The sequence below is a fragment of the Apium graveolens genome, chromosome 5, assembly GCF_009905375.1.
Source record: "Apium graveolens cultivar Ventura chromosome 5, ASM990537v1, whole genome shotgun sequence".
In the NCBI taxonomy this organism is placed as follows: domain Eukaryota; kingdom Viridiplantae; phylum Streptophyta; class Magnoliopsida; order Apiales; family Apiaceae; genus Apium; species Apium graveolens.
The window spans coordinates 230,717,215-230,789,303 of NC_133651.1; the positions used below are offsets into that span (position 1 = coordinate 230,717,215).

A 72,089-nucleotide genomic window follows, 5' to 3' on the forward strand; every position below is an offset into this window, starting at 1 on the left:
ATTGTCTTGGAAACGAACCATCATATCTAGAGTACTTTCAACCATCAAGTGATAATTATTACAACCCAAAAGTAATTTAGTCTTACCGGGGAGTAACCTTAAGTAAAGCTAGTCCTCCGGCCAAATATACGTTTCTTGTTTATTATCTTACATAAGTCATATATATAAATAAGCCGAACTAAAAACAACTGAAAACCAATCCAGCTAATTCGGACTACCTGTGGTAAAGCACCAAACAATCTACGGAACAGCTGGCCATTTCCTACCCGTTTCCTGGTTGTGGTTCTCATGGCAGGAATCTTGATTCACTGTTGTGTTGTGTCAATTTAAGAAAACAAGTGTGAGCTATAATGCCCACCATAATAATGTACAGTATGAAAATGACTGTATGATAATATCATATACGATAATTATAATTTATTTGAAAATAGTTTTCCTTGGTGACACACACCTTCTTATGAAAATAATTCTTTAAGGGATTTTATTATCCTGCGAATACCTTAATAGTAATCCCAGCACCTAGGCTTGGGTTACGGTATTGCATCACAATTCCAATTGGAAGAATTTGGACATTCGTTGGAGCCACCGCATACGATGATCAGTCGTACTGCGATAAAAGTAACCTTTTCTACTAGTAGAAGGACGACACCTTTGTATCCTGCTTATCACCCTTGCTGCATACGGGCTATGTGTCCTCATTTTGGGTATACACACATTTCACAGATCCATAGGTACATATTGTACCATCTCCTACGGTACCAGTAGTTTATCCAATACACGGAGTACTTGGATCCTACCCCTCCCTTGTCCTTTAGAAAATCCTATCATATCTCGAGAACTCGAACCACATCGAAGTTCCTCCAAACGTTTTGCTTGTTTATAGGCATAGCTTTACTTTATATATATATATGTACTTCCGAAGATTTCGGAGGAAGTACTAGGGATGTGATTTGACCGTTGTCAACAGATAATTAAATAAGGGGAAAAACTTTCTCCTTGAAACTATATTCAAAATATTAAATAAGTCGGGATAATATTCTCCGAGGATCTGAAATTATTCGAATGATCTTCGAAATTAGAAAGTAGTTTAAATCTGGTTCTATGATTTTTAAATCAATAATCATCCCTTTAATAATTAATAAATAATTAAATGAAAATCGATAAATAATTAAACCTCGAATGAGTTTACTCTCTAAAAGAATATTTAAAATAATCTTCCTCAACTAGTTTATGTCTACGTAGTTAATAATCTTTAATGATTAATCAGGTTTGAAATAAATAATTGTTGGGGTATACTAATCCCATGATAAAAGAATAGGTACATAATATTTATTATTCGAACAATAAAATATAGTTGAGGGAATATGATCGTTAGGAAATCGTTTTAATAAAAGTTCGAGGTATTTTTAATGTCTCGTAAGTGGACGTTGAGTCCCTTTAAAACGTACTGCTAGGGACTTATAACCGTCCTATAATATCACCGGAATGATTCTCGGGTTTTTATCTTAAATCCCGACTAACTCTCGGTCTTATATAATATGTCACGCTTATAGTGGAATTAACATTTCACGATAGATACTTATCGTACAACATCGCTACATTATACGAAAATTCTACAACTATGTATCATGTCAAGCATGGTATTTATGCAATGATAGTAAAACAATCCTTTCACAACACAACAGTAAAATGGAGTTGGGTTTGTAAACTTGCCTGGGTATCTTGAGGTGGAGGATGCTCTATGTTCTGCTCAGAAATCTATAACCATAAACACAATTCACTTCGTTAGGTCCCGTTCTAATTTACGGCGACTCGCACTCATGTGCTACTTATTATGCACCCTATCAACTTATATTACTCTTATTATTCCTTTAAGTCCTTATTCACATCATGGTCGCTTCATTTTTCTAAGTATCTTAGGTTTATTCTCATTATCGTCGTCGGCTCCGTTTATGGATTCTTAACGTTTCTACTCGTGCGGTCTCGGCTCTGATATTTTTATAAAATTGAGAAATCATTATTTGCACTTGAAATTTTTATGACAGTTAGGAAACTCAATATTTTACTCTCTGTAAAAAGTTCATGATTTATGAACAGTTTTAAGTTGATCCTTTATATTTTTAAAGTTCATAATTCGTAGCAGTTTTTGTCGCGTAAATCACTTTTAGTAAAATGGTCATAACTTTTGATCAGTAAATCGGAATCAAGCGATTCAAGCGCCTAAACGATCCTTATCACATTGAATAACATAATCAAGGGTTATTTTTCAAGAAACTACAGTTTACAACTTCGGGACTTTCTGCAGAAACTTAAAGTTACGATTTGTTGGTTTTAACGGAGTTACGTTTACGATCGGGGTTTCGTTTACGCCCTAACTCTTAACACAACCACCAAAAATCATCATTTCATCATCAACACACAAACTCCTCTCAAAAACATCATGTTCTTGAGGCAACAACAATCAACCTTAAATCTACTTAACTTAAACACCAAGATTTCATCAATACCACTCATTGAACTAGGTTTACTACCACATACTAAATGGATCTTAAAATGAATCTTAAATAAATTTGGGCCAAAGATTTTTACCTTTCTTGAAAGCTTGAGATGTTTCTTGAGGATGGTGGAGGCTTGGAAGTGCTTGGTATGATTTTTGGAACCTAAATCCACCATTGAAATCAAGAAACCAAAGAGAGGTTAATATTCATACTATTCACTAGTGACTTTCTTGATTTTATTTCACCCATCAAACCTTGATAAAAAGAGATGGAAGAATTTTCTTACCTTAGTTTAATTGCTAGGAAGCTTGAGAATTAATGGGATGATTTTACCATGGCTAGATTTTGAGATTTGAATTTGGATTTCTTCCTCTTTCTTGAAGGAGCTGAATGGAAGCAAGGTGAGGGGGGTATTTATACTTGCTTCTCTTGGTTGTTTCTCTAGGTTGCTTCTAAGAAATGGGTGTGATATCTTCCACTTGATTTTTATTCTCCTAGGTTGAATCCTAGGTTTATTCTTGTTGCAAATCTTGGGGACAAAATCTAAGTAGCTTGCTAGCTTACAAGCTAACTACATGTGTTAGCTTCCTTAGCACACTATTTTGCTAGCTAGATTGATCATCCTATGGTTAGCTCACTATTTGATGAAGTAACCATGGTTACTTTCTTACCATGGTTTAGTTAGTGCGTTACGTTTATTTAATCGTTTACGCGTTCGCTCGGTCGCTTAAACGTTTTCGTAATACCTATTCGTAAATGGTTCGCGACGTAATTCCTTTAGTATTTATTCGTTATATTTTTAATTATCATACTTGAATATAAATCCGTAGGGTTTTAATCTCGTAATTATTGTGATCCCCGTAATCCTCAATGAGTCGTAAGTACGGCCGTTTTTCAAAGTTCATTTTCTTCGAAAACATATAGCGTTTACATACACTCATTTAGTACGTATAATGGCAATATCAACTCCGAAACTCATTTCCTCATGTACTACATAGTGTGGGCTCAAAAGTTTTTCCCGTCCGTCAGGGTTACTATTCATTAAACGTTTTACAAGGTCTCAAAATTTCAAGTTATTACAGTAACACTAGACTTTTTAAGTTCACCTAAATCCAAGGCTTGATAGACAGATAATGGAAGAAGATTCACACTAGCTACTAAATAGAGTAAAGCTTTATCAATGAGGGTATTACCTATGACACAAGAGATGGTAGGATAACCAGGATCCTTATACTTCACAGGGATTTGATTTGACAAGATAGAACTAACATGAGAGGTTTGAAAAGCTTTTTTAGGAACATGAGTGGTTCTTTTATGAGTACATAAATCTTTTAGACACTTAGCATAAGAGGGAACTTGTTGAATTGCATCTAACAGAGGAATGTTGATCTTGACTTGCATGATGAGTATTAACACCAGCATGATTGTTGAATTGATTTCCAGACCTTAGAGAGATGACAGAGTTCACATTTTCATGAGACTTTTGGTTTTGATAAAATTTAGGATTAACCTCGGATTGACTAGGGAAACGATTTTTCTCTCTCTCACTGATTGTGTTTTCCAATTGACTAACTTGGACCTCTAGCTTAGATATGGCTTGTATGTTTGAATTTAGCAACTGCCTATCATGGGCCATAGCTTACATGAAAGATTGTTGAGATTTAAGTAAAGCCTCCATACTTTTTTCAATGGAATTCAATTTCTTATCAGATTCACTAAAACCAGGAGGGTTTAAGGGGACTGAGTTAGGATAATGACCAAGATTTTGAGGAGGATATGTGTTGGGATTTTGAGCTGGGTATGGACCAGGACTGGGCTTTTGAAAAGTAGGTTGAGAATTTTGATTAAACTGATTGTATTGACCTTGGTTCCATGAGAAATTTGGGTGATTCTTCCAACCAGGATTGTATGTGGGTGCATATGGATCATTCATAACTCTAGGTTGAAACATAGCATTGACTTGTTCACTTTCAGGGCAATTGTCTATTACATGATTTAGAGAACTACAGTTTGCACATATAGAAAATTGAGAAGACACATTATTGGTTTCTAAGGCCTCTAGACGTTTAGTGAGTGTAGCTAACTTAGCTTCGGTTGCAATAGAATTACTAACTACGTGTAAACCCTTAGATCTTTCAGGTTCCGGATTAGGTTCCCTAGTTGACTCCCACAAAATTGTTTTTTCAGCTAACTCCTCAAAATATTGCCAAGCTTCTTCCTCAGTTTTATCCATAAATTTACCTTGGCACATAGACTCTAATAAAGCAGTGGTTTGACTGTCTAATGCTTCATAAAAAAAATTACAAAGTCTCCATTTTTCTATACCATGTTGGGGACACTTAGCAAAAACATTTTAAATCTATCAAAATACTTCCAAAAAGACTCATTTCGATTTTATTGAAATTGGTTAATTTCATTCCTAAGTCTGTTTTCCTTATGGTTTGGAAAATATTTTTTAAGAAAGATAGACACAAATCCATCCCACGTGGATATAGAATTAATAGGTAGACTATACAAACATTGTTTAGCCTCTTCTTTTAAAGCAAAGTTAATAAGTCTGAGCCTAATGGAGTCTGAGCTAAGTTGTTGGAGTTTTTGTAAAGCACATACTTCCTCAAATTCTCGAATAAAAAGATATGGATCCTCTCCCTCTACCCCAGAAAACCTAGGTAACATGCTAATGTGGTGATGTTTAATTTCAAAATTATTCGCGGTTACTTCAGGTAGGACTATGTATTAGGGTTCAGCGGAACGAGCGGGATAACAACGATCTTTGAGTGAGACAACCATGATTACAGGTGGAATTTCTACTTCTTCTTTTGACTCAATTTTAGTGGGTGAAGAAAAGTCGAGTTGCCTTACTACTTTAGGAGATGAAAGGTTAGAGTGTCTTATTAATCTAGATGAATGGTCTCAAACTCAATTACTTTGCATATAAGACAAATAATCACGTAGCAGACAAAAGCTATAAGTAAACACCTAAAAAAATTGAAAAATCAAAAAGAAAATCTTTGATCTACGGGTAATCCTAAAAATAATCTAGACAACTCCTAACTTTTGGACGACCAAAAAGTCTATAAATCTAGATTTATTCAAATCGATTGGCCAGGTAAGCGGGGGCACTTCCATGTAAACAAGGCGCTGAATTAGAGAACCGCTAGCCTAGTCACCAATCCAAATTGGCCAGGTAAGTGATACACTTTCCTTGTCACCAAAAGTTCGAATAATTCCAAATTTACTTCCTCTTTTAGGTACCTTCCTAATTGAGCTCGAAATCCTAGGGGCCAACGTCTACTTAATTTTATTGAGGTGGGTTAATGCAAGATGAAGGAATTAGTGATTTGTGGGCCAAGGAAAGGGTGATGAAATCCCTCACCTTATCTTGTAATGGGGTGGTGCCCTTAAGATTGATTAGATGATTCAACACACAAAGAACAAGATAATAAACACTTATGGATGCACTACACTACGTGTATTATTCTAAATTGTACGTACCTCTTTCCTCCAGCAATCACCACAATTGTATAAGATGGAAAGCAATAAATACAAAAAGAAAATCTAAATGATGTGATTCTACGTGAGAGAATGAATGATGCAACAAATTGGTTTTTAACAATTAACTAACTAATATTTTTGATTTTTTCAAATATTGTTTTTTTTGGAGTTTTCAATAATAAAAGTGAGAAAAAAAATAGAGAGGTGATACGGAATACCGAAAAGTGCTTTCAAAAATTCCAAAAGAGACAGCGAGGCCTCCTAGCAATCTTTTTTTCCAAACTTTCCTCCGCTTCACGATTCCCTAAAAAAACAAAGAGAAAACAAAAAAACTAGTCCGAAGAATTAAATATCAAGGAATGCAAATTAACAATAGTCCGCGGCAGCGGCGCCAAAAACTTGATGTGTAAAATAACTGCAAGTGCACAGCGGTTAATTGTAGCAAATACAGGTCGATCCACAGAGACTATGAATTTTCAAAACCCTAACAATTTAAATCAGGCGAACTAGACAATAAGATTTGAGAGGAGTTTGAATTAACCTAATTAGCAAATAGATCAAATAATATGAAAAACCTAGGAATCTGAATCCGTTAATCAATCACAATTAAAATCAACTCGCCCTAAAATCAATTCTCTTTTCTTCACAAATAAATTTTAATTAACGAAACAAGCATATACTATGAAACTTGTTATGCAACAATAACCCATCAAAACTTCATGGAGCAAGCATAAGTTATGAAAAATAAACCTGGTAACAATAATATATCAAAATCACTTTGTCAATTAAACAATTAAGTACCAAGAAAAATTATGAGAATCAAATAATAGGAACGAGAAGATATCAAAGTAATTAAATTAACTTCATCTTCATCCCAGGGAACAAATTTAGCTACACATGATAAAATGATGAATAAAACAAATAACTAATTGGGTGTCTTAGGTGTTGGAATGTTAAATGTGTAAAATACAAGAGGGGGACCCATATATATAGTGAAAATATAAGGGTTGGGTTCTTGGAATACAAGTAGGATTCTTAAAGTAAATTCTTCTTCTTCTCCAATAAGGATTCTATTTATCTTCCAATTCCCTTGACTTCTAGAATAGTCCACCTCCTTGCTTTTTTGCACCTTTTCCAACTCAAATTCTGATTTTATTTATTTTCCTACAAAACAAAGTAAAACAATTTATTTATTAATAAAATCACGAAAACGGACATAAATTAGGTATTAATAATATGCAATAATATGAACCTATCACTAGACACCATAACCACAACATCACCGCTTTCCTTGATATCAAGCATTTTAATTTCCCCATTCTTGACAATCCTAAATTAACTTCATTTGATGTTTGTGATTTTCTGTTACACATCCACCAGTACCATTAACCACAAAATCCAGAGGTCGTCTAGGACTGCCACACAAAAGTTCCCGTAATTTTTAAAATAAAAACAGGCATGACACATTTTTAGCAACAAAAAACAACGATTATCGCTACAAAGTTCAGACTTAAAACAACGAAAAAATTGACAAAATTCTTGATTTCGTTATTTCGTAGAGCATTGTGCATTTTATTGTGTCGTACCAAATCCAACAGGGAGTAGCAACAGTTTAAAAGAAAAAAAATATTTGGACAACCATATAAACCATATGAAAAACTATATGACAAGCTCGCCAGCACCTTTGTATTTCAGATTCAAAAACAGAAGGAACCAAACTTTTAACGCGACTAAAATGACATAACCTTAACGCAACACCTGCCTTATACATCTAAATGATAAGGACAAATAACTTAATAATGATATTATACCAGCCCCATATACATATATCAAACAGTACATATAGCTGGTGTAACATCCCATAACTTTAAACGAAATACCGACACAAAGAGAAAAATGCACCTAACATATATTAACGGCTTATTCTAACAATTTTGCAACCAACATCCGAACATTTATGCTGCATTCCTCGTGAACTCATTAAGCAAAATGGCAATATTATACAACCCACATTCTCCTATCATTCCAGGCATACTTAAACCAGGAAACTCATTAGTCGGAGAATGGATAGGGCACAAGGCCACAAAAAAAAATTGGGGACCACTGTTATGAACCACAACGCTTCGTTTGATGTTTTCAATTTGTGTAAGCACAGAGGCAATATTCCTCCGATAAAATGGGTGGTTTCGAATGGCCACATGATCGTGGAGTGTAGCCACGCTTGTATCCTCCCTCGTATATAAGTTTTTGAATACAAACAAGCCTACCATATACAGTAACTGCCCGTTAGATGCCAAATCAAGCACAGAAAAATGGTTTTTGATATTTCCTTCACCCGCAAGAATTTGTCTGCACCTAGCATAAAAGATACCATCACCAATCCTTAATTGCTCACTAATCCTGAAAAATCGATCAAAGCACGTAATATCAGCCGGCCTACCAAGTTGACGAAATTTGTAAAGATCACGCAGTGGAAAAAACTCCAGTAAATGAACTATAGCAGATGCCCTCTGTGTTCTGGCCCAGGCCATGAAGAAATTGAAGAAATCTTTAAAACTTTTAACTAAAAGTAATTTGAGTAATGTCGCGATCATATCTAAAGACAAGGTTTGAATATTATTTCCTACTAGCTTCATATTTGAAAAATAAAAATGTGGAACTAATTGAGCTATGGAAGTACGATGCAAGGCTTTCTGTATTTTGCTTAATGAAAACAAACACCAAACACCATGTATTAGAGCATCTCCAACCATGACCTCCTGTTAGCTAAAAATCATATGTGGCACTGAGATATAGATATTAGGTAAAAAAAACACCACTCCAACCACATCACCTATTAGCAAAAATTTAAAATATCCTTCATCTTGTCTTCTATATTTGTTGAATCTGTAGGTGTTAGCTATATCTTTCACGTCAGATTTATTTCATGTTTAAACCTAAATCTACACATTACTACGTACACATACACATTAATACATGCATATATTTATATAATATTTAATACATAAATATTAAAATTATTATTTTATATATAATATTTTCAATTTATATAATATTAAGTGTGAAAATATTGTTCTCTTATTAACAAAAATTATTAATTATTTTTAACAAACAATATATATATAATACAATATTTATTAGTAATTTTTTATTTAAAATATTTTTGTAATATTTATATGTTATTATATTTTCAGTCGTAATAATTATTAACTTACAATTATATATTTTATTCATGTATTGAATTAAGTATTAAGTAAATTTATTTTATTATATAAAGTTAATATATATACATACAAATTTGAAAAATAGGAATAAAACAATATTTTTTAATATAGCTAATGATTATAACTACTACCACCGGAGTGCATGGTCTTACAGATTCAATAAAATTTTACATATTCCTGATTTGGCTAAGCATTTTAGCTATGATGGTTGGAGATGCTCTTATATAGGACACTCGGCATGCATGCAAAAATAGGTTTCCCGCTTACAGTTACAATTTCTTCCCAATGATATAATTACATATTTAACAACAATAATTACCAAGGTAGGCCTCCGTACTTGCATCACATTTTTAATTTTTATTAAATATTATACTCAAATTACAACTATTTCCCAAACGCTAAATACTTATAATTTGTGACATTATTCCATATTTAAATATTAAAAAATATACTATTAGCCCCAGATTAAAAACAACTTTACAATTTTACAAACATAAGTGCACCTTACTAAACATAATTATCATGTTCATAAAACCAATTTTAAAGTCGCTAAACCCAATTAAGTTACAATGTCTTAGCATGAAAAGGGTTTTTAAACCGAAGTTCACAGGTTTAGTATTAACTATATACAGTATTATGTATTAACTATAATACAGTGACCCTTTCTTCTTACAAATCAACCTCAGGTGAAGCCATGCCTCGTCATTAGTAGGTTCTAGTCTTAACGCGTTCATTAGAAGGCTTCTTGCAATAGGAAGTGTTTGACTACCTAATCTCCATCACTTGTGCTGTTGAAACTATACTCGGGATATAGTCTGGTGCTATAGACAATGAAATCAAAAAGGCAACTAGTGCTTCCTTGTATAGTGATCGAGATTCAAATAAGGTACCTGTGTGGACCAAAAGCAATTAGAAAAATTGATTTGAATTTCAGAAAACTAGATTTATGGTAGCTGCATTGTACCTGTTGTATGCCAACACCTGGGGAATTAAAAATCAACAGACTTGGGGCCTATACAAATTTCAGCATCGCGCCATGAATCAAGATCCGAGTAAATCTTTGCTAGATCTAGCCAAGCTTCAGTTTCTAACCTTGTTCCATGAGAAACATGGAAATATGTAAAAACAATTATAGGATAATTGCTTCCAACTCTTAATATTAGAAGAACACATAATCCTAGAAGCGTATCTGATGTCAAAACTGTGACCTAGGTTATAAACGAAATACATCTGTAAAAGCAATTATAAAATGTATAAACCTGAGAATCCAAGTCCTTCCTTTGGTGCTCTCCTTGTGCTCGTATCAGGGATAGAATAATTCTATAGGTCTCAATTGTTTGCTTGGGCTGCTCTTGTGCAATTTGAAGTGGAGCTTTCAACCTAAGAAGTTCCAACTGGTCAATTTTTTCAGTTTCATCGAAAGCAAGGTCAGCAATGGTCTCAGCCTCGCTGAACCTTTGTTCCGCATATACTACTAGAGCCAAAAGTTTCCAAACTTTCCCTGAGCTTCCAGCGACCATATAAGAATATATCATTGAATTATCAAAAGCTGCAGTTATGTTTCTTTGCATAGCAGTTTCCAAGCCAAGAGTAAATATAACGTCCGGATCTTCATAGCAGCAAGATTCAGAGAACTTCTGGATTCTCCGTGGTAAAAGAATCTCTCAGAATCTGAAACTGAAGTTCTTGCTGCATTTCCATAGCAAACACCAAGAAATTTATATGCTAGATACTTGAAGTGCTCATTCTTATGATTGGCCAATTTGATCACTCTACGGACCAATTCAATCCCTTCAAGAGCATGTTCTAAGTTCTTCTGTACATTTCCTAATTTATGTCGGTCTAAGTTCCAGGGTTTAACTATAGTTTGTCTGTATGCTATAATAGCTTCATCCAGAAAGCCTGCATCTATACATTAATGAAGATCTGGAAAATGAGACTAAAAAGGATAATAATCACATTAGTGTAAAACCGGGGGGTGAGAGAGAGGAGGGGGGGGGGAGATTTTTAAAATCTTATCCTATTTAATATAATTTTGATATTCAAATGTTATGCAACAATATTTGTCAAGTTGAACTAAAATATAAAACAAATAATTTTTTTTATGCCAAGTATTATGAGAAAGATTAAATAAAATTTTGAAATTATTCTGAAAAGAGGTGTCGGATCTGATACATTTAAAAATAAATAGTAGAAAATCAATACGCTCCTTACATAATCTTTTTTAATTAAATTTGAAAATAGGTGTCACAAATCACTTTGCATAAGTTTCAGAATAGGATTCATGATTTAACTTTAATATTTACTAAATATATATATATATATATATATGAAATTTAGATATATTATGTACAAGTAATTCGTGCTTTCAAGCTCAATTTAAGTTTTTTCAACTTTACCGATTATACCTCCAATCTTAGAATTAATGACATTAATCTAATCAAAGGCAAGTTCGATCTCCAATCTTGTAGCATTTAATTTGGCTCATATATTAATTAATTGAAAATGAAGTACATATATTATAATAAGGTTTAATAAAATTTATAATTTCAATAAATTAAAGACTGACTAATAAGACAAAAGGATTGCTTAGAATTAAAGCAAGTAATTTATGTTCTTGTATGAGCTCATTATTAAATCCTACTTTTGTTAATGCAAACTACTACAATGTAGCATCAATAAATATAATTTGGTGTTAGAAAAATGTTTTACTCTAATAATAGTTAGTAATTATTTTAAATTCAGCTTTTTTTATATTTATCATATTTTGGATATCCTAGTGTTATCTATACTATATTATAATAGATGAAATATTAAAATTTTGGTAGTCGATCGGTCGGTACTGGCTGAAATTACTTAATTACCCTTATCTAATTGTCCTAATTCTAATTATCGGGTCGATCGATTCTAATTTTAATTGATATTGAAGTCAACTTCCTCTATTATTTTATCAATTTCAATTTTATTTTATATCGAACTCGATATCACTATAATTTATATAAATTCAACTTCTTCAACCAATTTAAATTTTAATTCATATCGAGTTCTATATCATTCTAATTTGTTACTTCGGGATAAATTAAATTTAAACAAACTAAATATAATTCTTAAAATTTGGTTGATATATAATGTGACTTGGGCTTATATAAAATAATAATACCGTCAATTCTCCAAAAAAAATTATACTAATGAATTTGGATAAACAAAATAATATATTTTATTTATCGAGGATAAAAAATATATTATCCAATTGATTCAGACTAACACAAAACTAAACTAAAAATACAATTCGACAAACAAAAAAACATATATACTAATTATTCACTCTAAAACAAAATTATCTTGTTGATCCGGAATTTAAAAAAAATAAACTAAAAATAATTAGTTTAATTTGGTCAGTGTATTGGGCATCGAGCTAATATAAAATAATGTAAATCACTGATCCGGGATAAATAAAATTAATATTAGACCAAGTAGAATTTGTATCCTATTCATGTGAAATAAAAAATTAAATTTTATTTAAAACAAATTTTTTTTAAATACACTATGAATTTTCAATAAAACTATATCGTTCAATAAGTAATATTGCCTTTTTCAAATATCTTTTATAGAGTTATAGTTAATCGGTTAAGTAATCGCCATGCTAAAATAATAGTTTTTTAAGGTACCAACATAATGAAGACATTATATTTTTAGACTCACTAAAATAATAATTTCATTATAATAATATTTTCCCCCTTACCAATGTTATCACTTTAAATAAATTTAAATGCTCTAGGAGGTTATGAACATATACGTTTACTTATATAATTAACATGAACATATCATAAAAAATTTGAAATGAACAAAATTAAGAATTGAATTCAAGTATATTTTCTAAAATTATGTAATATTAAAAAAAATCTGTGTAGTTCGTGCATCGATCTGTGTAGTTCGTGCATCACACGGGTTTTAAGCTAGTATACTATAATAATTGTTTATCAATAAAATATAAACTAAAATATAAAACAGAAAATATTCTATTCACACCGAATATTATACTAGACTAATCACAAGCTCAAAAAAAATAAAATAATTCTCGGAAGAAAAGCAAACTTTCTTTTTTGAAATACTTCTCAAAAAGGTCTCTAATCAAATATTTTGTAAAAAAAATAAATTATATCTAGTCAGGTATTTTATAAAAAAAATTAAATCATATCTTATATATAATTGACATAAATGATTTGATTGTCGGGATAAATTTGCCATTTTAATAATATTATGAGTAATTGTTTCAATCAATATTAAATGAAATTTAAAAATAGTGTTAAATTATACTTTATTATTGTAAAAATTGTGAATGGGGTTTTAAATATTAATTTGTAACTTTTGTAAAAAACAGAAATTAATTATATACGATATAATAAAGTGAGTGAAAAAATATAAAAATATAAAATGAAGTGATTTTAAATTAAAAAATATAAATTTCATAAAATATGCAATAATAACTAGAATAATAAAGTTCAATAAAAAAAATAAGTATAGTCAATCAACATACAATTATATCATATACATATACAGGATGGATTTAATGGATAACACATTAATTAGAGAACACGGGAGAACACTTCATTTTTTTATATTTTTTTTATCTCTTATTCAAAATACATATGTTATGTTAATGAAAACAAAAATTTTTATTTAAATCAAAAAAATATGAGAAATCTATCTATCTATTATACTTATTATAGGCCAACATGCGTTTTCAAGCAATTGAGAAATCCATCTATCTATTATACTTATTATAGGCCAACATGGTTTTCAAGCAATTTAGTAAATTACATATTTACCCTCTATTACATTAATAATGAAAAATATATGTTTTCCATGAGAATTGAACCCATGACTTTAGCATTAGAAAAGAACTATATTCACATCTCCAACAACTACACCAAAGACATTAATGATACTTTTTTAGAAACTCATTACGTACATGCACAAAAAACTTATTACCTTCATTTAATTTAATATCTCCTCTGAATAAATAGATATCTACCTATCTATCTATTATACATATTATGATATTCATATCTCCAACCACTACATCAAACAAATTTGTAATGTTCTTTTAAGAATCATTAACTACGTCCACAAAAAAGCTCATTAATTTCATTCAATTTAATACTGTTTCAAGATTTAATAAATATAAAAGTATCAATAAATTCTTCCCCATTAATAATAAAAAAATTATAATTATTTAGCCAATATATTGTATTTAGTATAAGCCATAATATTTTTTATCAGTTATGAAAATACTAATACACACTCTACTACTCCCTCTATTTTTTAATATATGACGTTTGACTTTTTGGCACACATATTTAGTAGAGTTGACCACATATTTAGAATTATGATTTTTAAAAAATTCTTTTTTTGAATAAAAATATGAGATCAAAACTTTTAGTAACAAAAAAAAATCGAAAAAAAATATTTTAACTATATGGTCAAACCTCCTAAATATGTGTGTCAGAAAGTCAAATGTCATATATTAAAAAACAGAGAGAGTAATTTAAAACTTAGCTTTTCGACCAATTATAAAAGGATTAATGCATTCCCTCTATAAATATAATTGTAAAAACATATAAACTTTCATGTTATATCAATTTTATTGTTTAAACCAGATAAAACGATACTACAATGTAAACAATGCATAAATAATGATAATCAAAGTTTTATTGTACTTAAAAATCCAGATTCTAAAAATAACTAATTAATTGTATTTATTAATTTTTAAAATTTTATGTTAATATAAGTAATTTTTAATGTAAAACTATATGAAATATGCATATATATATAATCACCTATAGAGTTTTAGAGGAAAAAATATACATTATAATATATATAATATATGATATTACTTATATATGAGTTGAGTAATATATTCTTAAATCATTTTTTACCAATGTACCGATATCATTACCTCTAGCGACATATTCCCAATATCACCATCACTGTCAAACCGCCTGCCACACGACAATACAAAATTTATCACGAAACCAAACCGAAAACACTAAAAATCTTTAATAAAGCCACATCAACACTACCAAAATGACAAAAATAACTAAAATCTGAACCCAAATAAACAAAATTTGAAATATAAATTACCACAATTTTCGAGATCTAAAATTCTGAGTTTAGAGGTATTGTTTATGGTGTTGCCGATGGTAGAGGATATGAAAATAATAATTATTGGAATTTTATAAACTCGTATCTATTGTGACAGTATGAAAAATGAAATAAATGAGTTCACGCAGGTGTGGTTGGCAATGAAGATAGAATTCAGAGACAAATGTGTTCGTAGGTAGTTGTTGGAATGCTGAATTGATGGTCGATTTAAAAATTCGAAAGAATGACCAAGGAAAGATGTGTATATATATAATATACATATGTGTATATATATCAAGAACAATAATGATAATGATGATGTACAAACGGAGGATATGTAATGATAACATCACTCTTAAGTAAGAAGGTGAATTGCATATTAGATTTAAATGTATTATTACTATGCTTAAATATATTAATAAAAAATAAGAATATATGATTAGTTCTTAACTCTAATTTGAGCACTTACATACACATTCACACGTGTTAGTCTACTTACTCAAGGATATGTTTTAGAAACATTTTATTGTTTTGTCTTTCTACGTTGCACTTTTTTAATTATGTATAAAATTCATAAGAAATTCTTAAATTAGAGTATATTGTTATGATTACACGTGAAATTTATATAAGAAGCCCACCTTAGTATCACTTTTATATAAAAAAATATTTATCCATATATATCACATTAATAACGTATAACATTTCAAAAATAATAGCATATGATATTTCAAAAATTACGAGTTATCTATTTGAAAAATCAAAATTGTCAAATTATACGATTTAAATGGAACCCGTGCTTTGCACGGGTTATCACGCTAGTTTTTTATAGAACATATACATATGTTATGCACAAATCATCTATAGTATAGACCTGACAACGCTCCGTGTCGTATAAAAATGTTCTCTGAACTTTCGTGTTTTCGTGTACCAAACCTTAAACCCGAACCCGACCCGGATTTGCATTCGTGTACCGATTTGGTGACACTAACCTGGAAGTAATATATTCGTGTTTACCCGTTTTAGTACACTAAAGTACACGGGTTATATACAAAAAAAATTAATTGTTAAAAATGCAATAGATAATTAAATGGTGAAGTGCTCACTAACGTAGTGAAGGAATAATAAAATATATTTTAGTATTTACAATTATATATATATGTTATTTAGAATAGGTAAAATTCACATTTGTTATTTAGTATATATATGTAAAATATATATTTTTAAAATTTTAATTATTTATTTATTTCATGTACTTTCGTTCCGTGTTGTGTACCTATATCGGAAACCCAAACCCGACACTAATTATATTCGTATTTTTTCGTGTACTTTCGTGTTCGTGTACCAAATTTTTCGAACCCAAACACAAATTATTTGTATCGTTTTGTATCGTGTTCACGTGTCGTATACTAGTATTGTCAGGTCTAACTAACAGTAATCATGACAATATTTATTAAAATTTTGGCGTGCTATGTAAAACTAAAATATATTTATGATACATATATATATATATATATATTTTAAGGGGTTAAAGTGATATGTCATGAGGGGTAAATATGGTATTATTAGCAAATATATTTTTAATCGCTATCCAATGAAAATTAAACAATTGCAAAATTATAAATGTTATAACAAATATTATAAGTGAGTTTGTAAATATTACTTTACAATTTGTCCCAAAAAAATACTCCCTCAGTTCAAAATTTATTCGTTGGATTTTTTATGGTCAAATTGACCAAATTTTGACCACATATAATATATTTAACAACAACTATAAAAATTATATCATTAAAAAGAAAATACAACCTACTTTTTAAAATTTTCAAAATTGTAAGAGAAAAATATGTAATTTATGATTATATTCCAGTCACTTAAAAATATATAACAATGTAAAATTTTTCGTTTTCAAAATTAGAAAATATGAAATTTCATGAAAAAATACAATAACAACTAAAAATGAATTTTAATGTTAATAAAAATAAGTATGCGCAACATTATGAGGTTTTAAAATATTATTTTAGAACCTTTTCAAAAAAATTAAATAAATGTTAAAAAAACTCATTAAAATATACATAAAATATTCCAAACTTGGTCCATAAAATTTTGGAACGATTGAAAAATAACTAAAATTGAGGTCGAGTTTTTGGGTGAAAAAGCAAACTACCCACCATTTGGGGATAAATGTCCAAAATACCAACGGGCGGGAATGTCCGTCCAAAATACCCGTTGAACACGTATTTACACATGCGTATTCACTATTTATAAAAAAATAAAGAATACGGAATGCGTAATCACTTTTGTCTTTAAGTGAATACGCATTCTTGGAATGCGTATCTCTTTAAAAAAAAATTAAAAACACGCATGTGTGTGTAGCATATTCTCTGTTATTTTTTAAAAACTTGAATAAGCATGTCATGAATGTGTATTCAGTGGATATTTTGGGCGGAACATACCTCAATAGGCATTTTGGACAGTTGGAGCTAAAAAGTCGTGTATTTTGGACATTCTCTCGAGTTGTTCTTGGTATTTTATTGAGTTTGAGGCCAAAATTACTTGACACTTTAACCGGGGAGCCTCACAATCCCAATTATGATTTTATGTCTATTATGTATTAACTATATACAGTATTTGAAATTTAGATATATCATGTATAATTAATCTGTGCTTCCTAGCTGAAGTTACATTACTTGAACTTGGCGAGCTTAGCTTCAAGTTTAGGATTTATGGCTAGGTCGAATACTAAATTTTTGATCGAACTCAGAGCCTGATAGCATTTGGTTTAGAATTTCGTGAAAAATCTCGTTGCCGCCAGAGTGACTGTGATTTATACTAGAATCCTTTAGTGCTTTTGACCACCCTCAGCAATGGCCTTGGCATTCAGAAAACCATTCTGCTTTTCCCATGTAACTAATACACTAAAATCGACTCTCTTTTAACTATAAAAAGATGTCGTAGTTAAAACACTACACAATTATTGTTCGCTTATACATAAAATGTGAATTTTGCAAGAGTACTACTAAAATCCTACTTCATAAATCAACTCAATTATGATTTACAATTCTATGATTATCAACATGATACGGAAGACTTTAGATACTTCGCGTGCTAGAATGCACATAGATTTACAGCACAACCAAAAAGAATCAAACAAGACACAGTCTAACCTCAACTACCGCGCGCCTCCTATATTCAGAAAATACGTGGTCACGCAAAGCTTTGAACAGGCGCAGGCAGCTTTAGCTCATGTGCAGCCTGAAAACAGTCTGCTGCTTGCTGCAGTGACCCTTCCTTCTTACAAATCAACCTCAGGTGAAGCCATGCCTCGTCATTAGTAGGTTCTAGTCTTAACGCGTTCATTAGAAGGCTTCTTGCAATATGAAGTGTTTGACTACCTAATCTCATCAACTTGTGCGGTTGAAACTATACTCGGGATATAGTCTGGTGCTATAGACAATGAAATCGAAAAGGCAACTAGTGCTTCCTTGTATAGTGATCGAGATTCAAATAAGGTACCTGTGTGGACCAAAAGCAATTAGAAAAATTGATTTGAATTTCAGAAAACTAGATTTATGGTAGCTGCATTGTACCTGTTGTATGCCAACACCTGGGGAAGTAAAAATCAACAGACTTGGGGCCTATACAAATTTCAGCATCGCGCCATGAATCAAGATCCGAGTAAATCTTTGCTAGATCTAGCCAAGCTTCAGTTTCTAACCTTGTTCCATGAGAAACATGGAAATATGTAAAAACAATTATAGGATAATTGCTTCCAACTCTTAATATTAGAAGAACACATAATCCTAGAAGCGTATCTGATGTCAAAACTGTGACCTAGGTTATAAACGAAATACATCTGTAAAAGCAATTATAAAATGTATAAACCTGAGAATCCAAGTCCTTCCTTTGGTGCTCTCCTTGTGCTCGTATCAGGGATAGAAAAATTCTATAGGTCTCAATTGTTTGCTTGGGCTGCTCTTGAGCAATTTGAAGTGGAGCTTTCAACCTAAGAAGTTCCAACTGGTCAATTTTTTCAGTTTCATCGAGAGCAAGGTCAGCAATGGTCTCAGCCTCGCTGAACCTTTGTTCCGCATATACTACTAGAGCCAAAAGTTTCCAAACTTTCCCTGAGCTTCCAGCGACCATATAAGAATATATCATTGCATTATCGAAAGCTGCAGTTATGTTTCTTTGCATAGCATTTTCCAAGCCAAGAGTAAATATAACGTCCGGATCTTCATAGCAGCAAGATTCAGAGAACTTCTGGATTCTCCGTGGTAAAAAAATCTCTCAGAATCTGAAACTGAAGTTCTTGCTGCATTTCCATAGCAAACACCAAGAAATTTATATGCTAGATACTTGAAGTGCTCATTCTTATGATTGGCCAATTTGATCACTCTACGGACCAATTCAATCCCTTCAAGAGCATGTTCTAAGTTCTTCTGTACATTTCCTAATTTATGTCGGTCTAAGTTCCAGGGTTTAACTAGAGTTTGTCTGTATGCTATAATAGCTTCATCCAGAAAGCCTGCATCTATACATTAATGAAGATCTGGAAAATGAGACTAAAAAGGATAATAATCACATTAGTGTAAAACGGGGGGGGGGGGGGGGTGTGAGAGAGAGAGAGAGAGCGAGGGAGAGAGAGAGAGAGAGGAGGGGGGGAGATTACCCAAGAATGTTGGCTAGTATAAATGGGTTTTGAAACTAGGAATGATGAGTATAATGTGAAAGAGGATGGGGAGGGGGGAGATTTGATAATTTGAATGAGGGAGGTTTAGAGATCTGAGCTTAAAGACCCTTTTATGATTATCATCATTGTTATGATTATGATTATTGTTTTTACACTTTTATGTAGAAGAAGAAGAGGGGTGTTAAATAGTAGAAAGAGTTACATGCAAGAATCCATTGATTTATGCTTATAATTTAAATCTTTAATTGATAACATTCTCCAATCATCACATATCATGGAATCTAAAACAAGGGTCACAATCTCAGGTGCAACCAAAGCAACAAACTCAATCCTGCAGCTATACCTATAAGCTAAGATTTTCACTTATCAGGTTATAAGCATTGGCAATTAAGGAATCATATGAGTTAGGCAAGTGTATAATTTCTATACAGTTAATACTTGTAAACATAGATTCTATATCAGTATACAAGATAGTTGGCATAAAAGATTTACAGATAGCATAGCTCATGTATCAATGCTTATTCATATAGGATTACATTACAGATCCTAAAATCTCAAGACATGAGCCTATAGTTCTATTCATGTACCTAAATTACACACAAACCAGGCACAATACCATCTCTTAAGAGAAGTCATACACCTTAAGCATACATAGTCAGTCTCATACTTCACATTCTTTTAATCATAGCAGTTAGCATATAGATTCCATTGAAGTATATTAGCTAAGGTCTAGCACCAATGCACATTCTAGATAATCCAGAATCACAGAGTTATTCAATAAAGGATCAATCTTTATGCTCTAATGGTCAATAGGCAATCATGTATACTTAATCAGCAGAGTTCAGGTTTTGCTAACACAGAATTCTACTTTCAAATTGCTAAAACTGTTATATAGCCATGACAAACATCTTATTAACACACAAGTAAATCACCAAATCAGTTTGAGCAAGGTTTTCACATTTCACATAGGAGTTATAGACAATAGCTCACTTATTACTATATTAACATAACTTATGTTTCTTATCTACATTTCATGCATTAAGGACCTCAGATTACATAGATATATCATGATTGCACACTTCATAGCAGAACTCAAGTACAGAGCCTAACAGATTCATGGCTATAATCATATAAGCATGCTTCACTTCTTAAAACATAAAATCTGTCATGTAGAAATCAGAATGCAGGTATTCACATCTTCATTTTAATTAATCCATTTAGGCATTCAAATATACATATGTGTATATCATAAAATTTCAGTTTGTAATTAAGTCCAATTATCAATTATACACAGAATTCGTAAGGGAGAAAATTTCCTACACACACAACTGATTATACACTGAATTCATAAGGGAGAAAATTTAGAAGATTTCGACTATGATTGGGGTCACTATTCTTTGGCTGTGCTCCTCTATACTCATTTCACGTCTCCATTGCGTCGCTACCCTGACATTGTAGTTGATAGGACGCTAGCCGCAGCAGCCGAAGCAGAAGCAATTTATATGAAGAACAAGCTGCTTAAGCATGAGGACAGGACAGGAAGATTCTTAACTGGTATATATTTTAACAAAGATGCTATAGAGTCTCATGAAGGTCAGGAAGCGCTATCAATTGTTGTGGCAGGACATAGTGTCTTATGCACGGAAAGGTTGTTGCTGCACATAGCAATGAAAGAAAAACTAGGATTGCTACTTCACTTAATATTATTTGCCCCATCTTATATTTATGGAACATGATTTAACTTTATTATTTACTAATTATATATATATTTGAAATTTAGATATATTATGTACAATTAATTCGTGCTTCACTTAATAGTGTAAATCTTCTTTTCTCTTACTATCTATTAAAGCAGAACAAGAAGGGTAAAAATTTCCAAAAAACCCCTGTGAAAAGACTGATTTTCCCTTGAATAGCCTGGAATAACAAAAATACCATCCACTCACTTACATGAGTCGGGGTCTATTACAGTGGTACACGAATAGCTTATCGGGAACAACAGGGTTAGGCCATCATATGTGAAATTGCAATTCAGTATCAACTTGGGTGTGTTCTTTTCTATTCTTGCGCGGTGAATCGAGTAAGGGCTTAATTGTGGGCGCTGCATAGTAAGTTGGTAATTTGACTTCTCCAATTTTTAGGAGCTAAAGCCCAATTTTTTTTGCTTGCTTGCCTTGGCGTGTTTGTGTGCATATATGCATATATTAGTGTGATATATGTAATGTATGGATATGAATTCAAGCATGAATTTTGTGTTGTTGTAGGTAATTATGTTGTTGATTCACGTAATTGTGTTTTCTGTGGGTATGCCCTAAATTCTGGCTATACTTTTTATCGCCTACACTGTGTTCTTTGTAAAGCGGTTGGTTGTCTTCAAACCCGATCTACTGATACTTTAGAACAAAATGTCTGGATACCCAGACGGTTATAAATGTAAAATTTTAATATTCAACTATGTATACTTCCATCGTAAATGGATTCCTTAAATAAATGAACAATTTTGCCTGTAGAAAAAAGCAAGGCTTTGTTAAAAAATCTAGGACTTGGGTTGGTTGTCTTCAAACTCGATCTGGGTGAGCTCACAGGCCGCAATGTGTTACTGTAAATTTAGTGAACTACTAGTAGCATTGCTGCACTTACAGTTCTAAGCATAGCAAATTTACAAAGGGGTTGCTCCAGGGCAATGTGAAAGAATTTCCTGAGGAGCCAGTCACTACCCTGCCTCTAAATATCAGATAACAAAATTAATATTATAATATACTTAATAACCTTCAAGTGAACAATTTATTTTTTAAAAAGTTTGATTTTCTATGCTACTGCGATGGTATGTGTAGATATGAATGAAAGTTGGTATTTGAAATATGATCTGTTCTTTTGCCTGTCTTTGGTGGTGGGGGTGTTTCTGTTGAAGATAAGTAGTTAACACTATTGTGTTTGAGCTACTTGAATTGCATATTAGTTCTGCATGCCTTTAATATTTACAGGATGCTATTTTAGAGCACTATTTGGTGTGTTGCACTGTGCTTCAAATCTTAAGTGAATCTTAATAAGCTGATATTACAGGAAATATTATAGCTTACTTATAGAAAGTTTGCATCAGACTTATTTTAAACTGCATCAGAGTAGGTGCAAACTTGTGCATTATAGTCGTATTAGTTCTTATGAGACTCCACCTCTCTCCTCTTCTTTATACAACTGTATGTATAAATTTTTAAAATTTTATTGATCCTTATGATGGAGTAAGTTTTCTGGTGTATGTTATTGATCCTTATGATGGAGTAAGTTTTCTGGTGTTTGCTGGTGTTTGCCTATTTTTTCCCCTGCTGATCCAAGTAGTTTTGGTGCTCTAAAGAATATGATGAATTTAGAGTTGATTCCAAAGTACGCCATTGATAAGAAATCTAAGTGTCAAGTGTGTGTAACTGCTAGACAAACAAGGAAACCTTTTCATAATGTTGTTAGGGATTCAGACTTGTTAGATTTAGTGCACTCAGACATATGTGAATTTGGTGGTGTGTTGACTAAGGATCACTGTACATATTTCATTACCTTTATAGATGATTGTAGTAGTTATTTTTATATTTATTTGCTTAAACATAAGGATGAAGCACTAGATAAATTCATTATGTATAAAAATGAAGCTGAAACACAAACTGGCAAAGTACTTAAACGTCTGCGGTCAGATAGAGGTGGTGAGTATACGAGTACCTCGTTTAATGAATTTTGCACAAGCAATGGTTTCATGAGGTTACTCCACCATACACACCTGAGTCTAATGGGTGGCAGAACGAAAGAACAGAACTTTTAAAGACATGATTAACAGTAAGCTAATTAATTCTGGGTTGCCTAAGTACATGTGGGGAGAGGCTCTGAATACGGCTTGCCATATTCTGAATAGAGTCCCTCTGAAACATATGGACAAGACACCATATGAATTATGGAAAAAGCGTAGGACAAGTTTGAGTTATCTTCGTGTGTGGGGGTGCCTTGCTAAGGTGCTTTTCTCTGAATAAAAGAGAAAGAAACTGGGTCCGAAAACTGTTGATTGTATCTTTCTGGGCAATCTTGAAACCACAACTGCTATGAGATTTTTAGTATTAAAATCTGACATAGATGGTATTGTGGCGAATATGATAGTTGAGTTTCGTGATGCAACTTTCTTCGAGGAAGTATTCCCAATGAAGACTGGTATATCTTTGGGTAGTTCTGAGGATGATCCCACTCACACATCAAGTTATATTCCTGATCATGTGGAAAAGATGACAAATGTGGGGGTGGATCCTGGTAGTAGCTCTACTCCTAACAAAGTAGAGGAACCTAGAAGGAGTAAGCGTGTAAAGGTAGTCAAGGAATTTGGAAGTGACTTTATCACTTACAATGTCGAGGATGAGTCTTTAACTTTCCATCAAGCCAAGGATTCTTCGGAGTCATGGCATTGGAAAGGCGTTGTAAAGAGTGAAATTGACTCAATTGTTTCAAACGGAACATGCGAGTTAGTTGATCTCCCTCCAGGGTGTTCTACTATTGGATGTAAATGGATCTTCAAGAGGAAGCTAAACCCTGATGGCTCAATAAATAAGTACAAGGCTAGGCTAGTTGCTAAGGGATTTAGGCAAAGGGAAGGTATTGATTATTTCGATACATATTCTCCAGTTGCCCGAATGACAACAATCAGAATGCTTATTGCATTGGCTTCTGTACATGGTCTTATCATCCATCAAATGGATGTAAAGACAGCTTTTCTTCATGGTGACCTTGAAGAAAAGATTTATATGGATCAGCCTGAGGGATTTGTTGCTTCTGGTAATAAGAGGAAAGTATGTAGACTAGTCAAGTCCATCTATGGCCTTAAACAAGCATCTATAGACTGGCATAAAAAGTTTGATGAAACTGTTTTAGACTTCGAATTTTTTAGTTAATAAAAGTGACAAGTGTGTCTACTATAAGGTTAGAGGTGATGATTGTGTGATTGTGTGATCGTGTGTTTGTATGTAGATGATATCTTGTTGTTTGGAACCAATATTGAGATTATTAACGAGACAAAGAGTTTCTTGAAGATGCACTTTGAGATGAAGGATATAGGTGAAGCTAGTGTGATTCTTGGGATCAAGTTGACTCAGTCAACTGATTGAATAACTTTGTCACAGTCTCAGTATATAGAGAAATCTATACTTGAGAAGTATGGTTATTCAAATTGTAGAATCGCTAGTACACCATATAATTCAAAAGTTGCCTTAGTCAAGAATAGTGCAGGAGTTCCTGTGTCTCAGTTAAGGTATTATCAGATTATTGGGAGTTTGCAATATCTTGCTAATGTGACTAGGCCAGATATTTCTTATTTTGTGCCTAAGTTGGCTAGATATACAAGCTGTCCAAACAAGACTCATTGGGAGGCATTGGATAGAGTTCTTAGATATCTGAAGGGAACTATTTCCCTTGGCTTGCATTACCGGAGATTTCCGGGGGTACTCGAGGGGTACAGTGATACAAGTTGGATAGCTAAGAAATCTGGTTCCAATGGAGTGACTGGATATGTGTTTACCCTTGCAGGTGGAGCAGTGTCCTGAAAGTCTTCTAGACAGACTTTGATTACTCGGTCTACTTTTGAGGCTGAGTTGTGTGCACTTGATGCCACGGGAACGGAGGCTGAATGGTTACATGGACTCGTGAGTATGTTACCTGTAGTAAGCAAGCCGCTTCCTGCCGTTTCTGTTCATTGTGATAGCCGTACAACTATCGACAAAGTCAGAAGTGTAAAGTATAATGCTAAAACAAAGAGACACATCCAAGTTAGACTAAAGTCTATAAGGGGTCTTGTGTCTGATAGGATTATTGCTATAGAGTTCATAGGAACTCAGGATAATATAGCTAATCCGCTGACTAAAGGGATTGAGCATGCTATAGTCCTTAAGTCGAGGTTGGGGATGGGACTGGTAACCCATCATAATTCATCAACAGCGGGAACCCAATACACCTGAGAGGAGATCCCTCGAAGTGTATTCAATGTGGTAAAAACAAGTTGTAAGGATGAATTAGTAGTACCTCTACCATATACATTCAGATACTTATGTATCTGAGTCTATCCCCTATAAAACCTTAAGAGGTACTTGAACTGCTAGTTAGCAAGAGTTATTTGAACTCTGAATGGGGTCAAGTCGTTTGACGAGATGATAGCGGTACATCTCTGGAGATGCCCAGCTAAGCGAATGTAATTGTGTGGTCGTAATTAGAGGAAAAGGTTATTCCTCGAAATATTCGACGAACAGGATCGAGACATGACCATTAACGTCTCAAAGCCGTAGATTGGCACCATAGCCTTTGACTTTTCGTCGTCTATGGAGTGTGGTTACACCCAACGGATAAAGATTCAAGGTGAAACATTCCATCTGTACCCGGTAGCCATCGAAATAGAGGACTTAGGAGGGTTCAAACCCGGGAAGGTACCGACTCTGAAAAGCAAGTCATGATAAAATCTGGTATGCAATTTAATTATGGATTTATGGGGGATTGTTAGAAAATGAAAAGTTTGAGGCATATTTTATATATGTTCTTGATATGATTTCCGGAAACTAACACTTGGAGGTTGTTCCTTGATATGAGGACTTAAACTTTCATATTTGGATCTAAGATATTTTCTTAGTGGAATCCATGAATATATTGAGACAAAGTAGCTTGTTTGAAATGGGTTATGGGGATTTTGTCCCACATTGGTATTGTAAAAGAAAGATATTGAGTTTATATAGCATCTTGTGTTAGTGTTGTTTACAACTACTAGCATAAGTGGAATGCTTGTGTGGCCTAGTGCTAGTGGGAACTCTTATATTTTTCTTTTCTATTACAAGTTTAATAACAAGAATATGATGAATTTAGAGTTGATTCCAAAGTACGCCATTGATAAGAAATCTAAGTGTCAAGTGTGTGTAACTGCTAAACAAACAAGGAAACCTTTTCATAATGTTGTTAGGGATTCAGACCTGTTAGATTTAGTGCACTCAGACATATGTGAATTTGGTGGTGTGTTGACCAAGGATCACTGTAGATATTTCATTACCTTTATAGATGATTGTAGTAGATATTGTTATTTTTATTTGCTTAAACATAAGAATGAAGCAATAGATAAATTCATTATGTATAAAAATGAAGCTGAAACACAAATTGGCAAAGTACTTAAACGTTTGAGGTCTGATAGAGGTGGTGAGTATACGAGTACCTTGTTTAATGAATTTTGCGCAAACAATGGTATAGTTCATGAGGTTACTCCACCATACACACCTGAGTCTAATGGGTGGTAGAACGAAAGAACAGAACTTTTAAAGACATGATTAACAATATGCTAATTAATTCTGGGTTGCCTAAGTACATGTGGGGAGAGGCTCTGAATACGACTTGCCATATTCTGAATAGAGTCCCTCTGAAACATATGGACAAGACACCATATGAATTATGGAGAAAGCGTAGGACAAGTTTGAGTTATCTTCGTGTATGAGGGTGCCTTGCTAATATGCTTTTCCTTGAACACAAGAGAAAGAAACTGGGTCCGAAAACTGTTGATTCTATCTTTCTGGGCTATCTTGAAACCACAACTGCTATGAGATTTTAGTATTAAAATCTGACATAGATGGTATTGTGGCGAATACGATAGTTGAGTTTCGTGATGCAACTTTATTTGAGGAAGTATTCCCAATGAAGACTGGTATATCTTTGGGTAGTTCTGAGGATGATCCCACTCACACATCAAGTTATATTCCTGATCATGTGGAAAAGATGACAAATGTGGGGGTGGATCCTGGTAGTAGCTCTACTCGTAACAAAGTAGAGGAACCTAGAAGGAGTAAGCGTGCAAAGGTTGTCAAGGACTTTGGAAGTGACTTTATCACTTACAATGTCGAGGATGAGCCTTTAACTTTCCGTCAAGCCAAAGATTCTTCGGAGTCAATGCATTGGAAATGCGCTGTAAAGAGTGAAATTGACTCAATTGTTTCAAACGGAACATGGGAGTTAGTTGATCTCCCTCCAGGGTGTTCTACTATTGGATGTAAATGGATCTTCAAGAGGAAGCTAAACCCTGATGGCTCAATAAATAAGTACAAGGCTAGGCTAGTTGCTAAGGGCTTTAGGCAAAGGGAAGGCATTGATTATTTTGATACATATTCTCCAGTTGCCCGAATGACAACAATCAGAATGCTTATTGCATTGGCTTTTGTACATGGTCTTATCATCCATCAAATGGATATAAAGACAGCTTTTCTTCATGGTGACCTTGAAGAAGAGATTTATATGGATCAGCCTGAGGGATTTGTTGCTTCTGGTAATGAGAGGAAAGTATGTAGACTAGTCAAGTCCATCTATGGCCTTAAACAAGCACCTATAGACTGGCATAAAAAGTTTGATGAAACTGTTTTAGGCTTCGAATTTTTTAGTTAATGAAAGTGACAAGTGTGTCTACTATAAGGTTAGAGGTAATGATTGTGTAATCGTGTGCTTGTATGTAGATGATATCTTGTTGTTTGGAACCAATATTGAGATTATTAACGAGACAAAGAGTTTCTTGAAGATGCACTTTGAGATGAAGGATATGGGTGAAGCTAGTGTGATTCTTGGGATCAAGTTGACTCATTCAACTGATGGAATAAATTTGTCACAGTCTCATTATATAGAGAAATCTATACTTGAGAAGTATGGTTATTCAAATTGTAGAATCGCTAGTACACCATATGATTCAAAAGTTGCCTTAGTCAAGAATAGTTCAGGAGTTCCTGTGTCTCAGTTAAGGTATTCTTAGATTATTGGGAGTTTGCAATATCTTGCTAATGTGACTAGGCCAGATATTTCTTATTCTGTGTCTAAGTTGGCTAGATATACAAGCTGTCCAAACAAGACTCATTGGGAGGCACTGGATAGAGTTCTTAGATATCTGAAGGGAACTATTTCCCTTGGCTTGCATTACCGGAGATTTCCGGTGGTACTCAAGGGGTACAGTGATACAAGTTGGATAGCTAAGAAATCTGGTTTCAATGGAGTGATTGGATATGTGTTTACCCTTGCGGGTGGAGCAGTGTCCTGAAAGTCTTCTAGACAGACTTTGATTACTCGGTCTACTTTTGAGGCTGAGTTGTGTGCACTTGATGCCACGGGAACGGAGGCTGAATGGTTACATGGACTCATGAGTATATTACCTATAGTAAGCAAGCCGCTTCCTGCCATTTCTGTTCATTGTGATAGCCGTACAACTATCGAAAAAGTCAGAAGTGTAAAGTATAATGCTAAAACAAAGAGACACATCCAAGTTAGACTAAAGTCTATAAGGGGTCTTGTGTCTGATAGGATTATTGCTATAGAGTTCATAAGAACTCAGGATAATATAGCCGATCCGCTGACTAAAGGGATTGAGCATGCTATAGTCCTTAAATCGAGGTTGGGGATGAGACTGGTAACCCATCATAATTCATCAACAGCGGGAACCCAATACACCTGAGAGGAGATCCCTCAAAGTGTATTCAATGTGGTAATTACAAGTTGTAAGGATGAATTGGTAGTACCTCTACCATATACATTTAGATACTTATGTATCTGAGTTTATTCCCTATAAACCTTAGGAGGTACTTGAACTGCTAGTTAGCAAGAGTTATTTGAACTCTGAATGGGGTCAAGTCGTTTGACGAGATGATAACAGTACATCTCTGGAGATGCCCAGCTAAGCGAATGTAATTGTGTGGTCGCAATTAGAGGAAAGGGTTATTCCTCGAAACATTCGACGAACAGGATCGAGACATGACCATTAACGTCTCAAAGCCGTAGATTGGCACCATAGCCTTTGACTTGTCGTCGTCTATGGAGTGTGGTTACACCCAACGGATAAAGATTCAAGGTGAAATATTCCATCTATATCCGGAAGCCATCGAAGTAGAGGACTTAGGAGGGTTCAAACCCGGGAGGGTACCGACTCTGAAAAGCAAGTCATGATAAAATCTGGTATGCAATTTAATTATGGATTTGTGGGGGATTGTTAGAAAATGGAAAGTTTGAGGCATATTTTATATATGTTCTTGATATGATTTCCGGAAACTAACACTTGGAGGTTGTTCCTTGACATGAGGACTTAAACTTTCATATTTGGATCTAAGATATTTTCTTAGTGGAATCCATGAATATATTGAGACAATGTTGCTTGTTTGAAATGGGTTATGGGGATTTTGTCCCACATTGGTATTATAAAAGAAAGATATTGAGTTTATATAGCATCTTGTGTTAGTGTTGTTTACAACTACTAGCATAAGTGGAATGCTTGTGTGGCCTAGTGCTAGTGGGAACTCTTATATTTTTCTTTTCTATTACAAGTTTAATTATTTATATTGATTATTTAATTATTAATATAAAATATATTGAGTAAGGATTATTTTAATCATACTCTGAATATATTTTATAATATTAATATTAAGTAATCTGGATATAATATAAATAATAAGGAAAACCCATTTTGTTTACTTTTTCTATTTTGTTACTTGGTGTACCACATCGAGTAAAATAGAAGAAGAGTAACTTGAGATGCCTATATATTGAGAGGTACACTTGAGATAAAAATGACACAAGTCTCGGTGCCTACCTCGCAAACATATATGAGTTGCATAGGTTTTTTGGGTAAACTGAGGTGCGAGTCGCCGTTGATCATTGTTGGTTCTGTGGCCAGATTGATCTGTTGTTATTTTATCCTGGAAGCGATATTGCTGCATTACATCACAGCTTAAGTGGGGGTACTCCTTTTAAAGTACTACATGTCTCAGTCCAACCTGGTCAGGTCTTTGATATACAAGGAAATATAGAACATAGGTGCTTCATTGCCAAATCTCTTGCCATGTTTTTTTTTCTTTTAGCAATCCTCCATAGCCGTTTAATTTTATTATCCGGAAGACCATGAAAGTGTGGGAGCATAAAATGTCTGGCAGAGCGGTAGAGCTTGAATGTGAAATAATTCTAATCAAATTTTATTAATATTATATTCTGATTAATACCACACATAAATAAACTATTTGTGAATTTTTTTTGTGTCATTTTTTTGGGGCAACACCCGTAATAATAATTCTATATGGATAAAAAGTAGTAATCTTATGAAAATGATTAAATATTGATCATCAAACTTTTGGTCTTTAGTAATAAAGATTACTTTGACATTTAAAAATACTACAATTTTGTAAATATTTTTGTAAGCAAAATATTATATATTATTTTTGTATATTATTATTGTGTATTATTATTATTATTATTACTACTACTACTACTGCTATTGTTATTATTATTATTATTATTGTTGTTGTTGTTGTTGTTGTTATTATTATTATTATTATTATTATTATTAATTTTATTTTTATTTTGTAATGAAGTTATGTATAAACATGCATATTTATGATGAAATATATTATAATGAAACATGAATGTGCAGGATGTTTGCATATAGGTTTGTTATCAGCATTTCTCCTTAACCTCAAATATAATACTTCTCACGTTCCGATTTCATTGTCCAAGAAGGCCTTCTTGAAAGCAGAAGATGTAAAATATTTTTTGATTTAAACTGTATTATAATTTATGTTCTGGATTCAAATTTAGGGCATTAACAAATTTATTAACTTAGCCGATAATGAAGCCTATGTCAGGCCATGTTTTTTGCTAAAACAACTTTCAGCAGCACAATCAAATAAATAAATATTATTACTGGAACAATATTGAGTCACACTTTGTATCATGGACCTTGATGCAACAATCTAGATGAGTCTAATTTGACTTCACATAGAAAATGCACAATGAACAATGACTATGATGTTGGAAAGCTCAAATAGGAAACTCCATAGAAAGTTATGATAGACAAGTTTCATGATGCAAAATATGATCTTGTGTTATGATTACTTTTAGTTGAACTCTTAAATTTTGTGTTTCATATTCTAATATGAGGATATCAAATGTATTGCATTATTATTGAGTTAGATATTGTTTCATCAAAGCCAGGTGTTGCGGTTGGTGATTTTGGTAATTGTATCTGATGCATGTAGTCTTCTAATACTAAATATACGTGGATTAGCACGGGATCATCAGCCTAACAAAAAAAATGAAGATTTATGGCACGTCAGTTATCTTGTTTTTTTAGTTTGCATAAAATTTCAGAGGGGCGAGGCTTGGGAATGTATTTGGTGGAAAGCATTATATTGTTGCTATAATAGATCACTGATTCAGGCTGTTGCATCATGCTATTTCAGGTTACACTTAGTAGTGCATTTCTTCAATGGAGCAGACGCGGAAAAGGGGGCGACCTAAGCTTTTCCTGACCAGGAAAATGGTGGAGGAACGGAAAGTGTTGAAGCGGCTCTGTAAAAATTCTCGTCGAAACTTGTAAGGTATATCCTCTGGGAGGTATAATTATATTTATGTTCAACTTTTTTTTAAATATCTGATACTTAGTACCTTTTACCATGTTAGATGATCAGCGATGCAGGCTCGAGGGAGAGGGTTCCTCAACAGATGAGCGCGGTGCAGGTAACCAATACATAGTATTTTCCATGCACCTCACGTGGCAAGTATGAGCCCTGTTGTCCTATCTCTTACTTTTTTGCTATAGCAAGTAAGCAATATTTGCTTCTTAAGCTGCTTTGGGTTTGGCCAGGTGACTTGCCAGAAAGCAACAATGAAAACCCTGCTGTGGATTAAAATTTAACAAAAATAAATCGCCCAATGAGAACCCTGGAACTTCGAGCATGGAGGGCCAAATCCCACAGGTATATTCTTCTTACGCATCTAATTTGAAGAATGTTATACATTAAGCTCTTTAAAAATAAAGGGGCATTTAATATTTTCCTATAAAATAGCTTTCTGAGGAAAGGCAGATTTATGGATCGTGAGTAATATTGGATAATAAGAATCAACTACCTTAAGGCAATAAATCAGGTTTTTTGATGACTAGAAACAAAAAATAGGATATAATGTTAGGATGTGAGGCGTAACCTGATTATACCTAGGTATGCTTCATGTAACCTGATTGATCTATGACATGTACAACTGCTGGACTAACCAGGGGCATGTCGGCAGCGGCAGAACATTGCCTTAAAGAAGAGGACGTTCCTTTAGTTGCCTAATTTATTTGATTTATAAATTTAGATATGTGTGCGCGTACGTCTGGGTGCATACCTGATTTATGTTGTTTCTTTACTTTTGTGGTGATGTATACTAATTCTCTGGAATTTATGTTGTAGTCGAAAGCAATTCGATACTGGATCTTGGTAATCAAGATCAGACGTGTGGTTGTTGTGGGGCAATGGTTTGGGTTGCTGAGTTCACTGGAAGACATGTGGGCAATGCGCCAAAAGGCTACTCAACTTGTTGTGGAAAAGGGAAGGTACAACTGCCATTTTTGCGAGAAACACCTCCAGAATTATTATCCCTATTGACATCCAATGGCAGGTTGTCTCGACACTTTTTTAGTAAAAGCCGTGTTTATAACAACATGTTTGCCTTATGTTCTTTTGGAGGCATGATCGATGATTCCGTGAATAAAGGTAAAGGGCCTTATGTCTTTTGCGTTTCTGGGAAAATATATCACAAATTTGGCTCCTTGATACCACCAGATGGCTGCAAGCCCAAATTTGCGCAGTTATACATGTACGATTCTCATGAGGCCATTGATCATCGGCTTAATTTCTCAAAGGATAGAGATGGCGTAGATGCAAGTATTGTTGCAACATTGCAAGAAATGATCGATCGTGAGAATTGTTTAGTGGAAATATTTAAACAGGTTCGTCATAAATTTAATGATGTATAGCATGTACTCGTTCGGCTCCGATTGTTTGAACGAAGGCTAACCGATGGCCGCTTTGAGAATTTACCAACTGAAAATGATTATGAGTTTGCGGGCCTGGCCGTAGATAATGACCTTTTGAATGATAGGGGTATATTTTCCAAGGATAAAAGATTTGGATTGAAGCACATTAGCGACTTACATCCTTGTTTCATGTCTTTGCAATATCCTTTGATCTTTCTATTTGGAGAAGATGGCTTCGGAACTAATATAAAGCATCGAAACATATCTACTTCCGAAGATCAGAGAAAGATTACAATTAGCCAGCGTGAATATTATTCATTTAGGTTAAAGTACCGGACTAGCGAGGGCCGCACTCTAATACTCGGTGGTCGGCTGCTTCTGCAATTTATAGTTGACGCGTGGTGTTCGGTCGAACGTTGTAGGTTGCAATGGGTCTGTACGCATCAATCTGTAATTCGATCAGATTTGTATAACAATGTTGTTGATAGCTTTAGACGCGGTTATATCGACGCCACAGATCTTGGAAAATGTGTTATTTTACCGTCAAGTTTTACAGGAGTATATAGATATATGCAACAGAATTTTCAAGATTCACTAGCTATTTGCAAAGAGTATGGGCACCCAGACCTATTTATTACATTCACTTGCAACCCAAAGTGGGAAGAAATTCAGGGTGCTATCGACCTAGCAGGCTCCCAAACAGCCTCTGTGCGGCCAGAAATTGTAGCCTGGGTGTTTAAAATAAAGCTTGATGTGATGATGGATGATTTCACAAAGAATAATGTATTGGGTCAAGTCCTGGCAGGTTTTTTTTCTTAATAATTTAAAATTTGTAATGGCTAGACTCCACAAAAACTGATTTATATCACTTTTTCACACACATGCCCACTACCATGGGCTAAATTTTAGAAATTATCATCACATATTGTAATCCAAAATACTCTAATTACGGATTATAAACAAATGTTATAATCCATAATACTTTATTTGGCCACCATTTGCATGCCCGTTAAAAATTGGCGTTGTAACTTTACCTCTGTCTAAATTTTAACATAACCTCTCAACTCATTATAAGTATCTTCGCGCATGCCTGATTGTTAGTGGTTGAGGATTGGAAGGAGTTGAATGTGTAGTTAATTTAATAAAGTAATAATTAAGAGACATATTAAGGCTCTCAAAGCTAAGGAACAGAAATGTATGACTTTTTAATTTAACCGAATCCTACAGCATTTAAGTGCAGCAAATTTGTGTGGTTAATTTTTAGTGGTTTTCAAAATTTACATGTTTCGGGATCGCATGGATAGTTACAGTATTGTTTGCTTTCGTTGATCTTTATCAAATGATAGTCCATGACTCTAATAGTCCAATTTGTTGCATTACCAGTTGTGTACACGGTAGAGTTTCAGAAACGGGGACTTCCACATGCTCATATTGTCCTATGGCTACGTGATGGAGATAAATTAATAACTCCAGAAGACATTGATGCTGTGATATGTGTTGAATTACCGGATAAAGATGTCGATCCTCTTGCTTATAAGGATGTCTCACAATTTATGATGCACGGACCATGCGGGGAGGCAAATCCTAAATGCTCATGGTTGTTAAGAGGTAGATGTACAAAATATTACCCGAAGTGTGACGACTGAAAATTTTGCGACGTAATTAAGTCAATAATGTATGCTTTATGCGATTTGATTATAATTATGTGTTAAAGTGTTGATTAATTGTCTTTGTTGTATATTAGAATCTAGGAGCGTAAGTAAAAACGTTCCAATTTAAAGAGTCAACTTAGGAGTTAAGCTGTGTTGTCGGGCCGTCAGGTGGAACGGAACCCGTCCTAATAAGGAGTTAAAGAATATAAAATGGAAATATGTGTGATTGAATGAAATGAATGTTTAAATAAAGTATTTCGTCCTAAGTGACATGTCGGTCGATAATGTTAATGAGAAGCGTAATTGAAACGCTTAGTGTCGGGCCGTCAGGCTGGACGTGACCCGGTACGTGTAGAAAAGGGTAAAGATTAAAGGACAAATTCTCTGATCAGACCTGAGTTGTTATGTGATCGTATATGTGTGATTGCTTGTCTGTGTGCATGACTATGTGCTCTATGACATTTTTATGAATTTAAAGGAATTATTTGATTTAAATAAAGGTTTATTTAACCTTCGCGCATTTTTATAAAATTATCTGAGTAAGATAAAAATATGGGATCTGTTTTGTTATCTTCATAATAGTCCTAGAGACTTTTTAAAAATGATGAATGGATTTATTTGGTGGTCATTGCATTTTAAATTGATTTTTATATGGAAAAATGTTATTAAGGCGAGCTTACGAAAATCATATAAAATCAACCGTACGCTCAAAATCTTATTATGAGTAATGGTTGGAAAGCTAATTTTGAGATCTACGTTTTAAAATTGTCAATCGCTATAATTTCTAACTTTCTGAGAGAGATATATTTATTTTTCCACCAATAATCTATGGGAGTAAAAAGAGAAAGGAAAATCAATTTATAAAAGGGAATTAGTAATATACTAAATTGCCCTTGTCCTTGATTGTGTATAAACTCATCCCCCCCCCTTTCTTTTCTTTTTCCCGAGCACCCCATTATCTCTTCTCTCTTTCTTTCTCACTCTCTCTCGGCTACTCTCTCTCTCTCTCTCTCGGCTCTTCTTTTTCTCTCTTGGTATACTACTTGTTTCTTTGATAACTCTCACCAATCCTTCTCAAAATCTCTTGTTAAACACATATAAGTGGTTATTGGAGTGTGCATGTGTGAATATCTTCTTGCATGCAAGCTCGATGTGTGTGTGTGTTCATGCTTGATGCGTGTGTACGTATGTATATATGATCTAATATGTGCTTAAGGAGGTGATTTTATGATTGAAAAATGATTTTCAAAGCTAAGTGAGTCTTGCATGTGCCTTGTGTGTGCATAAATCGGAGGTTTCAAGGTTGGAAACCCCGAAATGGGGCACCACCGAGAAACCACAGCCACCGCTGATGAACTCCGGTGAGCCGGTGGTGAATTGTGATGTTAAAAACTGAACTCTAATACCACAAAACTTGATTTTGGTGTTTGCATGCTTGGATTGTTTAAATTTCAAAAAGGGTTTTGATTTCTAAAAGTTAAGTTGATAATTGCTTATTAGGAATGAGTTGTTGAAGTATAAGTCCATGAATTATGACTTGATTTGAATGATTATATGAATTTAAAGCTAAATTAGACCATGCATGTGTTTATTTGATGTAAAAGCTGCATAGGGCTTTGGTGTATCAAAAAGGGATTGATTATAGTTATAAAAATGATTGTTTGATGGTTGTTTGAAAATGATAAGTTAAATAGAGTGTTTAATGGAATTAGGGATAGAGAAATTCGAATGTAAACATGAGATTATAGGTCATCTTGGTTCGAATTTTTATTGATAAAGGAAGAAGAATTAAATTGGTGTGTTGTTCTTGCTTGGATTCATTAGAATTTAGGATTAAACCATGGAAAGATGCTTGCATGCTATGTATGAGATCAAAAATTGAATGCATGTTAGTTGTTCTTGAAAAACCGAATGATATGTTTATTTTTATGAGAATATTAAGTTGGATTAAGTGAATGTTTGATTGATTATGTGTTATATGGATTTGGTATGAAAATTTACTTGATTTTGGGTGATGTTTGTAGAATGGCCGAATGGTTTATAGTAGTTAAAAAGGCCAAATTCTAATTTAAGTGCTTGAATGGATCATGAAGATTAGTTAAGGATTGTATGTAAGATTTTGCTTGATTTGCTATGTTTGGTTCGAATTAAAGTATAAAGAAATGGGATGATTGATTTGTGTTAACTATGGTTGTCGTGTTGGTTTAAAAATGACTTTAGGGTCGTTATTGTAAGTTTTGTCGTTTGTTTATTCGTATAAGAATTTCAAGCATAAAGAGCTATGTGTACTAATATAAAGTATGATTTGACTTCGAAATTAGATAAGGATGTTTATAAGACTATGGTCGAGTATATAAAGGTGTAAAGGTTAAGAGTAAAGTTATATATCGTGTGATGTGCTATGTGCTTATGTGTATAAGCTATATTCGTATACTCGAGTCAAGGGTATAATCGAGCTATCGTATTGAGTGATCGTTCCGGGAACGAGAGTTGAGAAACTGATTAAGATTTTGGTTTTATTGTAGATTCGGAGCGTGAGGGCATTCATGCTAGGAAAGGAAAGGGTATACTAGGTGGCAGTAGTTCAACCCTCAGGAAAGCAAATTCAGGCAAGTAACTCTCATTACTTGTGAAAATGGTTATAGAGAGGTTATTGTTCATACCATGTAGAGTATGGAATTGCTAATTAATGAACCCATGTTAATGACTTGAGATACCCTGTTTTTGATCTTGATAAACTGTTATTGATAAGCTTACTGATTCAACCCTTTGGTAACCTGTCATTTCTGTTCAAGTTATTTGTTAAGCCATGAATTGTATTGAACCCTACAATTATCTTTGCGAACCCTATTTAATGATACCTTATTTCTTGATCACCCTATTGATCCCTAAACAGATGTTGATCCTTCTGATTTAAGTACCTTGTTATCCTTGATACAGAATCCTTAGAGTTGTTCCTTGCTTGTCTTGAATCACTCCCTTAACTTTGATCTCTTGAAATTTGACTTAAGAATGAGTTAAACTCGAAAGAGTCTGAATGATTTCATATTCTTGGTAATGATAAAATGAATTTTAGAAAACCTATATTTTTCCAACTCAAGGTTTTCCAAACAAATTCCTGATGGACTGGATTGGGACGTAAGAGGCTAGTGGGACTAGTCCAGTCATGGTAAGAGGCTAGCGGGGCTAGTACAACTTAAGGCTAAAATTATGCCGATTGGTACCTTAAAGACCGAATGGAGGTCGGTACGGGCTGATCACCCGTATTATAATGAAATGGAAAGATAAAGTAATCCAATCAAGGGTTCTAATTGTTGATTTAAAAGGAAACTGAAACTTTCTGTTCAGTAATTGATTCTTGAAAATGAAAATGGTTTATATTGTTTTGAAAAAGAGTTGATTGTGAAGCTTAAAGCTCGAGAACCCTGATTTTTAATCTGTTGATCATATGATTGATTCCATATAATGAAATACAGTTGCTTTCCTCTTTCTGAAAGATCTAATCTGATCATTTAATGATTTGAGATGAATGTCGGCTTTCGTCCTGCGTTGAACCTTGTTCCTTGAAAGCCCCATATTTTTCCTTCATAACCTTTCCTTAACCCCAAAAGCTGGAAATCTGCCACCTAGAGTAAAAAGAGTAGAATGCCCTGAGTTCGGTAAAGTATATTGTGAAATTGATATCGTAGAACTGCTTTATAGTTACTTGCTGAGTTTTATACTCATATGTTTTATTTTAATCTAACCATGACAGTTAAGCAAGAAGATACCCAGGCTTAGGCGCACTGCTCGTAAGAGCGTACCTGGTGGTCCATATCGTGTTGAGGGCTTCCGGTTGCCAGAGCTGGTAGTGGTATTTCTGAGTGAGCAAACGCTTAGAAGGAAAGTTGTAAAGATACAATGGGTTATATGTCGGTTCCCAGCCGGAATCGATTATGTTTATTTAATAATATTTTGGGGTTGTAAGTTATATTTTATGATTGGTAGCTGTGATCTTATCTGATATTTTATCCTGTTTGATCCTGTTAGTAGTTAATCAGGATTTATGCTTATTTAATTATTAGATTAAAGGTTTGTGGGTCCTCATTTTCTAATCCCGAGATTGAGGGCGTCACACGAAGGCTTTCAACAATACAACCTGCATGGATGCTGATGGCTATGCAATGTACAGAAGAAGAGATACGGGAAGAACAGTAGAGTGCAACAAAATACACTTAGATAACAGGTAACACAACCTTTACCCATAAATTTAAATTGCGTTGAAGACTTTTAAACCTGGCCCCATCAAAAACACTATGTCATGCTTACTTCAGCACAACCTAATCATTACATTGAAAAAATTGTAAACGCATACCCTTCTAATTTTTTGGTGCGGGCATGTAGTCCCTTATCATCGGGGTTTGTTGGTTAATGTTGAATGGTGTAATCGTTCTTTGTCCATAAAATACTTGTTTAAGTATATTGGCAAGGGGCCAGATACAACCACAGCCATTTTGGAAAAAAATTCTCAACAAGTAATCGACGAAAGTCAGCCATCCACCTCTATAGATTTTGTTGAAATTAACAACTATCTCTCCTGCCGGTATGTATCAGCAGCAGAAGCATCTTGGCGTATATTTGATTTTCCCATCCACCATAGAGAACTTTTGTGCAGCGCTTATATTTTTATCTTGAAAGTGAACAGGATGTCAGGTTCTGTGATAATGAGACTTTGCCTGAGATTGTACGCCGAGTAGATTCCGATGACACAATGTTCATACAGTGGTTAATGAATAATCGGGGCGAAGAACTTGGCCGTGATCTAACATTTGTAAAATATCCTACAAAATATAGGTGGGATGCATTATCTAAGCGTTGGTTTCCTTGGAAAAAAAATTGATGTAATTGGACGCATGGTTTACGCTCATCCTGCATCCGAGAAGAGATTTTACCTTCGATTATTGTTGAACTTTGTTGTTGGACCTAAGTCATTTGAAGAAATTAGAACTGTGGATGGAGTGGTTTATCCAACTTATAAAGAAGCATGTTTCCATAGGGGTTTACTTGAATCAGATAAAGAATGGCACGTAGCTCTTGGAGATGCGTCATTTTGAGCTAATGTTGCACAACTGCGTGATTTATTTGTTACATGCTGGTTTTCTATGAAATCAGCAACGTCGGAGAACTTTGGGTAAAATATTGGACTGCATTAGCTGATGATATTGAATATAAGAGGAGGAAAATTTCTAACATTCCCACTCTAACAATTATCGCTGACGATAAACAAATGCTGGCACTAGAGGAGGTTAATAATCTGTTAAAACAGTATGGTAAAAAAATTTCTGACTATCCAAGTTTACCGGGGCTAAACACAACTACTACTTCAAAGTACCGGAATGAGCTACTGGTGGAGGAAATTATGTATGACCGTGAAAGACTTAGGCTTAGTGCAGCTACAAATTTAGATCGTCTAAATCAGATGCAGCATATTGTATTCCAAACAATTATTCATTCTGTAGAATCATCCTTGGGTGGGATGTACTTCGTGCATGGTCCAGGTGGAACAGGAAAGACATTCTTGTGGTCAACCATCATATCCAAATTAAGAAGTGAAGGGAAAATTGTACTCGCAGTTGCTTCTTCCGGAATAGCTTCTATGTTGTTGGATGGTGGGAGGATAGCTCACTCTCGTTTTAAAATCCGTATTGATGTGGATGAATTTAGTTGCTGCGACATTAAGCAAAATACATATTTTGCAGAACTCATATGCAACACCAGCTTAATAATATGTGATGAGGCATCCATGCATCACCGGTTTATATTCGAAGCAGTCGATCGCACATTTCGTGATATCCGCTGTAAAGTCAATCGTGATGCACGATCCTGCCATTCGGGGGCATTCCTGTACTCCTAGGTGGATATTTTAGACAGACTTTACCCGTGGTACCAAAAAAAGGAAGGGAGGACATTATTGCCTCGAGTATTACAAAATCTCCATTATGGCAATCGTGCCACGTTTTTTCACTGCTTGAAAATATGAGAATTGAAAAAAATGTTCCCCCTGTGACGATTGACGGCAGAAGTGTCGCTTTTAGAGATTTGGTTTTGGCTTTAGGTGATGGCTCCGAGCCAACTTTTCTTCTTGGTGATGACCCCGATCCATCATGGATCAAAATACCAGATGAGGTACGTCCCACCAAACTTTCTGTAGTTCTAAATATAAGCTTTCGGGATTAAAAAAAGAACAATGAGTGAGTTACATATGTAGTTTAGTAAAGTAGATGGCTAAACTTCGGCTGCTATTTGCTTTCCCTGATAAATGATTTGGTTTAGCCGATTAGGACGTTTATCCTTCTATCATACTTATATTAAGGAGATACCTTAAGTTTGACCCTCTCATTTTCGAAGTTCTCACAATTTGACATATCAAAGTTTATTGATAGAATAAATAAAAATTACTAGACATGACAAAAAAATTGTTGACTATGTAGTTATAAGAAATGGAATTCGAGAGCTATTCAAATATATGTATACAGGGTTGAAACAATTTGAAATATGACCATAACTAATTACAATTAATAAAATATTAATAGAAGGTAAAATTGAAGAAGTTATAGATAGCGGGTAATAAATAAAAAGGGGCCAACCTTTTTCAAAAAGAGTATTTATTTAAACAATAGTAATAAAAATAATATAAAGTGGTGAAACAAGAAATAAATAGAATTTAGGGGATGGAATAATAGAATCTGTTCGGTTAAGAGGAGGGACGAAGACTTAATTGTCGTAGCTGGTAGTTGGTGTCTTTTTCACCTTACTTGTGAGCACAATTATTCAATGGTAACTTTAGGGTCTTGGATGTCGATGTACAAAATGAACAGATTAAGCACACTTTTATCTTCTTGGCTTGGGTTTAGTTGTGGAGCATGTCAGACTTAACAAAGATGTCAGTTTGGGTCAAACCGAAACTGACACGAGTCTAAAAAGTGACCGAAGATCTATATTTATAAAATACATTGGATTTGGATTAGGTTTTGCGAAGCATGCTTGTTTGTACATCGAATCTTGAATTTGGCACAAAATATATAGGTCCAAACAACTGTTATTCTAAAAGATCAGTGTTATAATTCTAAAACATGCAAGCCTTAAACTATTATTATTAGTAAGACCTAATTACTTATTAATCACAAATATTTGTTGTTTTGAAGTCGCCTTATTTAAAGTCGTTTCTTATTATTTATATCAAATTCCTCAACTTCATTTTCAATTTTACTTCAACTACCAGTTTATCCGCCGTACATGCGAAGCTACAATTATTGGTATTGTCAATGCTGAGGGTTGGTCCTATAACTGCTGCCCTCGGTGTGCTCGCAAAGTATGCGACAATGAAGGAACATACCACTGCGAAAACTGTGGAAAGGATGCTAATGACTTCAAACAACGGTATCAACTACTTACTTTAAAATGCTTTCTCATTGAAACGTAAATAGTCATTCGACTTGCAAAACCTTAACTCACCTCACATAAAAGCTACATGCTCAATAACCCTTTCGTTTATGCATACATGCATTATATTTTATAAATGTGTGTATATATATATAGTTATTATCCACACTAACTTTATGTCTCACACAGTTACAAGCTAATTGTGCGTGTTGAAGACAAATCTGGAATGACAACATTCACCCTCTTTAATAAGGAGGCTGGGCAGCTCATTGGCATCCCTGTTGAAACTGCGATCAACAGCGTACCTCAGGTAACACCCATTCCACCGCGTGCTTCACATTCAAACCACACAAAACCTTCAACTAAACATTTATTACAACCCGCCCTACAGGACTCAAGCATCGGTAATATTCCAGCAGTCATCAAAAATGTTATTGGGAAAAAGTGTGTGTTTAACATTAAAATCAATGCATACAACACTGAACGGGGTTATGAGGACTTCACAGTCTACCGACTTACTGAGTGTGTTGGAACCCAGATTGAGGACGTGAGTAATTAGTTGGAAGAAAATCCAGCTAAGAAGAGCAAAACTTGATCTCTGAAAGGCAGCTTCCAAGTCGCCTGCTCCCAACATTTCCCCAGACAATTTGCTTACTTATCTTATTTTAAATATTTTCTCTTCAAAAACTATGTGTGGCTCCCACTTTATCTCCTGCATCACAACTCATCTCTGGATATAGAATGAGCTTCTCATAATTCTTTTTAGTTTCCATCACTAAAAACTTATTAAGACTCCGCTGTTTTTATGCCATTCCCTTGTATTCAGTCTCTCTATGTGTTTATGCAACATTGCACATTTCCTTTCTGTCAATCACTCTGTGTTGCAAACTATACACAGGGCTGGTGCATTATGTTGACAGGCCTTAGCCAAATTAGCAGAATGTAGGCCTTTACGATGATGATACAAATGCTAATAATAATAATAATAATAATAATAATAATAATAATTTTATTATTATTATAATAATGACAATAACAATAATAACAATAATAACAATAATAATATTTTATTTTCAGAAAAAAACCTGTTATAATTTCTATGAAACATTTTTCTTCTCTGTTCAACCTCATTTTTACATACTGCCTCAAAATCACTTGGAAATTTTTAAAGAGACTCAAATCTAGGTTTTATTGTTTTTATTTTAAATAATATATATTGTCCAATATCACACAAATGCAAAGATTTTAAATTCCTCACTATAATTGACTGTAAAGCTTTTTTAGTATATTGTACTATAAAAATTAGTATCTCTTCTCATTATATTAGATAATTCTGAAACTAATTACTTTTCAAAATTTCTAAATTCAACAAAGTGACAAAAACACATGTATGCCAAATACATATTTACATTTTAAAAACTTAAAGCATGTTATGATATCTAAGACAATACTGTAGTTCAAAGCACAGTAGTTCTAAGTGATCAAGTTCGGTAGAAGAATGATTATCACATCAAAACACAGCCATTTCCCTCCACCGCACCCATAGCAAAATTAGTAGGCTCATTATTATTTAATACTTAACTAAACCCGGTACTTAGCAAATTTAGTAAGCTCATTGTTGTTTCATATTTATATGATGGACAAGCATTACAAGTCTGATACTCACAATATAAAAATTAGAAAATTAAAAATAAGCAAACATTCTAATCAAAGGGTGTCAATTTAGGTTGGATTAGATTGAAGAAACACTTTAAAATAGACCCATGAATGTCCTTTTATATATATAATACCCCAATTACAAAGTAATTAATCATAAAATGCACTGCTGCATATTTATATTCTATCAAATGATATGTTTACCCCAAAAGAAGAAGCCAGTATCTTAAGAAGCAATGTCTTAAAGAGCCACTAAGCCTGAGCAAATGAGGACGGAACAAATATTCCACGTGATATAATCCTTAACTCGTATCACAGTGGCTCGTCAGTGAGCCCTAGTGTTGAACATCGGAACCCAGTTATGAGTATCAATTTACACCAAAGATGGACCTGGTCACTCATCTTCGTGAACAAAATATACCACTTTCTTTTTGAACAAATAGTTCTTATCACTACCTCCACATAATGCATAAACCAAGTAGTACATAACATACCCGAAAAAGTAACCATTACAAAGATACATCATTCCCACAATTCCAATCTCTGTATTCTTCTATACTTCAATTTATCATTGGTAAACCACGAAATCAGACTTCCCAAAATAACTAGACACCCTAACCAGTCTATCAAAGCATTATTTTCCACCCTCAACGGATTCACTAGCTTCAAAAAGTGGCAAAGGAAAAGGTTATAACTCTTTGTTGGAACTATGAATGGTGGACTCTAACATTTCATTGACCTCATTTTTATGACTAGTATCATCCCAATCTTGACCAAAATAATCTTGACAAAAGCTAAGGACATCATCAACATTCATGATTTCATTATCAACTAACTCATCAATCATATTAACATCTATGGGTTGGTCAAAAGGCTCATTGGGTTGTTTTCCTACATTGAAAATATTGAGATCAATTGTCATGTTTCCAAAAGTAAGTTTCATTAATCCATTCCTACAGTTTATCAAGGCATTAGACGTGGCAAGAAAAGGTCTTCCTAAAATGATGGGAATTTGATTTTTCAGATTTTTGACTGGTTCGGTCTCTAGGACAACAAAATCGATGGGGAAGACAAAATCACCAATCTTAATCAACACATCTTCAACTATACCCGTTAGAGTTTTGACCGAACAATCAGCAAACTGAAGAGTAACACTAGTTTTTTTAAGTTCACCTAAACCCAAGGCTTGATAGACAGATAATGGAAGAAGATTCACACTAGCTCCTAAATCGAGTAAAGCTTTATCAATGAGGGTATTACCTATGACACAAGAGATGGTAGGATAACCAGGATCCTTATACTTCACAGGGATATGATTTGACAAGATAGAACTAACATGAAAGGTTAAAAAAGCTTTCTTAGGAACATGAGTGGTTCTTTTATGAGTACACAAATCTTTTAGACACTTAGCATAACAGGGAACTTCTTGAATTGTATCTAACAGAGGAATGTTGATCTTGACTTGCTTAAAGACTTTTAAAATCTTATCTAACTGAGCAGATTGTTTGTTTGAGATAAGTCTTTGAGGAAATGGAGCTTTTGGCTTAAAGACTTTTTCACGAAACACATCAGAGTGGGGTTTTGAAGGTGGTTCTTTGGATAGTGATGACTCATTAGATTCAGAAGTTTCAGGATTTGAAGATTGTGGAAGACAAGGATTCAAGAGTAGAGGATTTGGTTCAGATGTTAGTTTATCTTCCTGATGAGTATTAACACCAGCATGATTGTTGAATTGATTTCCAGACCTTAGAGAGATGACAGAGTTCACATTTTCATGAGACTTTTGGTTTTGATAAAATTTAGGATTAACCTCGGGTTGACTAGGGAAACGATTTTTCTCTCTCTCACTGATTGTGTTTGCCAATTGACTAACTTGGACCTCTAGCTTAGATATGGCTTGTATGTTTGAATTTAGCAACTGCCTATCTTGGGGCATAGCTTACATGAAAGATTGTTGAGATTTAAGTAAAGCCTCCATACTATTTTCAATGGAATTCAATTTCTTATCAGATTCACTAAAACCAGGAGGGTTTAAGGGGACTGAGTTAGGATAATGACCAAGATTTTGAGGAGGATATGTGTTGGGATTTTGAGCTGGGTATGGACCAGGACTGGGCTTTTGAAAAGCAGGTTGAGAATTTTGATTAAACTGATTGTATTGACCTTGGTTCCATGAGAAATTTGGGTGATTCTTCCAACCAGGATTGTATGTGGGTGCATATGGATCATTCCTAACTCTAGGTTGAAACATAGCATTGACTTGTTCACTTTCAGGGCAATTGTCTATTACATGATTTAGAGAACTACAGTTTGCACATATAGAAAATTGAGAAGACACATTATTGGTTTCTAAGGCCTCTAGACGTTTAGTGAGTGTAGCTAACTTAGCTTCGGTTGTAATAGAATTACTAAATACGTGTAAACCCTTAGATCTTTCAGGTTCCGGATTAGGTTCCCTAGTTGACTCCCACAACATTATTTTTTCAGCTAACTCCTTAAAATATTGCCAAGCTTCTTCCTCAGTTTTATCCATAAATTTACCTTGGCACATATACTCTAACAAAGCAGTGGTTTGACTGTCTAATGTTTCATAAAAAAATTTACGAAGTCTCCATTTTTCTATACCATATTGAGGACACTTAGATAAAAGCTTTTAAATCTATCAAAATACTTCCAAAAAGACTCATTTCGATTTTGTTGAAATTGGTTAATTTCATTCCTAAGTCTGTTTGCCTTATGGTTTGGAAAATATTTTTTAAGAAATATAGACACAAATCCATCCCACATGGATATAGAATTAACGGGTAGACTATACAACCATTGTTTAGCCTCTTCTTTTAAAGCAAAGTTAATAAGTCTGAGCCTAATGGAGTCTGAGCTAAGTTGTTGGAGTTTTTGTAAAGCACATACTTCCTCAAATTCTCGAATGAAAAGATATGTATCCTCTCCCTCTACCCCAGAAAACCTAGGTAACATGCTAATGTGGTGATGTTTAATTTCAAAATTATTCGCGGTTACTTCAGGTAGGACTATGCATGAGGGTTCAGCGGAACGAGCGGGATAACAACGGTCTTTGAGTGAGACAGCCATGATTACAGGTGGAATTTCTACTTCTTCTTTTGATTCAATTTTAGTGGGTGAAGAAAAGTTAGTGGGTGAAGAAAAGTTGAGTTGACTTACTACTTTAGGAGATGAAAGGTTAGTGTGTCTTATTAATCTAGATGAATGGTCTCGAACCCAATTACTTTGCATATAAGACAAATAATCACGTAGCAGACAAAAGCTATAAGTAAACACCTAAAAAAATTGAAAAATCAAAAAGAAAATCTTTGATCTATGGGTAATCCTAAAAATAATCTAGACATCTCTTAACTTTTGGACCACCAAAAAGTCTATAAATCTAGATTTATTCAAACCGATTGGCCAGGTAAGCGGGGGCACTTCCTTGTAAACAAGGCGCTGAATTAGAGAACCGTTAGCCTAGTCACCAATCCAAATTGGCCAGGTAAGTGATACACTTGCCTTGTCACCAAAAGTTCGAATAATTCCAAATTTACTTCCTCTTTTAGGTACCTTCCTAATTGAGCTCGAAATCCTAGGGGCCAACGTCTACTTAATTTTATTGTGGTGGGTTAATGCAAGATGAAGGAATTAGTGATTTGTGGGCCAAGGAAAGGGTGATGAAATCCCTCACCTTATCTTGTAATGGGGTGGCGCCCTTAAGATTGATTAGATGATGCAACACACAAAGAACAAGATAATAAACACTTATGGATGCACTACACTACGTGTATTATTCTAAATTGTACGTACCTCTTTCCTCCAGCAATCACCACAATTGTATAAGATGGAAAGCAATAAATACAAAAAGAAAATCTAAATGATGTGATTCTACGTGAGAGAATGAATGATGCAACAAATTGGTTTTTAACAATTAACTAACTAATATTTTTGAATTTTTCAAATATTGTTTTTTTTGGAGTTTTCAATAATAAAAGTGAGAAAAAAAATAGAGAGGTGATACGGAATACCGAAAAGTGCTTTCAAAAATTCCAAAAGAGACGGCGAGGCCTCCTAGCAATCTTCTTTTCCAAACTTTCCTCCGCTTCACGATTCCCTAAAAAAAATAAAGAGAAAACAAAAAAACTAGTCCGAAGAATTAAATATCAAGGAATGCAAATTAACAATAGTCCGCGGCAGCGGCGCCAAAAACTTGATGTGTAAAATAACTGCAAGTGCACAGCGGTTAATTGTAGCAAATACAGGTCGATCCACAGAGACTATGAATTTTCAAAACACTAACAATTTAAATCAGGCGAACTAGACAATAAGATTTGAGAGGAGTTTGAATTAACCTAATTAGCAAATAGATCAAATAATATGAAAAACATCCGTTAATCAATCACAATTAAAATCAACTCGCCCTAAAATCAATTCTCTTTTCTTCACAAATAAATTTTAATTAACGAAACAAGCATATACTATAAAACTTGTTATCCAACAATAACCCATCAAAACTTCATGGAGCAATCATAAGTTTTGAAAAATAAACCTGGTAACAATAATATATCAAAATCACTTTGTCAATTAAACAATTAAGCACCAAGAAAAATCATGATAATCAAATAATAGGAATGAGAAGATATCAAAGTAATTAAATTAACTTCATCTTCATCCCAGGGAACAAATTTAGCTACACATGATAAAAAAATGAACAAAATAAATAACTAATTGGGTGTCTTGGGTGTTGGAATGTTGATGTGTAAAATACAAGAGGGGGGACCCATATATATAGTGAAAATATAAGGGTTGGGTTCTTGGAATACAAGTAGGATTCTTAAAATAAATTCTTCTTCTTCTCCAATAAGGATTCTATTTATCTTCCAATTCCCTTGACTTCTAGAATAGTCCACCTCCTTGCTTTTTTGCACCTTTTCCAACTCAAATTCTGATTTTATTTATTTTCCTACAAAACAAAGTAAAATAATTTATTTATTAATAAAATCACGAAAACGGACATAAAATAGGTATTAATAATATGCAATAATATGAACCTATCAAATGCCCCTATACCAATCTTTTGCTCGTCCTCGAGAAAAATCAAAAAGAAAAATGCTAACTAAGAAAAGTCCTATGCTCCTTTTTGTAGGCGTGACGGGAAATTTTAGGTTTACCAACCCGTTAAACTCATAGACGATCTCTACAAGAGGAATGTTGTCTCCTAAGGGTTTACAGAAGATATACCCATAAAATCTGTGAAATACTCTAGCAAGTGTCCAAACTCTATCAACAATAACATTCATCGGTGTCAACACAAGAATTTTTAGGAAAATACATGCCTTTAAGACTCTTCTAATTATAGCCAAGATATAGGTATCAACAATCCACTTATATCGACTCTGAACGTTCACAAAAAATCCCAAGGTGTATCATGAAAGTAGGTCTCTAAAGAATCAATTGAGTAAGTACATTTCCTCTTTTTCAACCAATATTGAACGGACCCAATCTCTATCAAAACAAGTATTTAGCCAAAATTCACAGTTTTTTTTCTTTTTTTTTTCTTATTGACTGTGCAATGTCCATTTTCTTAGGCTTTCTATGTTACCCATGTAGCGAGTTTTGGGCCAATGACTCCCAAACCAGATGGTCTTAGGGCACTAGGTTTTGAAATACCCCTACAGACTTAACTACTCGTGTAACAAAGGCCACAAAACAAGACTAGTCAATTATACTACTTGTGCCCATCATCTCAATTTTTTTTTTGTATTTGTGAGAAATATTGGGTATTGAAGTAGTTTATTCAAACATCTTTTTTTTGCTTTTCTTTTCTCTCTTTTTTCGCAAAATTTGATTCGACATTGTTTCAACATGTGGGCTCTGTCTCAGATATCGAAAACTTCCCTAAACAATCTTTCCTACAAAGACCTTGTGCAAATGTGCCGTCTTGGACTCTTAAGCAAAAATTCGTTCGACACAAGTTTCATGAAGACAACCTTACTCAACTACGTTCAAATCATCTCTAGGCATTATATATCTAAGTTTTGAAAAACTGCTAACACCAACTAGTATTAAACTACAAGAGTGGACTTGACAACTTAGCTAAAATATCTCTATTTTTTTGATTTTATATATATATATATATGTAAATACTACTAAACCCCTCCCCCATACCTAAAACATGCATTGTCCTCAATGAATGTAAATGAGAGAAAAATGATAAAGTAAAAGGACGAGAATACCTGATATGGCATGACAGAGGAATAGAACTAACTATTATACAACAAGAAAACTTACTTTGATCACGCATCAATAAGGTGAATCACTTATTCCTCAGAATCAACTGGCAGTTCTAAAAATGGCTTAAGCCTTTGACTATTAACTTTAAAAGTTTCACCAGTTTTAGGATTTTCAATTTCAATAGCACCATGAGGAAAAACAACTTCAACAAAATATGGTCCCTCCCACCTAGATCTCAATTTCCCAGGAAATAAATACAGCCTAGAGTTGTACAAAAGAACTTTTTGACCCGGAGAAAAAGACTTTCTCAAAATAGATTTGTCATGCAAAAGTTTAGTTCTTTCTTTCTATATCTTAGCATTTTCATAGGCATCATTCCTAATTTCTTCTAACTCAGATAGTTGTAGTTTCCTATGGCTACCAGCAGTGGGTAAATCAATATTTAACTTTTTAATGGCCCAATTGAAAGGAATATGTCCTAAGTCCAATCATGTATTAGGATTTAGGAATAACTTTTATGTAATCTGTTTTAATTTAATTGATATTAATAAAGACTGGTTTTGTTTTTATTACGGGCTTTATCTATTTAAGTGTTTAAATAAGATATACCATAGTTTAGAGTAAAGCTTTTTATGGATTATGATGAGATCATAATAGTGAGACCTAAAAAGATGATAACTCTAAACTTAAATAGTTCCTGATCATAGGATTACTAACTGGTAATTAATAATCCGCAAAGATCGGTACATACTATGCTTGCTTCATTATGAAGGATGTCTGTTCTCATAGACATTTGTGTGGTGACACTATAGCTAGTATGTAGGTGCTTATTATGGAATAAGTTCACTGAACATGACTCGCACAGCTGAACAACTGATGGAGTTCACTCACGTGTCAGCAGTTGTTCACATAGTGATAGTTGTACAAGTATCCTTAGACTTGAGGTCATCATAATCATCTTGTGTACACTGAACTATGCTTTGGTTTAGTTCTTAGTCTCCAGGGACAATTATTAGGGCTCTACTGGGTATAGGAATTTGTACACGAAGATAGTGTATGATCAATAAAGGATCTACCCCTTCCAGTGAAGGAAGCGAATGTTCAAGGTTGATCCACTTATGCTAGTTCAGGAATCTCTGGCCAGAGTAAATGAAATTAGAAAGGAGTTTCTGATTTGCATAGAACTACGCATAGTAAATGGTAAGCAAGTGATTAAATTAGATAGGCTTGACACGAGATCCATGCCTTGTATTTAATCGGGACATTGTAGGGTAGAAGGAGTTTATTGTACGGTAACTATTCACTGACAGGTTCTTGGTATTCTAAGCAGTGAATTCATATTATCCGGATAGTCGCGATATGTTGAGAAGCATCACTCACGATGTAGAATAAATGTAATTAATTAATTAATCATATTTAATAAATTAGAGAATTTATATAAATAATGATAAAATAGTTTTATTATTATTTATTTCTACTACCGGCTTAATATTGAACCTACAGGGTCACACCATAAAAGAGAATGATTTTTTGGTGGAGGAATTAATTAATAATGGCTAATAATTATTTATTTGTGAAATAAATAATTAATTGGCAAATTTAATAATTGATTAAATAAGATTTAATTGATTATAAATTAATTAAGAAAAGTTCTTAATATTATTAATTAAGGATTTAATTTTTTGGAAATTAAATCAAGAGAGAGAATTATTTCTAAAGTGTTTAGAAAAAGGATTAATAATTAAAAGGTGTTTTAATTATTAATGAGAATAATAAATGGGATAATAATAATAATATTTATGGGAAAATTTCAGCTGAAAATTTTGCCTATAAATACACTATTATAGACCCTATTTTTATTCTAACCCCAGAAACCCAAAAGTTTTAGAAAACCAAATTCTCTCCACCTCCTCCTCCTCCTAAAAGTCGTTTTCTTGGTGGATACCGGTGGAGTGCTTCACACTTGAGGAGCAACTGCTAAGGATCTCTAATCGTTGTCTCCGAATTATTTTTAAAGGTTAGATTCGATCCCTCAAATTTTTATTCACGATTTATATGCTTTTATTTGGATTTTGTGTGTGTAAAAGTGTTTTTCCACGCCCCGCTGCGTTTAAAAATCCAACACCAATAAGCTTTATGTTCAACTTCAACTGGGAGATGACATGCTTTACCAAAAACAAGCCTATAAGGAGACATACTGTTATGGATAAAAAACTAAGGTTATTATTTGCTGTATTTATTACTAAGATTCGGGAGCTCAAGGCCTTTAATGGCTGCTCTCGGGTTTCGTGGCTAAATCTGCCTTTACGAGATGCCTACGTATCTCTGTGAATTAGAGAATCAAGCCAAAAAACGTAGTTCTGATCGGTGGGGTGAGGCCCCTTATATAGATGTTGGTGGTCCTTGAATTGGACTTGGTATAGGAGACTTGGTGGGTAAGTCTCATAATTAGAATGGACTTTGGAGTCCTAGATAGTAGGAAACTGATTCCTTATCCTTTTAGGTTCCCTTGAGGCTAATTTATAAGGATTTATATCCTTATCGGGACTCTTCTCAATAGCTGATTTTTTCCCTTATTAATTAATTACGAAATTAATTAATAATCAGGGTTTTTGGGCCTTTTTTATTTCACCAGGCCTGATCTGGTCCATCAGGCTTAACCTTTCTGGTTTGAATATCATACATCTTATTATTGGGCCTAGCAGCCCATTAATTATAAAATCAGGACTTATTTTATCCCTATCATTTGCCCCCCAACTTTTGGGAAACATTGATTAGGTTTCGCAGAAGTTAAACCTATTCGTTCCCTTACAGGGTTTCGTTTTTGCGTAAAGTGTGGAGCGACCTACACATTTACAATGAATCTTCCTTTTATTCAGAAATTATCTTAATTTCCAGGAATTTTTCCCTAATTTTCTGGGATTTTCCCTTAATTTTCTGGGATTTTTCCCTAATTTCTGGATTTTTCCCTTAATTTCTGGGATTTATCCCTAATTTCTGGATTTTTCCCTTAATGTTCTGGGATTTATCCTTAATTTCTGGATTTTTCCCTTAATTTCTGGGATTTATCCCTAATTTCTGGATTTTTCCCTTAATTTTCTGGGATTTATCCTTAATTTCTGGATTTTTCCCTTAATTTCTGGGATTTATCCCTAATTTCTGGATTTTTCCCTTAATTTTCTGGGATTTATCCTTAATTTCTGGATTTTTCCCTTAATTTCTGGGATTTATCCCTAATTTCTGGATTTTTCCCTTAATTTTCTGGGATTTATCCTTAATTTCTGGATTTATTCCTTATTTCTGAAAATATTAACACTTTCAGAAAATATTTAAGGAATTTCCTTATTTTTCTGGATTAAAATCGATCATAATGCAGACAAAATCGACCAGGATGCAGCCAAAATCGACCAGGATGCAGCCAAAATCGATCAGGATGCAGCCAAAATCGACCAGGATGCAGCAAAAATCGATCAGGATGCAGCCAAAATCGACCAGGATGCAGCAAAAATCGACCAGGATGCAGCAAAAATCGACCAGGATGCAGCCAAAATCGATCAGGATTCAGCCAAATCGATCAGGATCCTGATCGAATTAGCTCATGATTTTACACTCTGGTCGAAGGGATTCCTGATCGATTTCGATCAGGATTCTGATCGAATTGACCTTCAAAGCGTCACCTTAGTCGACTGTTACACGGGCCTAATCGACCAGGATTCCTGATCAATTTCGATCAGGATTCTGATCGAATTAAGTGACTTTCGACCATTCTGATCGAATAGCATATCGATCAGGACTTTCTTCTGTGTCGATCAGGACTCTGATCGATCTTAGGGGATTTCTTCCCTCCTGTTCGAATAAGATATCGACCAGGACTCTCTTCTGCGTCGATCAGGACTCTGATCGAACTTAGGGGATTTCTTCCCTCCTGTTCGAATAAGATATCGACCAGGACTCTCTTCTGCGTCGATCAGGACTCTGATCGGACTTAGGGGATTTCTTCCCTCCTGTTCGAGTGGTTTATTGATCAGGATCCTCTTCTGCATCGATCAGAACTCCGATCGAACCATTTTAAGATTGATTTTTGACCTTTTTAAATTCCACAGGAGCTTCTAGATTGTTCCTGATATTTCTTGTAGATGGGCTTCTAGGTTGGGCCTGGCTAAATGGGCCCAAAAACGCCTCGTATTCCGAGCTTTTAGCCTATATAAGTGTAGTGGGAAGTGAGAATCCTCACTTCACTTCTCACTTCACATTTTCTCTCAAAATTTTCTTTAGAGTTCTCCTTTGAGAAGGCGATTTCCGGCGAGCACAGCCACCGCAGCTCCACCATCTTCAAGTTTTTCTGGGTTTCAAGCCTTTAAACGAAGCATATCAATGGCGGACCGCGACTTGGCTCGTTTGCAGAAGATGAATGTCTCTAAGAGAGGTACAAATATTCAAATCCAATCTCCATATACTTCTCTCATTGATATGATTAACTCGAGAGGTGATGAATATCCTTCTCTATCTGAGTTAGATTCGTATAATCATGGTAACACTTTTCATGAATTAGATGGTAGGATAGAGTTTATGAACACCCTGTACAGACTTCCACCCCACCTTAGGATCACTCCAGCCGCCCCTGGGGATAGGACTTGTAATTGGGAGGGGGATACCCTGTTCATTTATCGAGGAGCCCTGACCGCGGGTCTTAGGTTCCCATTCCACGAATTTATTCCTCGTTTACTAGCCGATGTTCAAATCAACCCTTGTCAACTCCCTCCTAACGCCTGGAGGAACATTATCTGTTTTATGGTCCTTTGTCTTAGGAATAGCTTCCCTCTTTCCGTAGCTGTCTTTAGGAAAGTTTTTCAATTCTATAATAGTTCTATGAGTCAACCGGGATGGGTTTTAATTCGCCAACGGCCCAAAATTCCCCATATATTTGATAGTAATTCTATAGTCGAGAACAACCCTAAATGGAGGGATGAGTTTGTGAGGCTGACCTGGGCTGGGGGTGATTGGGCCACACTCTTTCGTAGGCCCTTTTGTAAAGTGTCAGATGGGAGCCCAGGTAGCATCAGATTATCTGATGAGGAGGAGGTGGACTACCAAGCCTTAATTTCAGATGATGGGAAAACAGACACCTGGACCCTTTTAGAGGAGTTTTCCTTGAAGAAAGTCGGTCTCTCTCAGGCCAGTGATAAGGGTAAATTTATAACTGGATAACCTATTTTTCTTTACTTGTAACATTTTATCTTCTGCAATTTAATATCCTTTCTACTTTTCCTTTCAGCTTGTGAGTCTATTAACAACGTCAATAGGCCCAAGGAGGGGGAATCTGGCCGCCAGAAGAGGGCCAAGTTAAACAGGGACCCCAGGAGCAAACCTGACGGTCCTTCTTTCCTTAAGCCCCACGTCCCAGTGGTCGAGCTGGGGGACGATGTGGATCCTCCACTTAAGGCACATTCCTTCAGGCCTAACTGGGGCTTCAGGAGGAGCGATACGGTGGTTGGATCCACCAAACATGCCAAGGATTGGTCGTACCATTCCGTCACTCCCCACGATTTCACTAACATTGTTACGGGGAGTGATATCGAGACTATTGAGCTTCTGGGTTCTCAAGCCCAAGCTGCGGTAATTTTCTTTTTCCTTTTGTGAATTTCAACTTTTCTTGTATCCCAATGAATTTGTGCTAACTCATACCTATTTCTTTGCAGAGTAATACCTACTTCCAGGAGGCCCTCCATCAGGCTAGATCCTGGAAGGGTAATTCTGATGATTTTGAGAAGGAGATGAAGAAGTGGGAGGAAAGAGCCAAGGTCCTGGAGAAGAAGTTGGACACGAAGAAGGAGGAGCTGGATAAGGCTCATTCCGAGCTGGTGAAACTCAGGAGCGATAAGGAAACGCTCATTGATGACTACATGGGTTCTGACAAGTTTAGGAACCTCATGGAGATTCATGATGAGGGTCTTTATTCCCTTCAGTTCACTCAGGGATGGGATGCGGCCGTGAAGGCAGTTTCTGAAAAGCACCTGGGCTTAGTCAACCCCAAGGACTTTATAAGTCCTGAGCAGGCTGAGTCGGAGGACAGCCTAGATGCCCTCTTCAACTCCTCTCAGCCAGATGATCGCATCTTGGACCCTAACACTACTTCTCCTCCTGCTTCTCCTGCGAAGGATGCCGAAAGTGCTGACAAGGAGAAAGAGAATGAAGGCTCCCGCATGGAGGAGTAGTTTTTTTTTTCATTTTGCAATTTCATCCTTAATTTATGTCTGGACTTTTGTTTGTATCAGGATTTATTACCCTCCGGGGCTATTTTTATGCTACTCTCCTTATTCGCATCTTTCTTTTCTATCTTTCCAAGATTTTAATATGTATTCAAACTTGAATTAATTAGTCACACAAGTGCTATCATAACTCAAACATCCATAGGTTGAAATAATTTCGAATTCTTCAGTTTGAAGTCTGGTTTTTCAAAACCTTACATAACATGGGTTCGACCCTTAACAATAATAATAATCTGACAATGTATTTTCTACTGGAATATAAAATCCTGCGCAAGCAAAGCTTCCAGGTGCTTTTAAACCTTCTTGTCACAATGACAAGTGAGAATCGTACTTCGCCCATCTTACACGTAGTAAACCTTCAGGTTTTGTGCGTGCCAGGTCCTCGGGACTTCAAAACCATCCATAGTTTCCAGTTTGTAGGTTCCTCTACCCTGAACGCTCTTGACTCTGTACGGCCCTTCCCAATTTGGGGCAAGCTTTCCTTTTTGTCCGACACCAGAAGCCTCTATTTTTCTCAAGACTAGATCACCTTGTTTGAAAAACCTCTCTTTAACCCTTAGGTTGTAGTAAAATGAAGCTTTTTTCTGGTATTCTACTATCTTTGCATGTGCTTTATCTCGCACTTCATCGATTAAATCCAGGGCTAACCTCTGCCCTTCCTCATTTTCTTTTTCATCAAAAGCCTGAATCCTTGGAGAGGAATGTGATATCTCCACGGGAACTACTGCTTCTGCCCCATATGCCAACATGAAAGGAGTTGCACCTGTCGTAACTCTACAGGTAGTCCTATAGGCCCATAATATGGGAAGTATCTCATCAACCCAATTATTTCTTGACTTTTCGATCCTCTTCTTTAGTCCATCCAGGATTATCCGATTTGCTACCTCCGCTTGCCCATTGGCTTGCGGGTGAGCCACAGAGGTGAACCGTAACTCAATTTCATTTTCTTCGCAATACTTCTTGAATTCCTCGTTGTTGAATTGCGTTCCATTGTCAGTGACGAGGATACGGGGAATTCCATATCGGCACATAATGTTTTCCCACAGGAATTGTGCAACCTTCTTAGTTGTGATTTTGGCCAAAGGTTTGGCTTCGATCCACTTGGTGAAATAATCAATGGCTACAATTAGAAACTTCCTTTGTGCCGTGGCCATAGGAAAAGGCCCTAGAATATCCATCCCCCACATAGCAAAAGGAATAGGTGAGTTGATAGAGGTCAGCATCTCGGGGGGTTGTCTGACGACTGGTGCATGCTTCTGACAGCGATCACACTTCTTCACATATTCTTTGGCATCAGTCATCATTTCTGGCCAATAGAAGCCTAAACGGGTTATCTTATGAGCTAAGGCCCTGCCCCCCAAGTGTTGTCCACAAATACCTTCATGCACTTCCTCAAGAGCCAAGCGTGCCTCATCGGGCCTGAGACACCTTAAGTAAGGAACCACAAAAGATCTTTTATACAGAATCCCATCTATCAAAGAGTACCTTAGTGCTCGAACAGTTAATTTTTGTGCTTCAGTTGCATCGCTTGGCAACCATCCGGTCTGAATGTGAGCCTTAATGGGATCGATCCATGACGTCCCCAGGCCTATGGGAGCCACAAGCTTAACATCTATGCTTCGCGTCTTTAAAACACGGAAGTATACACTTCCCGAACTTTCTTCTATCTCAGATGAGGCAAACTTCGATAGCGCATCTGCCTTAATATTTTCTTCCCTTGGAATGTGTTCAACATGACATTCATTAAATTGGGTCATCACAGCTCTTACTAGGCGGACATACTTAGCCATCGTATCATCCCTTGCCTCGAATTCTCCCTTTACCTGGGATATGATCAGCTTCGAGTCTCCACGGACCTTTAAATTTTTGACTCTAAGTGTCCCAGCTAGACCAAGGCCAGCTATCAGGGCTTCATATTCTGCCTCATTATTTGTGGTTGGGAAGTCTAGCTTCATAGCATACTCAATTAAGAACCCATCAGGGCTTTGCAAAACCAATCCTTCTTCACTGGAGTTTGTTTTTGATGCTCCATCAAAATAGAGAACCCAATACTCTTTGTCATTCTTCTCTTTGCTTTCATTATCAACTCCCTTGTCTTGAGGTATGGTATCTTCCTGCCTCCCGACTTCTTGGTTGGGTATGGTACATTCCACCACGAAGTCAGCTAATGCCTGGGCTTTTATCGCCGTACGTGGCTTATACTTGAGATCGAACTCTCCCAGCTCTATCGCCCACATAATCAATCTCCCACTTGCCTTGGGACTGTGAATGATATTTCTCAGGGGCTGATTCGTTAGCACCTCAATCTGGTGAGCCTGAAAATAAGGACGCAGCTTTCTCGAAGCCATTACCAAGGCTAGAGCGAATTTCTCAATAGTTGAATAATTCAACTCAGCACCATGCAAAATTTTGTTGACATAGTATACGGGTTTCTGGACTTTCAGATCCTCCTTAACCAACACCGCGCTCAAGGCGCTCTCTGAAACAGCCAAGTACAAAAATAAAACTTCATTCAGAACTGGCTTGGCCAACAATGGGGCCTGACCCATATACTTCTTTAACTCTTCAAATGCCTTCTGATTTTCCTCACTCCATACAAAGTCTTTGATATTCTTTAGTGACTTGAAGAATGACAAGCACTTGTCTCCTGACTTGGAGATGAATCGTCCTAGCGCAGCGACCCTTCCTGTGAGCTTCTGAACATCCTTGATAGTTTTTGGTGGTTCCATGTCTAGGATCGCCTTTATTTTATCGGGGTTAGCCTCAATTCCCCTTTTTGAGACCATCAATCCCAAGAATTTTCCAGATCCTACTCCGAAAGCACACTTCGTAGGATTCAACATCATCTTGTGGTACCTGAGGACCTCAAAAGCTTCCCTCAAATGGGTTATGTGATCAGTCTTTACTAGACTCCCAACATTTCCCCAGACAATTTGCTTACTTATCTTATTTTAAATATTTTCTCTTCAAAAACTATGTGTGGCTCCCACTTTATCTCCTGCATCACAACTCATCTCTGGATATAGAATGAGCTTCTCATAATTCTTTTTAGTTTCCATCACTAAAAACTTATTAAGACTCCGCTGTTTTTATGCCATTCCCTTGTATTCAGTCTCTCTATGTGTTTATGCAACATTGCACATTTCCTTTCTGTCAATCACTCTGTGTTGCAAACTATACACAGGGCTGGTGCATTATGTTGACAGGCCTTAGCCAAATTAGCAGAATGTAGGCCTTTACGATGATGATACAAATGCTAATAATAATAATAATAATAATAATAATAATAATAATAATAATTTTATTATTATTATAATAATGACAATAACAATAATAATAATAATAACAATAATAATATTTTATTTTCAGAAAAAAACCTGTTATAATTTCTATGAAACATTTTTCTTCTCTGTTCAACCTCATTTTTACATACTGCCTCAAAATCACTTGGAAATTTTTAAAGAGACTCAAATCTAGGTTTTATTTTTGTTATTTTAAATAATATATATTGTCCAATATCACACAAATGCAAATATTTTGAATTCCTCACTATAATTGACTGTAAAGCTTTTTTAGTATATTGTACTATAAAAATTAGTATCTCTTCTCATTATATTACATAATTCTGAAACTAATTACTTTTCAAAATTTCTAAATTCAACAAAGTGACAAAAAAACATGTATGCCAAATACATATTTACATTTTAAAAACTTAAAGCATGTTATGATGTCTAAGACAATACTGTAGTTCAAAGCACAGTAGTTCTAAGTGATCAAGTTCGGTAGAAGAATGATTATCACATCAAAACACAACCATTTCCCTCCACCGCACCCATAGCAAAATTAGTAGGCTCATTATTATTTAATACTTAACTAAACCCGGTACTTAGCAAATTTAGTAAGCTCATTGTTGTTTCATATTTATATGATGGACAAGCATTACAAGTCTGACACTCACAATATAAAAATTAGAAAATTAAAAATAAGCAAACATTCTAATCAAAGGGTGTCAATTTAGGTTGGATTAGATTGAAGAAACACTTTAAAATAGACCCATGAATGTCCTTCTATATATATAATACCCCAATTACAAAGTAATTAATCATAAAATGCACTGCTGCATATTTATATTCTATCAAATGATATGTTTACCCCAAAAGAAGAAGCTAGTATCTTAAGAAGCAATGTCTTAAAGAGCCACTAAGCCTGAGCAAATGAGGACGGAACAAATATTCCACGTGATATAATCCTTAACTCGTATCACAGTGGCTCGTCAGTGAGCCCTAGTGTTGAACATCGGAACCCAGTTATGAGTATCAATTTACACCAAAGATGGACCTGGTCACTCATCTTCGTGAACAAAATATACCACTTTCTTTTTGAACAAATAGTTCTTATCACTACCTCCACATAATGCATAAACCAAGTAGTACATAACATACCCGAAAAAGTAACCATTACAAAGATACATCATTCCCACAATTCCAATCTCTGTATTCTTCTATACTTCAATTTATCATTGGTAAACCACGAAATCAGACTTCCCAAAATAACTAGACACCTTAACCAGTCTATCAAAGCATTATTTTCCACCCTCAACGGATTCACTAGCTTCAAAAAGTGGCAAAGGAAAAGGTTATAACTCTTTGTTGGAACTATGAATGGTGGACTCTAACATTTCATTGACCTCATTTTTATGACTAGTATCATCCCAATCTTGACCAAAATAATCTTGACAAAAGCTAAGGACATCATCAACATTCATGATTTCATTATCAACTAACTCATCAATCATATTAACATCTATGGGTTGGTCAAAAAGCTCATTGGGTTGTTTTCCTAAATTGAAAATATTGAGATCAATTGTCATGTTTCCAAAAGTAAGTTTCATTAATCCATTCCTACAGTTTATCAAGGCATTAGACGTGGCAAGAAAAGGTCTTCCTAAAATGATGGGAATTTGATTTTTCAGATTTTTGACTGGTTCGGTCTCTAGGACAACAAAATCGATGGGGAAGACAAAATCACCAATCTTAATCAACACATCTTCAACTATACCCGTTAGAGTTTTGACCGAACAATCAGCAAACTGAAGAGTAACACTAGTTTTTTTAAGTTCACCTAAACCCAAGGCTTGATAGACAGATAATGGAAGAAGATTCACACTAGCTCCTAAATCGAGTAAAGCTTTATCAATGAGGGTATTACCTATGACACAAGAGATGGTAGGATAACCAGGATCCTTATACTTCACAGGGATATGATTTGACAAGATAGAACTAACATGAAAGGTTAAAAAAGCTTTCTTAGGAACATGAGTGGTTCTTTTATGAGTACACAAATCTTTTAGACACTTAGCATAACAGGGAACTTCTTGAATTGTATCTAACAGAGGAATGTTGATCTTGACTTGCTTAAAGACTTCTAAAATCTTATCTAACTGAGCAGATTGTTTGTTTGAGATAAGTCTTTGAGGAAATGGAGCTTTTGGCTTAAAGACTTTTTCACGAAACACATCAGAGTGGGGTTTTGAAGGTGGTTCTTTGGATGGTGATGACTCATTAGATTCAGAAGTTTCAGGATTTGAAGATTGTGGAAGACAAGGATTCAAGAGTAGAGGATTTGGTTCATATGTTAGTTTATCTTCCTGATGAGTATTAACACCAGCATGATTGTTGAATTGATTTCCAGACCTTAGAGAGATGATAGAGTTCACATTTTCATGAGACTTTTGGTTTTGATAAAATTTAGGATTAACCTCGGGTTGACTAGGGAAACGATTTTTCTCTCTCTCACTGATTGTGTTTGCCAATTGACTAACTTGGACCTCTAGCTTAGATATGGCTTGTATGTTTGAATTTAGCAACTGCCTATCTTGGGTCATAGCTTACATGAAAGATTGTTGAGATTTAAGTAAAGCCTCCATACTATTTTCAATGGAATTCAATTTCTTATCAGATTCACTAAAACCAGGAGGGTTTAAGGGGACTGAGTTAGGATAATGACCAAGATTTTGAGGAGGATATGTGTTGGGATTTTGAGATGGGTATGGACCAGGACTGGGCTTTTGAAAAGCAGGTTGAGAATTTTGATTAAACTGATTGTATTGACCTTGGTTCCATGAAAAATTTGGGTGATTCTTCCAACCAGGATTGTATGTGGGTGCATATGGATCATTCCTAACTCTAGGTTGAAACATAGCATTGACTTGTTCACTTTCAGGGCAATTGTCTATTACATGATTTAGAGAACTACAGTTTGCACATATAGAAAATTGAGAAGACACATTATTGGTTTCTAAGGCCTCTAGACGTTTAGTGAGTGTAGCTAACTTAGCTTCGGTTGCAATAGAATTACTAAATACGTGTAAACCCTTAGATCTTTCAGGTTCCGGATTAGGTTCCCTAGCTGACTCCCACAACATTGTTTTTTCAGCTAACTCCTTAAAATATTGCCAAGCTTCTTCCTCAGTTTTATCCATAAATTTACCTTGGCACATATACTCTAACAAAGCAGTGGTTTGACTGTCTAATGTTTCATAAAAAAATTTACGAAGTCTCCATTTTTCTATACCATGTTGAGGACACTTAGATAAAAGCTTTTAAATCTATCAAAATACTTCCAAAAAGACTCATTTCGATTTTGTTGAAATTGGTTAATTTCATTCCTAAGTCTGTTTGCCTTATGGTTTGGAAAATATTTTTTAAAAAATATAGACACAAATCCATCCCACATGGATATAGAATTAACGGGTAGACTATACAACCATTGTTTAGCCTCTTCTTTTAAAGCAAAGTTAATAAGTCTGAGCCTAATGGAGTCTGAGCTAAGTTGTTGGAGTTTTTGTAAAGCACATACTTCCTCAAATTCTCGAATGAAAAGATATGTATCCTCTCCCTCTACCCCAGAAAACCTAGGTAACATGCTAATGTGGTGATGTTTAATTTCAAAATTATTCGCGGTTACTTCAGGTAGGACTATGCATGAGGGTTCAGCGGAACGAGCGGGATAACAACGGTCTTTGAGTGAGACAACCATGATTACAGGTGGAATTTCTACTTCTTCTTTTGATTCAATTTTAGTGGGTGAAGAAAAGTTAGTGGGTGAAGAAAAGTTGAGTTGACTTACTACTTTAGGAGATGAAAGGTTAGTGTGTCTTATTAATCTAGATGAATGGTCTCGAACCCAATTACTTTGCATATAAGACAAATAATCACGTAGCAGACAAAAGCTATAAGTAAACACCTAAAAAAATTGAAAAATCAAAAAGAAAATCTTTGATCTATGGGTAATCCTAAAAATAATCTAGACAGCTCTTAACTTTTGGACCACCAAAAAGTCTATAAATCTAGATTTATTCAAACCGATTGGCCAGGTAAGCGGGGGCACTTCCTTGTAAACAAGGCGCTGAATTAGAGAACCGTTAGCCTAGTCACCAATCCAAATTGGCCAGGTAAGTGATACACTTGCCTTGTCACCAAAAGTTCGAATAATTCCAAATTTACTTCCTCTTTTAGGTACCTTCCTAATTGAGCTCGAAATCCTAGGGGCCAACGTCTACTTAATTTTATTGTGGTGGGTTAATGCAAGATGAAGGAATTAGTGATTTGTGTGCCAAGGAAAGGGTGATGAAATCCCTCACCTTATCTTGTAATGGGGTGGCACCCTTAAGATTGATTAGATGATACAACACACAAAGAACAAGATAATAAACACTTATGGATGCACTACACTACGTGTATTATTCTAAATTGTACGTACCTCTTTCCTCCAGCAATCACCACAATTATATAAGATGGAAAGCAATAAATACAAAAAGAAAATCTAAATGATGTGATTCTACGTGAGAGAATGAATGATGCAACAAATTGGTTTTTAACAATTAACTAACTAATATTTTTGAATTTTTCAAATATTGTTTTTTTTGGAGTTTTCAATAATAAAAGTGAGAAAAAAAATAGAGAGGTGATACGGAATACCGAAAAGTGCTTTCAAAAATTCCAAAAGAGACGGAGAGGCCTCCTAGCAATCTTCTTTTCCAAACTTTCCTCCGCTTCACGATTCCCTAAAAAAAACAAAGAGAAAACAAAAAAACTAGTCCGAAGAATTAAATATCAAGGAATGCAAATTAACAATAGTCCGCGGCAGCGGCGCCAAAAACTTGATGTGTAAAATAACTGCAAGTGCACAGCGGTTAATTGTAGCAAATACAGGTCGATCCACAGAGACTATGAATTTTCAAAACACTAACAATTTAAATCAGGCGAACTAGACAATAAGATTTGAGAGGAGTTTGAATTAACCTAATTAGCAAATAGATCAAATAATATGAAAAACATCCGTTAATCAATCACAATTAAAATCAACTCGCCCTAAAATCAATTCTCTTTTCTTCACAAATAAATTTTAATTAACGAAACAAGCATATACTATAAAACTTGTTATCCAACAATAACCCATCAAAACTTCATGGAGCAATCATAAGTTTTGAAAAATAAACCTGGTAACAATAATATATCAAAATCACTTTGTCAATTAAACAATTAAGCACCAAGAAAAATCATGATAATCAAATAATAGGAATGAGAAGATATCAAAGTAATTAAATTAACTTCATCTTCATCCCAGGGAACAAATTTAGCTACACATGATAAAAAAATGAACAAAATAAATAACTAATTGGGTGTCTTGGGGGTTGGAATGTTGATGTGTAAAATACAAGAGGGGGACCCATATATATAGTGAAAATATAAGGGTTGGGTTCTTGGAATACAAGTAGGATTCTTAAAATAAATTCTTCTTCTTCTCCAATAAGGATTCTATTTATCTTCCAATTCCCTTGACTTCTAGAATAGTCCACCTCCTTGCTTTTTTGCACCTTTTCCAACTCAAATTCTGATTTTATTTATTTTCCTACAAAACAAAGTAAAATAATTTATTTTTTAATAAAATCACGAAAACGGACATAAAATAGGTATTAATAATATGCAATAATATGAACCTATCAAATGCCCCTATACCTATCTTTTGCTCGTCCTCGAGAAAAATCAAAAAGAAAAATGCTAACTAAGAAAAGTCCTATGCTCCTTTTTGTAGGCGTGACGGGAAATTTTAGGTTTACCAACCCGTTAAACTCATAGACGATCTCTACAAGAGGAATGTTGTCTCCTAAGGGTTTACAGAAGATATACCCATAAAATCTGTGAAATACTCTAGCAAGTGTCCAAACTCTATCAACAATAACATTCATCGGTGTCAACACAAGAATTTTTAGGAAAATACATGCCTTTAAGACTCTTCTAATTATAGCCAAGATATAGGTATCAACAATCCACTTATATCGACTCTGAACGTTCACAAAAAATCCCAAGGTGTATCATGAAAGTAGGTCTCTAAAGAATCAATTGAGTAAGTACATTTCCTCTTTTTCAACCAATATTGAACGGACCCAATCTCTATCAAAACAAGTATTTAGCCAAAATTCACAGTTTTTTTTCTTTTTTTTTTTCTTATTGACTGTGCAATGTCCATTTTCTTAGGCTTTCTATGTTACCCATGTAGCGAGTTTTGGGCCAATGACTCCCAAACCAGATGGTCTTAGGGCACTAGGTTTTGAAATACCCCTACAGACTTAACTACTCGTGTAACAAAGGCCACAAAACAAGACTAGTCAATTATACTACTTGTGCCCATCATCTCAATTTTTTTTTTGTATTTGTGAGAAATATTGGGTATTGAAGTAGTTTATTCAAACATCTTTTTTTTGCTTTTCTTTTCTCTCTTTTTCGCAAAATTTGATTCGACATTGTTTCAACATGTGGGCTCTGTCTCAGATATCGAAAACTTCCCTAAACAATCTTTCCTACAAAGACCTTGTGCAAATGTGCCGTCTTGGACTCTTAAGCAAAAATTCGTTCGACACAAGTTTCATGAAGACAACCTTACTCAACTACGTTCAAATCATCTCTAGGAATTATATATCTAAGTTTTGAAAAACTGCTAACACCAACTAGTATTAAACTACAAGAGTGGACTTGACAACTTAGCTAAAATATCTCTATTTTTTTGATTTTATATATATATATATGTAAATACTACTAAACCCCTCCCCCATACCTAAAACATGCATTGTCCTCAATGAATGTAAATGAGAGAAAAATGATAAAGTAAAAGGACGAGAATACCTGATATGGCATGACAGAGGAATAGAAGTAACTATTATACAACAAGAAAACTTACTTTGATCACGCATCAATAAGGTGAATCACTTATTCCTCAGAATCAACTGGCAGTTCTAAAAATGGCTTAAGCCTTTGACTATTAACTTTAAAAGTTTCACCAGTTTTAGGATTTTCAATTTCAATAGCACCATGAGGAAAAACAACTTCAACAAAATATGGTCCCTCCCACCTAGATCTCAATTTCCCAGGAAATAAATACAGCCTAGAGTTGTACAAAAGAACTTTTTGACCCGGAGAAAAAGACTTTCTCAAAATAGATTTGTCATGCAAAAGTTTAGTTCTTTCTTTCTATATCTTAGCATTTTCATAGGCATCATTCCTAATTTCTTTTAACTCAGATAGTTGTAGTTTCCTATGGCTACCAGCAATGGGTAAATCAATATTTAACTTTTTAATGGCCCAATTGAAAGGAATATGTCCTAAGTCCAATCATGTATTAGGATTTAGGAATAATTTTTATGTAATCTGTTTTGATTTCATTGATATTAATAAAGACTGGTTTTGTTTTTATTACGGGCTTTATCTATTTAAGTGTTTAAATAAGATATACCATAGTTTAGAGTAAAGCTTTTTATGGATTATGATGAGATCATAATAGTGAGACCTAAAAAGATGATAACTCTAAACTTAAATAGTTCCTGATCATAGGATTACTAAATGGTAATTAATAATCCGCAAAGATCGGTACATACTATGCTTGCTTCATTATGAAGGATGTTTGTTCTCATAGACATTTGTGTGGTGACACTATAGCTAGTATGTAGGTGCTTATTATGGAATAAGTTCACTGAACATGACTCGCACAGCTGAACAACTGATGGAGTTCACTCACGTGTCAGCAGTTGTTCACATAGTGATAGTTGTACAAGTATCCTTAGACTTGAGGTCATCATAGTCATCTTGTGTACACTGAACTATGCTTTCGTTTAGTTCTTAGTCTCCAGGGACAATTATTAGGGCTCTACTGGGTATAGGAATTTGTACACGAAGATAGTGTATGATCAATAAAGGATCTACCCCTTCCAGTGAAGGAAGCGAATGTTCAAGGTTGATCCACTTATGCTAGTTCAGGAATCTCTGGCCAGAGTAAATGAAATTAGAAAGGAGTTTCTGATTTGCATAGAACTACGCATAGTAAATGGTAAGCAAGTGATTAAATTAGATAGGCTTGACACGAGATCCATGCCTTGTATTTAATCGGGACATTGTAGGGTAGAAGGAGTTTATTGTACGGTAACTATTCACTGACAGGTTCTTGGTATTCTAAGCAGTGAATTCATATTATCCGGATAGTCGTGATATGTTGAGAAGCATCACTCACGATGTAGAATAAATGTAATTAATTAATTAATCATATTTAATAAATTAGAGAATTTATATAAATAATGATAAAATAGTTTTATTATTATTTATTTCTACTACCGGCTTAATATTGAACCTACAGGGTCACACCATAAAAGAGAATGATTTTTTGGTGGAGGAATTAATTAATAATGGCTAATAATTATTTATTTATGAAATAAATAATTAATTGGCAAATTTAATAATTGATTAAATGAGATTTAATTGATTATAAATTAATTAAGAAAAGTTCTTAATATTATTAATTAAGGATTTAATTTTTTGGAAATTAAATCAAGAGAGAGAATTATTTCTAAAGTGTTTAGAAAAAGGATTAATAATTAAAAGGTGTTTTAATTATTAATGAGAATAATAAATGGGATAATAATAATAATATTTATGGGAAAATTTCAGCTGAAAATTTTGCCTATAAATACACTATTATAGACCCTATTTTTATTCTAACCCCAGAAACCCAAAAGTTTTAGAAAACCAAATTCTCTCCACCTCCTCCTCCTCCTAAAAGTCGTTTTCTTGGTGGATACCGGTGGAGTGCTTCACACTTGAGGAGCAACTGCTAAGGATCTCTAATCGTTGTCTCCGAATTATTTTTAAAGGTTAGATTCGATCCCTCGAATTTTTATTCACGATTTATATGCTTTTATTTGGATTTTGTGTGTGTAAAAGTGTTTTTCCACGCCCCGCTGCGTTTAAAAATCCAACACCAATAAGCTTTATGTTCAACTTCAACTGGGAGATGACATGCTTTACCAAAAACAAGCCTATAAGGAGACATACTGTTATGGATAAAAAACTAAGGTTATTATTTGCTGTATTTATTACTAAGATTCGGGAGCTCAAGGCCTTTAATGGCTGCTCTCGGGTTTCGTGGCTAAATCTGCCTTTACGAGATGCCTACGTATCTCTGTGAATTAGAGAATCAAGCCAAAAAACGTAGTTCTGATCGGTGGGGTGAGGCCCCTTATATAGATGTTGGTGGTCCTTGAATTGGACTTGGTATAGGAGACTTGGTGGGTAAGTCTCATAATTAGAATGGACTTTGGAGTCCTAGATAGTAGGAAACTGATTCCTTATCCTTTTAGGTTCCCTTGAGGCTAATCTATAAGGATTTATATCCTTATCGGGACTCTTCTCAATAGCTGATTTTTTCCCTTATTAATTAATTATGAAATTAATTAATAATCAGGGTTTTTGGGCCTTTTTTATTCCACCAGGCCTGATCTGGTCCATCAGGCTTAACCTTTCTGGTCTGAATATCATACATCTTATTATTGGGCCTAGCAGCCCATTAATTATAAAATCAGGACTTATTTTATCCCTATCATTTGCCCCCCAACTTTTGGGAAACATTGATTAGGTTTCGCAGAAGTTAAACCTATTCGTTCCCTTACAGGGTTTCGTTTTTGCGTAAAGTGTGGAGCGACCTACACATTTACAATGAATCTTCCTTTTATTCAGAAATTATCTTAATTTCCAGGAATTTTTCCCTAATTTTCTGGGATTTTCCCTTAATTTTCTGGGATTTTTCCCTAATTTCTGGATTTTTCCCTTAATTTCTGGGATTTATCCCTAATTTCTGGATTTTTCCCTTAATTTTCTGGGATTTATCCTTAATTTCTGGATTTTTCCCTTAATTTCTGGGATTTATCCCTAATTTCTGGATTTTTCCCTTAATTTTCTGGGATTTATCCTTAATTTCTGGATTTTTCCCTTAATTTCTGGGATTTATCCCTAATTTCTGGATTTTTCCCTTAATTTTCTGGGATTTATCCTTAATTTCTGGATTTTTCCCTTAATTTCTGGGATTTATCCCTAATTTCTGGATTTTTCCCTTAATTTTCTGGGATTTATCCTTAATTTCTGGATTTATTCCTTATTTCTGAAAATATTAACACTTTCAGAAAATATTTAAGGAATTTCCTTATTTTTCTGGATTAAAATCGATCATAATGCAGACAAAATCGACCAGGATGCAGCCAAAATCGACCAGGATGCAGCCAAAATCGATCAGGATGCAGCCAAAATCGACCAGGATGCAGCAAAAATCGATCAGGATGCAGCCAAAATCGACCAGGATGCAGCAAAAATCGACCAGGATGCAGCAAAAATCGACCAGGATGCAGCCAAAATCGATCAGGATTCAGCCAAATCGATCAGGATCCTGATCGAATTAGCTCATGATTTTACACTCTGGTCGAAGGGATTCCTGATCGATTTCGATCAGGATTCTGATCGAATTGACCTTCAAAGCGTCACCTTAGTCGACTGTTACACGGGCCTAATCGACCAGGATTCCTGATCAATTTCGATCAGGATTCTGATCGAATTAAGTGACTTTCGACCATTCTGATCGAATAGCATATCGATCAGGACTTTCTTCTGTGTCGATCAGGACTCTGATCGATCTTAGGGGATTTCTTCCCTCCTGTTCGAATAAGATATCGACCAGGACTCTCTTCTGCGTCGATCAGGACTCTGATCGAACTTAGGGGATTTCATCCCTCCTGTTCGAATAAGATATCGACCAGGACTCTCTTCTGCGTCGATCAGGACTCTGATCGGACTTAGGGGATTTCTTCCCTCCTGTTCGAGTGGTTTATTGATCAGGATCCTCTTCTGCATCGATCAGAACTCCGATCGAACCATTTTAAGATTGATTTTTGACCTTTTTAAATTCCACAGGAGCTTCTAGATTGTTCCTGATATTTCTTGTAGATGGGCTTCTAGGTTGGGCCTGGCTAAATGGGCCCAAAAACGCCTCGTATTCCGAGCTTTTAGCCTATATAAGTGTAGTGGGAAGTGAGAATCCTCACTTCACTTCTCACTTCACATTTTCTCTCAAAATTTTCTTTAGAGTTCTCCTTTGAGAAGGCGATTTCCGGCGAGCACAGCCACCGCAGCTCCACCATCTTCAAGTTTTTCTGGGTTTCAAGCCTTTAAACGAAGCATATCAATGGCGGACCGCGACTTGGCTCGTTTGCAGAAGATGAATGTCTCTAAGAGAGGTACAAATATTCAAATCCAATCTCCATATACTTCTCTCATTGATATGATTAACTCGAGAGGTGATGAATATCCTTCTCTATCTGAGTTAGATTCGTATAATCATGGTAACACTTTTCATGAGTTAGATGGTAGGATAGAGTTTATGAACACCCTGTACAGACTTCCACCCCACCTTAGGATCACTCCAGCCGCCCCTGGGGATAGGACTTGTAATTGGGAGGGGGATACCCTGTTCATTTATCGAGGAGCCCTGACCGCGGGTCTTAGGTTCCCATTCCACGAATTTATTCCTCGTTTACTAGCCGATGTTCAAATCAACCCTTGTCAACTCCCTCCTAACGCCTGGAGGAACATTATCTGTTTTATGGTCCTTTGTCTTAGGAATAGCTTCCCTC

At 34.7% G+C, this 72,089-nt stretch overlaps 3 protein-coding genes and 2 pseudogenes across 3 annotated transcripts; 1 reads left to right on the top strand and 4 right to left on the bottom strand.

Moving 5' to 3' along the window:
- Nucleotides 1-10,206: 10,206 nt before the first annotated feature.
- On the bottom strand, nt 10,207-18,715 carry LOC141660785 (protein NPGR1-like; annotated as a pseudogene).
- Nucleotides 18,321-20,556, bottom strand: LOC141660786 (protein NPGR1-like; annotated as a pseudogene).
- Nucleotides 20,557-21,229: 673 nt separating this feature from the next.
- LOC141660787 (uncharacterized) lies at nt 21,230-41,394 on the top strand. The gene is made up of 10 exons (XM_074467770.1): nt 21,230-21,235; nt 21,401-21,641; nt 22,313-22,410; nt 32,514-32,570; nt 33,284-33,426; nt 33,492-33,822; nt 33,991-34,654; nt 35,233-35,457; nt 40,335-40,563; nt 40,653-41,394. The coding sequence occupies exons 1-10, from the start codon at nt 21,230-21,232 to the stop codon at nt 41,392-41,394; spliced, it is 2,736 nt and encodes a 911-aa protein (XP_074323871.1).
- A 3,873-nt stretch (nt 41,395-45,267) lies between these two features.
- Nucleotides 45,268-46,515, bottom strand: LOC141660788 (uncharacterized). Its single transcript, XM_074467771.1, has one exon. The coding sequence runs from the start codon at nt 46,513-46,515 to the stop codon at nt 45,268-45,270; it is 1,248 nt and encodes a 415-aa protein (XP_074323872.1).
- Nucleotides 46,516-61,721: 15,206 nt separating this feature from the next.
- LOC141660789 (uncharacterized) lies at nt 61,722-62,969 on the bottom strand. Its single transcript, XM_074467772.1, has one exon. The coding sequence runs from the start codon at nt 62,967-62,969 to the stop codon at nt 61,722-61,724; it is 1,248 nt and encodes a 415-aa protein (XP_074323873.1).
- Nucleotides 62,970-72,089: the final 9,120 nt, after the last annotated feature.

Excerpts from the sequence above, each read along its gene's own strand:
- LOC141660787 (XM_074467770.1), top strand. Across the intron at positions 33,427-33,491 it reads CTTGTTGTGGAAAAGGGAAG|GTTGTCTCGACACTTTTTTA; the intron begins GTACAACTGCCA and ends ATCCAATGGCAG. Across the intron at positions 33,823-33,990 it reads TAGTGGAAATATTTAAACAG|GATAAAAGATTTGGATTGAA; the intron begins GTTCGTCATAAA and ends ATATTTTCCAAG.
- LOC141660788 (XM_074467771.1), bottom strand. The coding sequence starts at position 46,515 with ATGCCCCAAGATAGGCAGTTGCTAAATTCAAACATACAAGCCATATCT.
- LOC141660789 (XM_074467772.1), bottom strand. The coding sequence starts at position 62,969 with ATGACCCAAGATAGGCAGTTGCTAAATTCAAACATACAAGCCATATCT.